The sequence below is a fragment of the Cupressus sempervirens genome, chromosome 8, assembly GCF_028749045.1.
Source record: "Cupressus sempervirens isolate cs-2001-9-10 chromosome 8, ASM2874904v1, whole genome shotgun sequence".
Taxonomy (NCBI): domain Eukaryota; kingdom Viridiplantae; phylum Streptophyta; class Pinopsida; order Cupressales; family Cupressaceae; genus Cupressus; species Cupressus sempervirens.
In genome coordinates, this window is record NC_143125.1 from 680,187,191 (window position 1) to 680,259,279 (window position 72,089).

The following is a 72,089-nucleotide window of genomic DNA, read 5'->3' on the forward strand; positions in this document are numbered from 1 at the left end:
ACATATTAGAATCATTCATATGGGTCAAAGGGCATCATAGGTTGACCTATGACCCCCTTCAACCCATTACATGACGATATATGTCCCTAGGGGTCCTAGCACCCCTAGGGACATATTAGAATCATTCATATGAGTCGAAGGGGATCATAGGTTGACTTATGATCCCCTTCGACCCATTACATAATGACATATGTCCCTAGAGGTCCTAGGACCCTTAGGGACATATTAGAATCATTCTTATGGGGTCAAAGGTGGTCATAAGTTGACCTATGACCCGCTTCGACACATTACATGATGACATATGTCTCTAGGGGTCTTTGAAATCCTAGGGACATATTAGAATTGTTCTTATGGGTCAAAGGGGGTCATAGGTTGACAATTGACCCACTTCGACACATTACATGATGGCATATGTCCCTAGGGGTCCTAGGACCCTTAAGAACATATAAGAATGCATCATATGGATCAAAGGGTGTCATAGGTTTACCTATGATGCCCTTCGACCCATTAAATGATGACATATGTACATAGGGGTCCTAGGACACCTAGGGACATATTGCAATCATTCTTATGGGTCAAAGGGGGTCATAGGTTGACCTATGATCCCCTTCGACCCATTAAATGATGACATATGTTCTAGGGGTCCTAGGTCCCCCAGGAACATATTAGAATCGTTCTTATGGGTCAAAGGGGGTCATAGGTTGACCAATGACCCCCTTTGACCAATTACATGACCACATATGTCCCTAGGGGTCCTAGGACCCCTAGGGACATATTAGAATCGTTCTTATGGGTCAAAGGGTTTCATTGGGTGACCTATGACCCCCTTTGACCCATTAGATGATGACATATGTCCTTATCGGTCAAAGGTGGTCATAGGTTGACTTATGACCCTCTTCGACACATTACATGATGACATATGTCCCTAGGGGTCCTAGGACACTTAGGGACATATTAGAATGCTTCATATGGGTCAAAGGGTGTCATAGGTTGACCTATGACCCCCTTCGACCCCTTAAATGATGACATATATAGCTAGGGGTCCTAGGACCCCTAGGGACATATTAGAATCGTTCATATGTGTCAAAGGGGGTTCATAGGTTGACCTATCACCCAAGTCGACCAATTACATGACGACATATGTCCCTAGGGTTCCTAGGACCCCTTAGGGACATATGTCATCATGTAATGTGTCGAATGGGGTCATAGGTTGACCTATGACCCCATTCGACCCATTACATGATGACATATGTCCCTAAGGGGTCCATTCGACCCATTACATGATGACATATGTCCCTAAGGGGTCCTAGGAACCCTAGGGACATATTAGAATCATTCTTATGGGTCAAAGGGGCCCATAGGGGTACCTATGATCCCCTTCGACCTATTAAATGATGACATATTTTCTTACGGGTCCTAGGACCCCTAAGTAGATATTAGAATCGTTCTTATGGGTCGAAGAGGGTCATAAATCAACCTATGAGCCACTTTGATCTAGATGAACGATTCTAATATGTCCCTAGGGATCGTAGGACCCCTCGGGACATATGTCGTCATGTAATGGGTCGAAGAGGGTCATAGGTCAAACTATAACCCCATTTGACCCATATGAACAATTCTAATATGTCCCTAGGGGTCCTAGGACACCTAGGGACATATGTCATCATATAATCTGTCGAAGGGGGTCATAGGGGTCTGTGTTCAACCTATGACCCCCTTGAACCCATAAGAATGATTCTAATATGTCTCTAGGGGTCATAGGACCGCTAGGGACATATGTCATCATTTAAAGGGTCAAAGGGGGTCATAGGACAACCTATGACCCCCTTTGACCCATAAGAACGATTCTAATATGTCCCTAGGGGTCCTAGGACTGCTAGGTACATATGTCATCATTTAATGGGTTGAAGGGGGTCATAGGTCAACCTATGACAACCTTTGACCCATATGAAGCATTCTAATATGTCCCTAAGGGTCTTAGGACTCCTAAGGACATATGTCATTATGTAATGTGTCAAAGTGGGTCATAAGTCAACCTATGACCCCCTTACACCCATAAGAACGATTCTAATATATCCCTAAGACATATGTCATCATCTAATGGGTCGAAAGGGGTCATAGGTCACCCAATTAGCCCCTTTAATCCATAAGAACTATTCTAATATGTCCCTAGGGGTTCTAGGACCCCTAGGGACATATGTCATCATGTAATGTGTAAAAGGGGGTCATAGGTCAAGCTATGACCCCCTTTGACCTATAAGAATGATTCTAATAATTCCCTAGGACCCCCTTTGACCCATATATACGATTCTAATATGTCCCTAGGGATCCTAGGACCCCTGGGGACATATGTCATCATGTAATAGGTCGAACGGGGTCATAGGTCAACCTATGACCCCTTTTAACCCATATGAATGATTCTAATATGTCCCGAGAGATCCTAGAACCTATGGGGACATATGTCGTCATCTAATGGGTCAAAAAGATTCTAATATGTCCCTAAGGGTCCTAGGACCCCTAGGGATATATGTTGTAATTTAATGGGTCGAAGGGGGTCATAGGTCAACCTATGACCCCCTTTGACCCATATGAAGCATTCTAATATGTCCCTAGGGGTCCTAGGACCCCTAGGGACATATGTCGTCATGTAACGGATCAGAGGGGGTTATAGGTCAACCTATGACCCCCTTTGACCCATAAGAATGATTTTAATATGTCCCTAGGGGTCCTAGGACCCCGAGCTATATATGTCATCATCTAATGGGTTGAAGGGGGTCATAGGTCAACCTATGACACCCTTTGACCCACATGAAGCATTCTAATATGTCCTTAGGTGTCCTAGGACCCCTAGGGACATATGTCATCATGTAATGTGTCGAAGTGGGTCATAAGTCAACCTATGACCCCCTTTGAGCCATAAGAATGATTCTAATATGTCCCTAGGGGTCCTAAGACCCTAGGGAGATATGTCGTCATTTAATGGGTCGAAGGAGGTCATAGATCAACCTATGACCCCCTTTGACCCATATGAAGCATTCTAATATGTCCCTAGGGGTCCTAGGACCCCTATGGACATATGTTGTTACGTAATGGGTCGAAGGGGGTCATAGGTCACCCTTTGACCCCTTTTAACCTATTAAAAGGATTCTAATATGTCCCTTGGGGTCTTAGGACCCCTAGGGACATATGTCATCATGTAATGGGTTGAAGGGGATCATAGGTCAACCTATGACCCCCTTTGACCCATAAGAACGATTCTAATATGTCCCTAGGGGTCCTATAACCCCTAGGGATATATGTCATCATTTAATGGGTCGAAGGGGGTCATAGGTCAACCTATGACCCTCTTTGACTCATAAGAACGATTCTAATATGTCCCTAGGGGTCCTAGGACACCTAGGGACATATGTCATCATTTAATGAGTCAAATGGGGTCATACGTCACTCTATAACACCCTTTGATCCATAAGAATGATTCTAATATGTCCCTAGGGGTCTTAGGACCCCTAGGGACATATATCATCATGTAATAGGTCGAAGGGGGTCATAGGTCAACCTATGACCCCCTTTGACCCATAAGAATGATTCTAATATGTCCCTAGGGGTCCGAGGAGCCCTATGAATATATGTCGTCATTTAATGGGTCGAAGGGGGTCATAGGTCGACCTATGGCACCCTTTGACCCATATGAAGCATTCTAATATGTCCCTAGGTGTCCTAGGATCCCTAAGGACATATGTCATCATGTAATGGTTCGAAGGGGGTCATAGGTCACCCTATGACCCCCTTTGACCCATAAGAACAATTCTAATATGTCCCTAGGGGTCCTAGGACCCCTAGGGACATATCTTGTCATTTAATGGGTAAAAGGGGGTCATAGGTCATCATATGACCCCGTTTGACCTATATGAAGCATTCTAATATGTCTCTAAGGGTCTTAGGACCCCTAGGGACATATGTCATCATGTAATGTGTCGAAGGTGGTCATAGGTCAACCTATGACTCCCTTTGACCCATATGAACGATTCTAATATGTCCCTAGGGGTCCTAAGACCCCTAAGAACATATGTCATCGTTTAATGGGTCGAAGGGGGTTATAGGTCAACCTATGACCCCCTTTGATCCATATGAACAATTCTAATATGTCCCTACGGGTCCTAGGACCCCTAGGGACATATGTCATCATATAATGGGTCGAAGGGGGTCATAGGTCAACCTATGACCCCCTTAGACCCATATGAAAGATTCTAATATGTCCCTAGGGGTCCTAGGACCCCTAGGGACTATGTCATCATGTAATGGGTCATGAACAATTCTAAGACGTTCCTAGGGGTCCTAGGACCCCTAGGGAAATATGTCATCATGTAATTGGTCAAAGGGGTTCATAGGTCAACTTATGACCCCCTTTGACTCATAAGAATGATTCTAATATGTCCCTAGGGCTCCTAGGACCCCTACGGACATATGTCATCATTTAATTGTTCAAAGGGGGTCATAGGTCAACCTATGACCCACTTTGACCCATATGAACGAATCTAATATGTTCCTAGGGGTCCTAGGACCCCTAGGGACATACGTCATCATGTAATATGTCGAAGGGGGTCAGAGGTTAACCTATGACCCCCTTTGAGCCATAAAAATGATTCTAATATGTCCTTAGGGGTCCTAGGACCCCTAGGGAGATATGTCATCATTTGATGGGTTGAAGGGGGTCATATGTCAACCTATGACCCGCTTTGACCCATATGAAGAATTCTAATATGTCCCTTGGGGTCCTAGGACCCCTATGGACATATGTCATCAGGTAATGGGTCGAAGGGGGTCATAGGTCACCCTATGACCCCCTTTGACCGATTAGAAGGATTCTAATATGTCCCTAGGGGTCTTAGGACCCATAGGGACATATGTAGTCATGTAATGGGTCGAAGGGGGTGATAGGTCAACCTATGACCCCCTTTGACCCATAAGAATGATTCTAATATGTCCTTAGGGGTCCTAGCACCCCTAGGGACAAATGTCATAATTTAATGGGTTGAAGGGGGTCATAGGTCAACCTATGACCCCTGTTGATCCATAAGAACAGTTCTAATATGTCCCTAGGGGTCCTAGGACCGGTAGGGACATATGTTGTCATTTAATGGGTCAAAGGGGGTCATTGGTAAACCTATGACCCCCTTTGACCCATATGAACGATTCTAATATGTCCCGAGGGATCCTAGGACCCCTGGGGACATATGTCATCATGTAATGGGTCGAGCGGGGTCATAGGTCAATCTATGACCCCCTTTAACCCATATGAATGATTCTAATATGTCCTTAGGGATCCTAGGACCCCTGGGGACATATGTCGTCATGTAATGGGTTGAAGATTCTAATATGTCCTTAGGGGTCCTAGGACCCCTAGGGATATATGTTGTCATTTAATGGGTCGAAGGGGGTCATAGGTCAACCTATGACCCCCTTTGACCCATATGAAACATTCTAATATGTTCCTAGGGGTCTTAGGACCCCTAGGGACATATGTCGTCATGTAATGGGTCAGAGGGGGTTATAGGTCAACCTATGACCCCCTTTGACCCATAAGAACGATTTTAATATGTCCCTTGGGGTCCTAGGACCCCTAGCTATATATGTCATCATTTAATGGGTCGAAGGGGGTCATAGGTTAACCTATGACACCGTTTGACCCATATGAAGCATTCTAATATGTCCCTAGGTGTCCTAGGACCCCTAGGGACATATGTCGTCATGTAATGTGTCGAAGAGGGTCATATATCAACCTATGACCCCCTTTGACCCATAAGAACGATTCTAATATGTCCCTAGGGGTCCTAGGACCCCTAGGGACATATGTCGCCATCTAATGGGTCGAAGGGTGTCATAGGTCACCCTATGAGCCCCTTTGACCCATAAGAATGATTCTAATATGTCCCTAGGGGTCCTAGGACCCCTAGAGACATATGTCATCATTTAATGGGTCAAAGAGGGTCATAGGTCAACCTATGACCCACTTTGACCCATATGAAGCATTCTAATATGTCCCTATGTGTCGTAGGACCCCTAGGGACATATGTCATCATGTAATGTGTCGAAGGGGGTTATAGTTCACCCTATGACCCCCTTCAAACCATATGAAAGATTTTAATATGTCCCTAGGGGTCTTAGGACCCTTATGGACATATGTCATCGTGGAATGTGTCGAAGGGGGTCATATGTCACCCTATGATCCCCTTCGACCCATATGAATGATTCTAATATGTCCCTAGGGGTCTTAGGACCCCTAAGGACATATGTCATCTTGGAATGTGTTGAAGGTGGTCATTGGTCACCCTATGACCCCCTTCGACCCATATGAATGATTCTAATATGTCCCTAAGGGTCCTAGGACCCCTAGGGACAAATGTTGTCTTGTAATATGTCGAAAGGGTTCATAGGTCATCCTGTGACCCCCTACGACCCATATAAACTATTCCAATATGTCTCTAGGGGTTATAGGATCCCTTAGGGACATATGTCGTCATGGAATGTGTCGAAAGGGGTCATAGGTCATCCTGTGAGCCCTTTTGACCCATATAAATGACTCCACTAGAAATAATGTAGTAAAAATAATAATAATATAGTATAACAATCATATATATATATATATATATATATATATATATATATAATTTATAGATTATAATAATAATAACATAATATATTATATATTATAATTTACATATGATAATAATAATAATAATATATTATAGATTATAATTTATATATGATAATAATAATAATATGTATTAATAACATATATAATATATTATGTTATTATATTTAATAAAAATATAGTAAAAATAATAATAATATATTATAATAATATATATTATATTTATAGGTAATAATAATAATAATAACATAATATATTATTATATATTAATAGATTATATATTATATCTTTACATTACATTATATATATATATATATATTATATAATATTATATTATTATATAATATATAGATTATATATTATTTTATATATAATAGTTATGTTATTATATTATATATTTATAGATTATATATTATATCTTTACATATTTCATAACTCAAATTAGTTATATCACTTACAAATTTGTTTTTCCCTCTAATTTTTGTGCCTTTTCCCTCCGATTTTTATGTCGCCGATATCGGATATCGGATCTCATATCAGATATCCGATATGAGATCCGATATCCGATATGAGATTGGATATCCGATAAGGCTTGGGCCTTACTTTCCAGGTTTGGTACCCGGATAGGTGAAAAAAAGTCAGAGCGGATTTTGAAGCGCTTTTAGACGTGTTCAAACTCTATTTTTTTCACATTGCCACTTTTTGGAACACCATGATCCTACACATACCCTATATATATATATATGTTTCAAAAAAATTATTATATAAAATAAAGTATATAATAAAATTTAATTAACTTCTATAATAAATTTTATAATTAATTCTTAGTCCCTTCTTTTCTCCATATTACTAGTTATATATATTATATATGGAGACTTAAATTTACTTTTAAAAAAAAACTTTTAGTTGATTAGACAATTTTTTTGTAATTTTCAGAATGAAAAATTAATTAAACCCCTAGCAAAAATAGGGTCAACCAATAAGAAAAAAGAAATACTTTTCAAGAAATTCAAGAAAAAAAAAAAAGACACTTCAAACATTGGAAATCATGTTTAATATTTTGCAAAGGCACAGCTTTTAAGGCAAACTAATAGCCTAAAATCGGGTGAAAACATAAGTCTCAGCCTATAAATAGGCTAGACTAAAAACATTGGCCCCTTATTTTTAGGTCTTTTCTAATTCACCACTTGCACACTAAATTTTGCATGATAAAATTAATTACTGCCTAAATCAAATGTCCTCCACTTGTTTTATGAGTTGCATAGTGTGCTATTATAAAGCTAGGTAAAACTCGTGGGCCATATACCCACTTTAGTATATTAGATTAACATAATTTATTTATTTATCAATAGTCATTTATTTGTGTAGCTTACATTTTTCATTGATGGCATGATCATCCAAAGAAGTTGTTAATATGAAGGGTACAAAAATATTAATAAAATAAGTATTCAAAAAGCTTTCTTAGAAGGCATAGTTGAAGATGATGAGAAATACAACTAGGAAACACATATAATAGTCAATGTAATTATACATTTTTTTAATCTTTCAAAAATTCGTCCCAGTGAAAACAAATTGCAAAATTTGGTGAAATAACAAATTCTCTTTACAATTGTGGATATCACAATTGATTTTTAATATTCATATGAAGCAAACCAGATTTGAATTGGGTAAGGGGACTTGATTTATGCTCATTTCTATTTTAGAAATTGGAAAATACAAATAAGGGGACTTGATTTATGCTCATTTCTATTTTAGAAATTGGAAAATACAAATATTTCCTAGTCAAAACATTTTAGAACTCATATTAGATTGGAAAAAAATTCTTCTCCAAAAAAACTAGTTACAGTTTATTTAAAAGACCATTACAAACTTAAAAATTAAAAAAATCAATATTGAACTATGTAAATTTTTATTAAATTTTTACCATAGAAACATTATGAAAAATATAGGACATGGGCTATTAGAAAGACTAGCAGGCCATATACTGACTTTTGTATATTAGATTAATATAACTTATTTAGTTATCAATGGTCATATTGTGCATCTTACAGATTCATTCATGGCATGATCATCCAAATAAGTTGCCAATATTTTGGGGAAAAAAATATTAATAAAATAAGTATTGAAAAAGATTTCTTAAAAGTCATAGCTGAAGAAGGTGAGATATACAACTGGGAAACAATTTAGAATAATCAACATACCATTATTATTATTTTTAAATTATGCACTAATTAAATAAAACTATTACTAATTAGGTAACTAAATGCAAGTACTTGGCCATTGTGTGGCACCTATTCTTATACACAAGAACTAGAAAGAGGGTGTACATTAAAATATCAAATGTTAAATTATGGATACGGGAAATCTTGTATCATCTGGGATAGACAGTTTAGTCAATTGTGAACATCAAAATCTAATTATCAATAATATTATCAAAAAGAGACTATTGTCTTTGGAACTCTTGTCTAGTGAACTATCTAATCTAAATAAAGTCTTATCAAAAGACCAGTTGGGATCAACAAAAACATAAACAATATCTAAGCTTATGAAGTTTCAAGATGATAAACAAAAACTAAGCTAGCATGAGTCTTAACATAAGGCTATCTATGGTTGTAACTAGAAACAACATAAAAAACAAAAGGAAACTCATTCCTAACAAGATTCCTTGAGTTTGCAACCATCCTAATGGATGGCATTCAACCAATCTTCAATTAGGAACTTGAATAGTTCCTTATAATTTCTTTAATCGCTCTCATTCACACCTAGAAACTTTTTCTTCAAGATGTACAAGGAGGTGGTTGAGCTCTACATAACCCTCAAGTTGAACTTAGAAACACTCCCAATCTTTCTTTCAAGTTTTGAGAACATGACTTTAGTCATTTCCGGCTCATCAATTGTGGTGTTGCATTTAGAATAGATCCTATCATGTTGGGTTTTACACAATGTTATCCTTGGTTTGTTCATTTCTTTTGGCATCATATTGTTACTAAGGTCAATTGGTCCAGTTTTAATACTTTCAAAATCATGGATTTAACTATTTGCAATGTTATACCTTTCCCTATCTTCGTCCTTTTCTCCCTCTCTTTCCTCTTCCTCACTTGTGCCTTGGGTACTCATTCTCCTCTGTTCCCCTAAACTCCTCTTTCTCAATAAAGCAAGTAGCCAACCTATGTGACCTCCTACGGTTTCTCACATTCTTAGTCTCTTTTTCCCATGCCTTATCCTTCTCACTTACAATCTCTTGAATGGTGAATTTAACTTTTTCAAGATTGGGTAATTTTTTCCCTTGTTCTTGTTGGGAACCAAGGCTTTTGTTTGTGGTATTTGAACTTGTTCTAAATAACAAGGAGTGTTAGAGTTTTAAGAGTTCAAGGTCAAGAAGATATTAAACACCACAATACTTAATACACTTTTTCTTGTCAAGGCCAGGGGTATCTATAATGTTGGTCAAAGAGAGGTAGCAGAATTAGGGGGTTTGTGCACCATGATTTGTTTGGGTGGAAACAAAGCAAGGTCAAAGTTGTAGTGTTGAAATATCATACCTCAGTGGAGTGGGATGTGTATTTTCCCTTGAATCCTAGGATTCTCTACCACCTCTTTCATTGAACATCAAGGGAATTGAGAAGGAAAAAGTGGAGAGAAATAACATTGTAGTTTTTGAAATGGTTGAACACATGAGCATGATGAAACTAATACACCCTAAACTTGCCCTCTATATTTCATGGTCATAAGGCATACATAGTTCCATGGTGCCAATAGTTACTATGTTTTATAGCCACCATGTAGCTTGGAAGGGGTTTCATTTCTACTAAAGAATTACTTGAGGCTATGTCAGAAATGTGGCTCTTTTCTTTCACTTCCTACTTGTATTTGGGATCCGTGTTGCTGCACTTCCTCTTTCATTTCCTACATGTATTTGGGAGCCTTGTTGCTTCACTTCCTCATTCACTTTAAAATGAATTCCTCCTATAGTAACACTTTTGTCCACCCATGAAGTAGAAAACTAAATGTGGAGGCCCTCATCATATCCATCAGGGTAAACTTTAAGAAAGCCGCCTACAAATAAAGAAATAAAATATTGGCAAATCTTTCATTATTTTGAAAAAAACAAAATTATTTCTATTGGCCAAACTCTCAATTTTCTATTCTAAATATGATTAATATTGGCGATTATTTTTGAATCATAATTTTTTTTTGTATAAAATATTGATGAATCTCAATAATAATAGGAAGTTCATTAATCACCATGGAGTATTACAAATCAAAATTGAACATTTTTTTACCTCGTGGAATATTATGAGAATCATTACATATACTTTAAATCAATAGTGAAAAATAAATATTGGTGATATTTCCCTAAAGTAACTAATAATTATGATAATTATTGGTTAGTTCAATTTAATTTCTCCAATAACATATTATATTTAGGTAACTCAAATCTATTCATGTAATGAATATTGTGGCGAATATTTGAGTTTAAATTTTTTAATAAAATAAATTATTGAGCAATTTTAAGTATTCTATAACTGAATTTTATAAAACTATGGTGATTTATGTTGTATCAAATCTTAAATTATTAGCCAGATTACTAGCCAAAAAATTCTAAAATTAGCCAATTTACGAATATTAGCCACTAAATTATACCCTAGTATCCATTGATAAATTCAATAAATTTTTAAAATCATCCTACATAGAAAATGTGTTAGACAATGGTATAATTTTTTAATTCATCATATATGTTGGGCTCAGTAATCCTATCCCTAATCATTCTATCACACTTAACAATAGTACCAATTCAGCCAACATTTGTTTCCCAATTACCATAGTTGAAAAATAAAATGGAAAGTGACATATATATAACCAATTCAGCCAACATTTGTTTCCCAATTACCATAGTTGAAAAATAAAATGGAAAGTGACATATATATAACCAAGTGAAAATGTTGCAATTATTACTTTCCATTTCAAATCTAACATCATTACTACTTATCCATCTTATGAAATCCCACTCATTTAGACATGATTTTCAAATCTTTCACTAACTTCCCCCAATTAAAATAGCTAATATATTATTTGGTTTTCATACAAAATAATATTTTAGATGCCATATCATCATGAGGTTGTATTGTGGAGAAATTATGCAGTGCTTGTCATCCTAATTTTGCTACTTCAGCTTGCTAAATGAGGACCCTTCCATGTAAGTGCACCACTTATAAAAAACATATTCTCTAATGTATTTTACGGATTTCTCTCCTTATATCACCCTATGGTCTAAAGAAATTCTAGTGAGGAAGTAAATCAATTGTCTATCATTTTCTTAACTAATTTGTTTTAAACTTATTTTTAATTCATAAAACTCTTATTTTAATTCATACTTCAAAAATATTTATTGTAAATAATTCTGTTAGTACTATTTTTAAAACTAAACTCATATAATATATAATAAATAAGAATATATAAAATAGATTTGTGTAATTATTACTTCTATTCTATTTTGATTTTTTTAAGAATTCATTTTAAACTTACTAATCTTGATTCATTATGCTTTGCAAAATTATAACAATCTCATAATGATGTGCAAGACTAACAAAAATTCCTTTTCAAATTCATTACAATATTAGTTTTTTAAAATAATTATTTCGTTTGATTTTTAATTGTATTTATAGTTTAATCAAATAGTAAAATTAAGATTTGTTTATGAGAAATATCATCTATTAGTACTAACATTTTTTTGCACCATAGTCTTATTTTGTTTCTAGCTATTTAATTAATTATTGACTATTTATAATTTAATTAAATATTTGTAATTCTAACTTCTAAGTGCAATGGTAGGAGAAGATTTATAGTTGACATCATAATTTGTAAAAAAGACTTACTCAAAAGTCATACAACTTTTCAAAATCATAGACAACTTTTAACTAGAGATTTCTAAGAAAAAATTATATGGAAGAGTTACAATTTTGAAGATGATTAGATTTGTAAAAATATTTAGAAACAATTAAGAAAATTATTTATAAGACAACTTTTAATTAGAAATATAAAGTTTTGAGGTGATATATATATATATATATATATAATAATAATTAAAATTTCATTTTAAAATATTCTTATATAAATATCGAAATTATAATTCTATTTTTAAATTTGAAATTATGGTTAGAAAAAATTATTATTTATAAAAATATTAGTATTTTTATATAATTAAGTATAAAAAATATTTCTAAATCTATTTCAACTTTTATACAAATTTATTTATTTCTAAATTTGTATTAAATATGTTTATGTCCATCTTTGAAAATACTTTGATTATGGTTGTGTTTACTTAGTGATGTTTTTACTTTTTTATTTTTAATGAATAGAGTACTAAATTATATTTGTGATCAGTATTTTAATAATAATGATGTCAAGTAAATTTTTCAATCTCATTGGTCACGAAAAGAACTTTAAGTGTATAATAATAAGTATAATAACATAGACATAATTGTTATTAATATTTTTATAAAAGTAATAAATAATAGTATAATTGTAGAGTTACTCTAGTGTTAATGGAAAATAATTATTATAAATAAAAAGATGTTAAAGAATATTCAATACTGATTCTAAATTATATTAAGAATATTTATTTAAAATTATATTTATTACTTTATTTTATAATTGTTAATTTTCATGAGTATTTTAAATTATTCACGTATTTTATTTTTTATTTAATTTATTTATTTTAAAATTATCCTTTTACATTACATTTTAAAATTAAAATATCTTCTCTATTTTCAATTGCATTTGTAATGGACAAATATTATTGTTCCAATTATGATTGTGCATAATGCATATTTGTTCTCAGTTCTAATTTTTATAATGTAATTGAAAATTATTAGTTATAACTTTGTTGTATTTGAGAAATTATTAAATGTGTACATAATTTTCAATGTTGTGCAATTGTTTATTCTATTAGTATTAATTAGTGTTACTATATAGCTATTGTAAGTAGTATTCATAATTATTAAATTATACAAAACATAAGTTAGATATTTATATTATGCTAAATACTAAGAAGAAATATAGTTTAAATATAAGCACATAGGCCATATTGTATTTTGAAATACATTAGATTAAATTTTATCTTAAGAATATAAAAGTAAAAAAATTGGATACTAGAAAAAACTAAAAGATAGCTAAATTTAAACCAAATAATAAAAATATAAATTAGAGACATTAAATCTTAACTGTATCTATTTTCTATTACAATATATAAATAATTCTTAATATATGATTATCTTATATTCATGAAACCTATATTTGAATTCTGGTACTAAGAAAGATTTTCAATTGGAAAGTATATGCTATTTTTTATCATGATCAAGAATTATGTAAACACCCCTTATTAATATCATTTTAAAGATATGTTCTTAAATATAGATGGCATGACATATAATGAATACAATTTCTTTGTATCTAAGTCAAGGTAAATATTTAAAAGATATCCTTGGATAATTATTGATGGTAACAAGAAAGTAGGAGGAGGATTAGTAACTAAAACTAGTAATAAAGCATATCTAATGCAACGTACACCAACCAAAGTGAACAATATTTGAGTAAGGTATCATTGATCAAATATTTTCAAATATATAAATTTTCATAATCCAAGTGGGAATTAAAGGGCTTGAGTGAATATTCGTAATTGGCACGATATAGAACTTGAATATTTCCTTTAAATTAATAATACTTGGTGTATTAATATATCTGTGTTACTATGATTCAATTTAATAATACCTAGTGTGTGTTCCAATTTCTTTACTTTGAATAACCTAAAAGTGGCAATGGATATATCACAAGGAATCAAATTTTAATTAATATAACATTTGAAGCACGCTTGTTAAAGAGGTACTAAGGTTCTTATTGCTAAGATTCCAAGCTTTTTACAAATCTCTTTGCACAAGGTGATTAAAGAAAATATCATTTTATATTGTCAATATTTTACATTCATTATGTTGTAATTATAGCTTATTTATTTATTTATTTTATCAAAATCTTGTAAATTTATTTGTTTTCTTAATAAAAGGCTATTGCCCACTTTTGTTAATAGCAATTAAGTTTTTGTCATAATCCTATATTGACATATGAATAACTTAAAATATATATTACTACTCCAATTCATTACTCTTCTTTGTCAATACTTTGAATAAGCAATATTACTGAATAATATTTCTCCAATAATATTATTCAAATGATACTATTCTTAATTAATAAATAATAAAATAATAAATGAAGCTAAAAATTTAATTATAATATTAATATTTTCATAATATTTGAGACGTTAAAAATTCTTATATTCAATTTATAATTTTTTAAATTAATTATTCTATTTTTATAATTTGTTAGCATTTAAAGTATTAATATTTTAAAAATGTATTAAAATATGTTTGATTTATTTCATATTTTCATATATTCTTACCCAAAATATCGCTTCATAATATGGGTATGCTTCCTGCAAATCCGCCCTATAACACCCTTTTACGGATTTTAAAAATTAAAAATCTTTCATATATACATTAGAAAAATTTAAAAATGAGCTTTAAAATAAAAATACTAAAATGTAATTGAAATAAATAAAATTAATCACAACTTAAATAAAATTGATTACAATAGTATATTGCCTACGACAAATACGATAAAATTACAATTAAATATAATTTTACTCTCCTATGCTATACTAATTAAAGACAAGTACTACCACTAAGTGAGACTTGTTTTAATCTACTCTTCATTATTTTAACACTTTCATAATGCAATGACAACGAAACCCATAATATTTTTTCCATGCCAAATGTGGACAAAATTCTCAAAATCCGCATATTCAATACCAGATCCCTGACAAAACCTCAGTTATAACCATTTCCACTACAACAGCTCTTCTTCACTTTGGGGAAAAATCTCTTCTCACGATCGACTGGTCATATTCATGGAGAAAATACAGCACAAGCAAGTTGATGTTGGCAAGCTGAAATTACATGTTGCGGAGATTGGATCAGGTTTTTCTCTTACCCTGTTCAGGGATTTCCTTGTTTTTTGTTCTTATAATATATGACTGCCTTAATGAGATTCCCTTGCAGGTCCGGCTGTTCTGTTGCTTCATGGATTTCCTGAAATTTGGTATTCATGGCGGCATCAGATGATTGCTTTAGCAGATGCAGGGTTTCATGCAATTGCCCCTGATTTTAGAGGTTATGGATTGTCTGATCAGCCTGCTGAGATAGAGAAAGGCAATTCTGTTGATCTTACGGAGGACATGGCCGGCCTTCTTAATGCATTGGGCATACAAAAAGTAAGTAGCCACAACTCTATTCAATGAATTTATAGGCCCTTGATAATCTAAAATGCCCAATTTATATCCCAAATGTTTGCTTCTCTGAGTTTTACAGGCATTTGTTGTGGGCAAGGATTTTGGAGCACCGATTGCATATTATCTGTATCTTCTATACCCTGAGAGAGTAAGAGGCATTGTAACAATGGGTATACCTTATTTGAGACCAGGTGTAGCAAGTATTCAATTGGATTTGTTTCCAGAAGGGTTTTATATTAGACATTGGAAGGTCTCTTTCACTTCCCCTGTTTCTGCAACTTAATCTCAGCCCTTTAATTGTCTTGTTTACTGATGGGTTTTCTTTATTGGTTCTATATTAGCAACCCGGAAGAGCCTTGGCAGATTTTGGGCGTTTTGATGTAAAAGCAGTGGTGAGGAACATTTATACCCTTTTCTCTGGAAGTGAACTGCCTGTTGCAGAAAAGGGTAAAGAGATAATGGACCTCTATGATCCTGCTACTCCACTGCCATCTTGGTTTACTGAGGATGATCTGAAAACATACTCAAGCCTTTATGAGAAGTCTGGTTTTGCTTTCCCCATGCAAGTTCCTTACATTTCTATGATGAGGTAAATCTTAGAAAAAGATTGTTTTGTGTTGTCTTTGAAACATTCGGGCAAAGATGTTTATCATACAGCTTACATGGTTTGCACTTTGAATGTTGATAGCAACTGGGGTAAACTGGCGGAGTTAACAGATTATGTTGTTAAAGTTCCAACACTTCTGATCATGGGCATCAAAGATTATGTAATCAAATTTCCAGGAATGGCTGATTACATAGAAAGTGATATCCTGAAAGCTGAAGTGCCCAATCTGGAGATCAAGTATTTACCGGAAGGGAGCCATTTTGTTCAGGAGCAATCCCCTGAGGAGGTCAATAAGCTTCTTCTTCACTTCCTCAAACAGCAGCTGTAATGCTAATAGTACTTCAAGATCTGGGATGAATAAATGGTCATAGCTATAGAAATACAGAGTTACATAAAATAACTATGATCTTTGATTTTGAGCTGGGCACTTCTTTTTTAAGCCATGGATATTGAAGCAAAGAATGGATCAAAAGTCAATTGCATTTGCTGTCAAGTTTCAGGATAGAAGCCGTCTAGATGTATAGTGTAAGCAGATAATTACGCGGTTAAAAGCTCTAAAATAAGGTAAGGGACTAAGAGAACCCATATGCTCCAGAATTCAACAACAACCAAAAAAAGAGACAAATTTGCTTTGTGATGTTCACCAAACACAAGCTTGCTTTGGGATGTTCGCCATATTTATTTAATGGCCTATGTTTACTGAATTTGATGTTCCTGTTTTGCATAATGTCAATCATTACAATTTATTATAGTTCATTATAAATTATACTGATTTTATATTCATTTATATTTTTAATGTTTATATTATGATAAAAGAAAAGATAAAAGATGAAAATTATATATAGACTATATTTTTATATTAAAATGAATTATAAATTTAATATTTATATTTATTTTTTCAGTTTAACATAATCGATTGATTATTTTAACTATAGTCAATAAAGTGAGACACTCTAAAAATAAGTAAGAAACACATTAAAACAAGAATTTCCAAATGGAACTTGAATTATTCCTCTAGTCTTGAAGCTTCCCCTATTTTGAATATACTCATCTGTTCCAAGTAATACTTTGACACTGATCTTTCTCTTCGTCTAAAATTTACTTTTTATTATTAACATATTTTTATGGTGGCAACTTTTACCTATGTTTTATTTTTCTTAATAAATGGTTACTTTGATCTCCATTAGTTTAATAAATAGCTACTTTGATCTCCATTAGATTTTATTTATTTTTTCATAAAAAGGCTAGTAGTTTAGAAACTACATTCAATTTCCTAAAAATTATGTTCTTACAAATTTTTGACATAAGGTTCATAAGATGTTCAACTTTTTATGTCAATTTGAATAATCCTAATTTTCTAATTTTTCATTGCCACTCAAGGTCATAGTTTGGTAAACCATGATCCTACAAATACCCTTACCAATAATACATTTTCTAATGCATTTCAAATCATTTGAATGCTACTATTTTTTAATGGGGCCTATAAAAAGCACAAAAAGACACTAGTGTAACTTTAATTCATTTAATTATTCAAAGATATCTTGGTATCTCGCATAAATGCTAGAGTTTACCAAATTTGTATATGAAACTGCCTTACACAATGATTTATGGTTGCGGGTCTCACTTTTATACACTTTTTTATATAGCATTAAGACTCATTTATGTTTTTCAATAAAACACCTATTGCTGCATAGCTTGCACCTCCTTTAGGTGCAACTACTAATTTGATAAGCCAGTTTAACTTTTTGTCAATTGGTCAAATTTTAGAGATATTTTTTCATACTATTGAATTCTTTTCAAAAGTAATAAATATACAGACACAAACATGACTCTATTATATCTTTAGGTTGTGGTTGTAGACTTAGGTTCACACAAACAAGAGAATTGACAACCCACAATTGTCTATAAGAACCTAGGTCTTTGGTATATGTATTTTCTTGAATGATAACTTTCTCACTAACATTGTGTTATGAATTCTATTGATGACACTAATTTCTATAAATTGAAGGCCCTTGAGTAACTAGGTTTAATGTCATAGCTTTGAAGGACTATGATTGGGTTATTTGCATACTTTGACAAGTAAGAGGTTGTACTACATCAAATATTTTCAATATCATATTGTATTTGAATTCTAATTCTAACATCAATATAGTGCAAGATCTCCCTCTAGTGGGAGGGGGGAGGACATGACACCATCCATAACCAATCTTAATAAAAGTTACAATGAATAGGGGTACATAAATTCATTGTCAATTGAATATACTAAAAACTAAATAAAAATATAAAATACTTTTTGTAATTGCTTAGGTTGAACTATTTTTTAACGTAATGCAATGTCAACTAGGTCATAGTACAGAAATCCCAAATATTCCTAACATTATAAAATTGATTTGTAAAGAGGGAATAAAAAACTGTCTAGGAAGGCATGAAGCAATGGGTTAATCTTGACAAAGTATGTGTTTTATTTCCTTAAACACACAATGTGGAAAAACTAAATCAACCCTAAAGTGAATTATCTTTCCAATATTTAAGAGTGTGTAAGTATGTTTCTATTATCCCATATGTTGTTATTTACCTTTAATAGTGACACTATTGATTTGGTTCTCTATAAAGTCTTCCATGGTTCATCCCCATGGACAACTCTAAACAAAAACCTTGTGCTATTGGGTCAATAAGCCCCAAACCACTTTTTATTTTAGGTTGGATACACTAAGTTCATGATGTAGACATATGTCATATATTATTGTCCAATTTAGACCACACAAATTATGTTTAATTACATCACCATACCCAAGACACCCAACATGAAGAATAGTAAACATGAGTAGCAAGGAAAATTTTATTGACAACTTAGATTTTTTTGTCCAAGGATAGAATTTTATTTCCCCAAATAATTTTGTTACTCCCCACTATGTTAAGACACCAATTCCACATGTTTGAAAGTGACACCCCAATGCCAAATGGTATAGTGATATATCTCATAATTTACCCATGTTTAGTTTGCTTCCAATCTCATGCAGTCCAATAAGTAATAAGGCCATGATAAACCATCAAAAATTCCATTTTATGATGTGGAATTTAAGAACCTGATACAACACAAAATAACTCTAGAATGTCCATCACATTAGAAATAATTTATTCATAATTTTGTAAAAGTAATAGACTATCATTAGCATAGGGGGAATTTTAGTAGCAAAATGATTTTTGGGAATAGATATTCCTAAGATCAACTTCAAGTGTTAGAACTTCGAATCAAATACCCCAACACATCAGTTGTAAGAACATATGAATAGAGAACTAAAGGACATATTTTCCAAACAGATATTTGTAGAGGAAATGGACTTGTCATAGTATTATTAATAATAAACCGAGCATTGACATCTTAAAAAAGCATGTCGATGTGAGCTCAAAGTTTAGGTCCAAAACCAAGCCATTCAAGGAATTTTAAGAATGAACTTCCATTGGATTTTGTCTTAAGATTTATCAAAATCAATCTTGATCAAAATGACATTTTAAGCTATTTATTGAGCCCATTCACAAGTCTCTTATCCTAACATGAGATCATCAAGAATAAATCTGCCAATAATAAAACTAGTTTGTTCATCCTACACAATTCCTTGAACCATTGGTTTGATCCTAATGACCAAGGATTTTGTTGTTATCTTATAAGAAGTATCCAGTTAGGACATCATCCATAAATAGAATCGTCATGTTTCCTTTTAGGAAAAAATTTTGTGATGCCACCATTAATAATCGAACCCAATGATCCATTTTTGAAAGCCTCCAAGTACAAATAGTAAAAAACATCCTTGATATGTTGACACATAGCTTGATAAAATTTCATAAGAAGGCCAGCACTACTAGGACTTTTATATGGGGCCACAGAGGAAAGAGCATTTTCTAAATATTCCAATGTTAAGATTCTATCATGATATTGTTGCTTGCTAAATTAATCAAGTTGGGAACTAGAGTAAACAACCCCTTACTTATCTATTGGACATCCAAAAAATAGTTACCAATTGACTCCTTTTAGCTCATTTGTATCATTAGACCAGGGATGTTGAACTTGAAATGGTGCAACAAAGTCTATGCTTTAAGCCATGACAATTGTCATCACTATTCTATTAATGAAATGCTTGAAATTAAACACTAGAAATTCAATCCTAATGAGAGGCTAGGAAATGGAGACATCTATACTACTGATAACAATTCAATAATTATACAAGATTATGCTCTGTCCACCTTTGCTACAGGAACAACCACAGGTTTTGTTACCTAGTGGCTATAGGAATATCAGAGTATTAAATGATTCCTAAGATAATAGGAAAGTGAAACTAATAGAAGTATTCACTCACCAAGTGACCCCCTTGAATGAGTGAATTGAGAAAATAATTGAGATAAACTAATGGAAACTAAAATCTTAATTTTATTCATGCTTGAGAAACTACCTACATGCTAAAACACAAAACTTTATTGAATAATAATGCCTGAGATTACAATATGAATTCTTATAGAAAAACTAACTATCAAAAGTTTGGAAGGCAATTTATTTATAATAAAACATCTCAACTAACTTCCTAGATTGGTGTTCTTTTCAACCATATAAAAATATAGTAGAGTTCTAATTGATTATAACAATATGAGATGTTTTCTCTAGCAAATGGTGCTGGTCCGACCTAGATTTATTCCCCTAGATCTATGGTTGTTGATGAGTTGGTTCAGTCTAGTCCTGTTATAAATGGAGTCTCTATTTTGGTTTCTTGGGGATGACATAATAAGGTTGATTTGGTGGACGAAGGTTGGATCCTAGTAATTTGAAAACATTCTTAAAAGCCACCTCCTCAACTTGACATGACTCTTCATTCCTAGAAGAATGAAAGTAAAGGAAAATATTAGCTTTTCCTTTTGGCTGGAAGGTAGTGGGTTCATGTTTATAAAACCCATTCAAACATTTTTGGCTTAGGGTAGTGTGTCCCTTTGCACTTTTTGTTGGTTTGGTTTGGGTTGTTTGGCTTAAAGCTCTTATTTAATGGCACCATTGGGCTTAGTTGTGGGGGTTTTTATCTCCTTTTTTAAAGGGTTTCAACTCACTTCAAAGCCTATTTTTCCCATAGTAAAAAACACAATGGGATTTTTTCTTGTTTTCAAGGAGTAAGTCTTCCTACTAACTATACAACCATAAATATAGAATCTCATGCTTTTGGGTTTGCGCTCAGGTGGATGACTCTTGGTTTGACTTGCTCATTTGAGTATAAATGCCTTTATAATAGTTGACTGTCCACTTCTTGCAACAATTGTTAGACTAGTGAATATTCTTCTTTGCTGGCACTCCCTTGATTTGGTGACTTATTCCTGCAAAAGGTTAGCAACACATATCATATTCACAACATATAATTATGTCATCATTGTATAAAAGAATTTAATGAACTAACTCATTCTTGCAATCACAAATCCATTTAGTTGTAGGAGGTTTTGAACATTCTAACTTATCCACAAAAGCATATATTATAGAGATAACTGATCCTAAGCATATGCACCCCTCTTTCAGTCTTTCCTATGCCTATCATAAGATCATATTGAAATATGACTAATATAGACTAAGTATGAGGTTTTTATACATATAATGTCTAAAAAAGAGTTTTTAAAGAAATGTAACAGTGGAAACCCCTAAACTAACAACTAGAAACATATAACCTAATGAGCCACAAAATGGACTCATCAATTGACTATAAGGAAAATCTATTTTGTTAAGAATATGAGTTTTGACAATATCTTCAAAAGTTTGTCGAATATCTTACCATTGCTCATCTTTGAAAAGGTTTTCATAGAATCCCTTAAAAGCATTACCTATATAAAAAATGTTGGAATGCAAGATTTTAGATTCATCTCTTATCACTTTGATTCTTTTCTTTTTATGCTTACAATTGAGATGAGTAAAAAAAAATTGGTACCTCTATTTCCTTCCTTAATCTAGTGGAGTCTAGATCTGACCTTAGCCCCTTGCCCTTTATAATTCTCAATTTTTTGCAACTAGGCTTCTATAGTAGCAATAGAAGTTTGAATTCTTAAATTACAAGGGTCATCGTTAAGGAGTTTTAAATAACACGAGAGTTCTTATAAAGTGACAAAGCAAGGACACATTAGCCATAGCCCCTTCCTAATTTGGAGCTCTAAAGTTTTATTACTTGCAAGCATTTATAAGTGCATCACAAACAATGCCCTTGCCTATGATGGACACTAGCATTGCCTTTGTAACACATGCATAATATAACAACCTACTCTAAATGCTAGGGACCTAAAATTTTAATCATTTATGTTAGTTTTTTTAGGATTCTTGAAATGAGTACCAACCTACAATATTCCATACAAAGTTATAAAGAAGATCTTTATCTTTTTAAGAATACTCACATGACCCAACATAAACAAAAATATAATTACATATTTGAATCAGAAATTTACCTTATATCTAATTACAATAATACTCTTAAAGATTAATTCCCCGTAAATATTTTGTGAATCTGTAAAAAAGTTGGAAAAAACCTATTACCAAATTAGTTGAACAAACCACAATTATAGACTACAAGAGTAGATGAACTGATTGAAATCTTTCATACTCCATATACCAAACATTTTACTTCTATAAGAATTACACTTAGACTATATCTTCAATTAAATATCTATTATACTATCTACTCCACATGCCAAACACTTTACTATTAATTAAAAGAACACGGAAAAACCAAAAACCAAAAACAAAACAGAACTTAAACGTCCGATACATATTCTACCATTCTGCGTATTGACTAACATGGACTAAACGTGACCTTTTTGGTTTCTTTTCCGACGGTGCCACGTAAACGTACCTTTTCATAGAAGGAATAAAATGCAATCAAGAGTAAAAACATGTGACTAGATAATGTTAATACGGACACCACGCATTTTAATGATTACCACTGAACCTCCGGAACCCTCCACCAACAGCAGCTGTTCTTGGTCTCTGAACATTTAATTTGTTTTCGTAATCGAGTGCTCATATTCATGGAGAAGATCCAACACAAGCATGTTGATGTTGGCGAGCTGAAATTACATGTTGCTGAGATTGGATCAGGTATTTTACTCTCTCTCTCTCTGTTCAGGGTTTCCTTGGACGCAATGTTCCGACAATGTATGGACCTGCCCTAATGAGATTTGATTGCAGGTCCAGCTGTGCTGCTGCTTCATGGATTTCCTGAGGTTTGGTATTCGTGGCGTCATCAGATGATTGCCTTAGCAGATGCAGGGTTTCGCGCAATTGCCCCTGATTTTAGAGGTTATGGACTCTCTGATCAGCCTGCTGAGATAGAGAAAGGCAACTATGCAGATCTTACGGAGGACATGGCCGGCCTTCTTGATGCATTGGGCATTGAAAAAGTAAGTACCCACAACTCTATTCATTCATACGGTAAGTACCCAGAATTCTGTTCGATGAATTTATGGATCCTTGAAAACCTAATAACCCCAACTCATATCCCAAAATATCTTCTTCTCTGAGTTTTATAGGCATTTGTGGTGGGCAAGGATTTTGGAGCACCGATTGCATATTATCTGTATCTTTTGTACCCTGAGCGAGTGAAGGCCATTGTAACAATGGGTATACCTTATTTGAGACCGGGCCAAGAAACTCTTAAGCTGGATTTGTTTCCAGAAGGGTTTTATATTAGACATTGGAAGGTCTCTTTCACATCCCCTGTTTCTGCAACTTAATCTCAGCCCTTGAATTGTCTTGTTTGCTGATGCGTTTTCCTTTTGGTTCTACATTAGCAACCGGGAAGAGCCTTGGCAGATTTTGGGCGTTTTGATGTAAAAGCAGTGGTGAGGAACATTTATACCCTTTTCTTTGGAACTGAGCTTCCAGTGGCAGAGGAGGGTAAAGAGATAATGGACCTTTATGATCCTGCAGCTCCACTGCCATCTTGGTTTAGTGAGGATGACCTGGAAACATACTCAAGCCTCTATGAGAAATCAGGCTTTGCTTTCCCAATGCAAGTTCCTTACATTTCTTTCATGAGGTAAACCTTAGAAACAGTTTCCTTTTGTTTTGTCTTTGAATCATTCAGTTAAGGATATTTATCATACAGCTTACATGGTCGACACTTTGGATGGTAATTGATAGCAATTGGGGTAAACTGGCGGAGTTAGCAGATTATACCATCAAAGTTCCAACACTTCTTCTCATGGGCATCAAAGATTATGTCATCAAATTTCCAGGAATGGCGTATTATATTAACAGTGATATCCTGAAAGCTGAAGTGCCCCATCTGGAGATCAAGTATTTACCAGAAGGGAGCCATTTTGTTCAAGAGCAATCCCCTGAGGAGGTGAATAAGCTTGTTCTTGACTTCCTCAAACAGCACCTGTGATGCCAATCCTTCAAGGTTAGGCGTAATAGCATCAATGGTCATCGCCATAGAAATACAAGATAATAGTCGAAGTATTTGGATTACATAGAAGAACTAGGAAAATTGATTTTGAGCCGGGTAAGTTTTTATTCATGGATGCTGTAGCGTACAATGCATTAGTATTCAATTGCATTGCCTGTCAAGTTTCAAAGAAACTGAACGATACAAGTTTTGGTTTAATTATGTGGTAAAAGCTCTGAAATGGAGTAAGGAGCTAAAAGGAACCATATGCTCCAGATTTTCCTCGTAATAATCGCATTCTGAAAGAGGAGACAAAACTGCTCAGTGATATGAACAAACTCTAGCCTAAGAGCAGTGATATGAACAAACTCTAGCCTATGTAAAATTTTCGTCGAATAAAAAATAGTGCTGTGGCTATGTCAAAACCATTTGGAATTCATCGTTTGGAACATTTCCTTTGCATATTGAATAATTTTGTTTCTCTTTGAAATTTGTATATTTAAAAGAGTAAGTGGTGTTTTTTATTTTTTTATTGTTAAATTAATTTTAATTTATAACTTTTTAATATATCTGATTTGATTTGTCCATGTCTTTTGATTTGGAGATTGATATATTTGTATTGTGGATTAATCTTGAATGTCAAATGAACAATTTTGAAATTCAAAATTTTTAAGTTTTTGTCTATTTTATTGGCCAGCGAGATTTGGTTTGGTATACCTTTCTGTGATTTATTATCTATGTATTTTTTTAAGTCAATTTAATGTACAACCAACTCACGTGAGATTACAAGGACTAATTATTAGAGCGCACTTTGATTTCTAATCTAGAAAAAAAGCATATCTCCATATATGTCATCTAAATGCTTCATAAACGTATTCTCAAATCTTGACTCTAAGATATTAAGTCAACCCAAAAGAGGTTTATGTAGGGGAACTTCATGTGAGAATACAACAACTTTAAGTTATTTTTTATTGTCCAGTTTTGAATGGGTCCAATATCAAAGATTAGAGTGAACATGTTTTATAAGTCTACACCATACCAAAGCATTTTCCTAGGTTATAGAGAAATTCAATGCATAATATCAATTCTAGAAGGCTTGGATTTGAACTTGAGGGGCTTATATTCAACCTCAAGTATTTTTACAACTATACAAAGTTTGAGACATTTAATAAACTACAAGTATTTACATTTTGCATTGGATGATTCTACTATGTGTGACATCAAAATCATTCATGAGTGTTCTCAAAGCTATGAGGCTTATACCTTCTCTTTTAATTTTTGGATATTTATTGCACATTTATCAATTCTCAAGAGAATGCAAATCAAGGTTAATTATTCAGTTTGACTTAATTAGCCCACAACTATGCTAAAAGATTTTATTCCTACTGGTCTTCACTAGGTTCAAGGACTATGCTCATTTATGTTTGAGGACTACCCTTGGCTTGGTTACTTGGGGTATGTGCCTTGCATTTTCATAAACACGACATTTGTACACTTAGGCACTATTTTACCAAAGCCATTGTCAATCTCCAGTCTCACAAAGATATGTAAGCCTAATACCATCCAGTTCGACCAAATCAATAGATGTTTGTTTGTGAAAATATATAAATGTTGCTTTTTTTTGGTTGCAACTCTATTCATATTCACACTTTTTTACTTCAAAGCATGTATATCTAATTATATGATTCTCCAAATTCAAGTGCAAGTTGACAAGGTCTCTCTAAAGATGGCCCACCTTCAACAATTTTTAGAGCGTTGGGAAAAGGTTCCACGTGTAAATGTCATAGTGCCTCTTGATACCTCTACCTCCCATGACCATTCTCTATCTCACATCAACAATATCTCTCTCGCTACAATGGTCGTAGTCATGACTCTTCATCTCATTGCTCACATACTTGGTATTCTCAAGCTCCCTATTATCACTCTAGTGGCAAATGTGGTTTTAACTTGAAACACTTTTCCATACTAAGGATTATCCTCTCGATGGGGTTCAAAGGGCACAAACCCACCCACTAGTGGTGATAGTTGTTGGCCGACTTTTACTAGTGATAATGGACAACCTAGTTCATCCAAATAGCTCCCATGCTTGGCTATGGAAATCTTACCTTTCTATGAGGATAAGCACACAGATAATACTAAATCAAGAGAAGGGTGGTACCTCCCAGATGTCATCCCAGATCCTATTATTGTATGGGGTTGTAAGGATGACAAAGATCTGTGATCAACACCATTTGTTGCTACTCTAGTTGCACAATGACTTCTATTTGTTTTTTATGCTCTCGAGGCTTTGTCTATGTTTCCTATTCTAGGTTCTTCCTATGTGTTTTTGGTCTCTAAGTTGTGCACATTTGACTCCTAAGGGCGATCCTATATCCCCTTTTATTTGTGAATAATGTATACTAATTTAAGTTAATGAAAATGTGGATATTGTTTATTAAAAAAATAAAAAATAAAAAAAGGTAATGAAAGAGAAAAACATGAATATATAAGTGGATTCAATGTACATTTTGATCCTTGGATAGAAAATGACAAAAATATGTAGCAATTCCATGTTGAATCTTCTTTATCCACCTTGGACTTGTCACATAGCCAAACTAGTTGTACACCTTTAAATCTTCTTTGTCCATCCTGGACTGAATTTGTCATGTGTCATGGTGCAATTAGTCCAAGGTGTCAATAAATGGGCCTATATTTGGATTGACTAATCATGGTGCACATTGACCGGTGATAATAGTGTGTCAAGATAGGTTTCTAGGTTAGAATGTCCACATGGATTTGAAGCACTATTCCACCATATGTCTAGGACAAGATTAATTAATTTCATGTCCCTATATCCCATGATATGTCACTACATTGTTTACTTCCCGATATCCAACACAATAACAACTTAATGTTTCATTTCATTGTAGGTTGTATCCACTTTATGTCATTTCTTTCATGCATGTTCTAGATTATTTATCTGTCTAGTAACTAGAAGTGGGTTGCCTTAGGAAGAAAAATTTCCCTTTGCACCTAAAGATGCTCATTAACATGTAGAGCTCATGTCTTTAGAGATGCTTGTTTGTCATGCCCCCATTCTTGATGTCATTATCTTTTGATTGTCGATTAAGGTAACCAACATCATCGTCTTTTAGCTGCCAATTAAGGTAACTACAACTATTATTTGTTTGGCATTTCTAGTTGTGTTTGATTGGTTTTAGGCATGAATTCTACCATTTATTCTTTACAAGTTTTCATGGGTAACAAGAAGCGTTGGTGTATGCTACATGCTCCATTTGATTAGTTCAATATGGCTCTTATTGAGGTATTTGTGTAACTTTTTATTTTATTTGTGTTGTATTTTTTTTTTTTGTGCATTCTAATATTTTCTTGAAGGTTCTTAAACTTGTTGACTTTTTTTTACCAGTTCTCTTGTTTTGACCATGGATTTTATAAATAGAATACAAATATATGTTAATAAACACACTAAAACTACAAGAATCACATATTATGTTCAAGAATTGATGTAAACAAATTGGGGTTTCTAAGTAAAATACTTAAATCATTTCAGTCATCTATGTATAATTTCTTCATTGTGTTTCAAAAATAAATAAAAAATAACTTTCTTCCATAACTACTAGTTTAATATTGTAAATCTTGTTTAAGTGTTTAAATTGCCATGTATTGTTCTACTCGGTTTGTGTCTTCGGAGTTCTCTTGTCATTAATGTTTAAAGAATTGCTATATTAGTAATAGAGTTTTAAGGGATATTATTAATGGGTTTACATATGGAAAAATGGACTTTTTAAGGTATGCAACAAGTTTTCGCATGTGATAGAGAATTTGTATGTTGATTTGGACACACCAAATTTAAACATGTAGACAACTATAGGCATAGACAAATGATGAAAAGGATTTTTATAGGTATGTAATTGGTTTTCCTAGATGATAGAGTAGATTGATGTTGATATGGACACAAAATAGTTACAACACTTGAGAAACATTTACAATATAAATGAAAAGGCATGGAAAAGGTAGTATGGATAAGTTGGAGACAAGTGCAAAGAGTAACTTAAAATCCTATTGAAAATATAGCTTAAAGCTCCATATAAATGGTGTGAAAAAATATTAAAAACCCATTGATAGTATAACTTGGAACCTCATATACATAGCACAAAATAATACATAAAACCTCATTGATAGTATAGCTTAGACCTCATATATAACTTGGCAAAACACATATATTATGGTATAAGGAAAATTGGGTGTAATGTTACAACAAGTCAACTATTATAGTCTTGAACTTCACTTGAAACACTAAGGGAAGAGAAAATAGCCAAACAAGGAAGAACAATGAATACATGCAAATAGTTTCAAATTAAACAACAAAAAGACACATCAAACAAACTCAAATTAGAATGCGGGTAATAGCTAGATCAATATGGCTTTTGATTCTCCTAGTCATGTCCTCCTCCTCTATGACTTAGTTTGTAGTAATGTAATTAAATCAATTTTGACAGATGTCTGGGTATTTTATTTATTTGTAATGATTTATGGATTCGTTGTTTGATTCTAAGACATTAATAAATGTCGTTTTGTTTGGATTGTGTTTTTGCATATGATTTATCCAATTTCAAATTAGCCATAAATGGATGGCTTGATTAGTTTGGTTAATTACTTGTAGCAACAAATGATGCTTTAAGTTATTTAGTGGTGATCTTACTGTTGACCCTATGGCAAGGCATATTGTCAAATACTGACATCCCAATTAAGCTATCCAAGAAGGTCAGTTAATACTGCAACCAAGCTTCTCATCAGGGAGTAGATTTCAATGTAGATCGAGAAGAAGAAGGCATATTGTGTTAACCAAGCTCACAGTATAAATTGGGTTGTTTAGTATTATCAATGGGAAATGTTGTCACATAAGTTTGCACCCTTGTCCAAAGTTTTTACCTAAGGACAACCTTGTGAAACATGGAAATAACCTCCAAGTTGTGGGACTTAAACTATGAGGTTGAGTCTCTAGAGAAGGTTGGCTTCCTTTTCTATCAGAATGCACATAACTACTCTTGGAGAGGAAAAGGAAGAAGGAATGGATAGAAGCAAGCTACCTAATCTAATCTAAGGAGGCGATGCACCAAAATAGAGTGTTTGATCTTATCTCTGCCCATAAATGCACAGTTAACCAGTTATAACATCAAAGAATACAGATTTAGACTTTACTTAATGCAACAAACACATGTAGATCAGACAACAAAAGAATATTATAGGAAGAAACTTCACTTAATATCATTCAAATATCAAAAGTAGATACAATCATGTAAGTTACAGAATATAGACAAGGACATTAACTAGAGGCAAAGAAATCTTGCACAGTATGTTAATGGTTGAAAGAGATATGGAAAAGAATTACAATAGCTCAGAGGCATGAGAAATTATGGTAGTACACAGAGAAGGCAATACTAGAGAATCAGAGAAAGATCAACAACAACCACCCTTGAAAGGGTACAAAACTTTCTTATAGTTGAAGCATAACTGAGAAACTTCTATTGGAATCCAAAGCACAACCACCATCATTAATATTTATAGGGAATAACCATAAAGATTGAGAAAATTTGATCCTGGAATAGACTCAGATGCAAGAAAATCCAATATTTTGCCACAAGAACGACCCTGAGAAGACAAAAGTGACGATCATTAATGCATAACTAGGTAGATGGATAAATAGATGATGAGTGCATGCTCATTTTGCATTTACTATTCATAGGAAATGCTAAAATCAATCTGCAAACGGTCGAAAGATCCAATCTACCATTAAAGAGTCATTTCTTCCTCGCTATTAGCATGCCAAGTCAGACATATTAGTAGGTCAATAATATTCAACATTCATCCCGTACCTTTTGTGCAATTTTATTGGTCAAAGACCCTTCTCTTTTCCAGCTTGGATGAGTGAAACACCTTTATTATGGTCAACCCAAGGGCCTACGATCTTACAATCATCAACTTGTCTTAACATCGAGCCCTCCTTGAAGTCTCTTTACATCTTATGATCACTATGATGCTATGACAAACCCCTTTTTCCTCATGTCTTTAAAAGACTCTTCATTGACACCTACGATCTTATGATTACTCTATATCGTATGAACATAACATGGGAACATGGTTGTATCATCGTAGCTTTGACTTTTCACCCTTACAATAGGACTAAAGAAATGAGACCCACTGGGAACACGTGTTGGGACCTTGCCATGTCACTATACGTATCCTTCGTGCAACTTCCATTGGTGATAAAATGACAACTACTTGATCATAATCTATCTGACGACTTTGAAAATACACCAATTTGTGTCAAAATCTGACCAATAGAAATGTTGCCTTTGGCCAACTCATCTGACAATCTATCCACCTCACTTGTGGCCCACAAGAAAGATAGGACCCACATGCAATGCACCAACCTCTCACTATGTTACATAAATTAAAATACTTGCAACTTTCTATAATGATACAGTGAGGACTATTGATCCTAGGAAGATTGATGGTTGGGAAGATATATGATGTGCTTTATTAGAACTAATGAAGGAGGGTCCACCATACTACGTGTTCATTTGTTGCTTTGTCACCTTCCATAAGATCCTTGTAAATTTATAAGGTGACAAGGTGACGACCATAGATCTAGGTAGATCTAACAGTATGAAAAGTTGTGGCCCTGCAATATATTAAGACATGACTTAACCTTGGGACTTAGGATATAACACGTATAACCAAAGTATTCTTGCATGCCCTAATATTTGAATTTTTAAATATATGAATGTTAGGGTATGGTTAGGTCTTGAAATCAGTTTTTTGGTGGGAAGCATTTTTGGTCAACAATTCTCGCAACTCAGAGGGGATGCAAGCCCGCTATGTATACAACTAGTGACCTAAAGCATCCATTGGGCTATAGAGTCAAAAATCATGAAAATCTGCCCTGCCAAAAACCATAATACTGAAAACTATGACCATCTGTAACTCCAAAAATCAGGACAACCACCTTTGCAACAAAACATGTGCTCGACACTTCTAGGAAAACATGAACAAACGAGAAGCAAAGTACTCTTACTATGTACAAGAAACATCATTTTTTCTCAACAATAGGGTTTGAGATATATCCCATTAACTAGAATAGGCAGAATTTCACCATCAGGTTTGCTTAACTGAAAAGCATTGGCCTTCTTGTAACTGATAACCACATAGGGACCACTCCATAATGTATCAAATTTTGATTTCCTCCTTGGTTTAGCCCTATTTGCATCCCATTTTTATACGAGATCACCCTCCCTAAAGATTCTAACCCTAGCCTTCCTATCAAAGGACTTTTTTACTTGTTGTTGATGTGCTTCTAGGGTCTATATGGCCTGCTTTCTTTTCTCTTCCAAATCCATCAGTTCTGCCCTTCTTATAGACATAACATTTCAATTAGCTCCAACTGATGAGCTAGCTCAAGAGCAAGACACTCCAATGAAATTGGAAGTATGGCTTCTCTACCATATATCAACATAAAAGGAGAATGTCCTATAGTTCTCTTAGGTGTTATTATATTAGCCCACAATGTTGTTCTCAAAGTTTGATGCCAACACCTTTGGTTATCCTCAATAGTCCTCTTCATAATTTTGATTAGGTTATTGTTAGATGACTCAGCCAATACGTTGCCCTAAGGATAGGAGTTTGAGGATGTGCTCAAGTAGATATTATGATAAACCATCCATGCACAAATCTAAGCTCTTATAAAATATTTTTCATTATCTGAAATAATGGTTGAAGGGGCACCAAATTTGGTTACAATTCCATCAAGGAATTCAACAACTAAAGATTCAGTGTTGTCCTTCAATGCAATTTCCTTTGTCCATCTCGTAAAGTAATCCAGTAGCTACAATCCATTTGTGACCAGAACTAGAAGGTGGATTAATAGGGCCTATGAAATCCAATCCCCATTGAGCAAAAGGTTGGTCCACTTGAATGGGATGAAGAGGAAGAGTTGCAAGTCTTTTCTTACTAGAAAAGAAAGCACATTTTTCACACTTTCTCACATCACTATGACAATCATGGAATAAGGATGACCAATAATAACTAGCTCTCATAATCTTCATTGCAGTTGTCCTTGCCAAAAAGTGGCCACCATTAGGACCATCATGAAGCTCCTTGATAACTCTATCAACTTGATCTATATAAATAAATCTCAACAAGGAACCATTGAAGCCTCTCCTAAATAGGGTACCATCAACTATATAGCATAGGGGATTGACTGTAATCTGAACTATCTCTTTTTTGCCTTACCCACCCTTGAGGATATCCATTTCCTGCTAAGGAGGTCTTCATATCATCTATCAGACTCATTGGATTAACATTTCTTGCTTCTTGCTATTCTGTCAATACCATAACAACTTCTTCATCTGATTCTTGAGATGAGATCATTTGTTTGCACAATCTTTTTCCCTTTACCAACTTGGTAATCTGAATGTCCACATCATACTCCATTACCTTAGTGATCCATCCAACTCTCTTCTCACCAATATCTTTTCTCAAAAGGAAGTCTTTTACACTGGCATGGGGTACCAACAAGTGGGTCTTGTTATGAGATAGAAGGTGTCTAAATTTCTTCAAAGCTCTTATGACTGCAAGGGCTTTCTATTCTACATAATTGTATTTGTCTTCATATTCCTTAATCCCTTCACTAAAGAAGGCAATAGGTTGCTCTTCATTCTTATCATTTGTTTGAGTCAAGATAGCAGAAATGCTTGACTCACCACCTAAGATATAAAGAATGAAACCCTTCTCAAAATTCGAATTGATGAGAGTAGGGTTTGAGGCTATGGTTGCTTTGATCTCTTCAAAACTTGCTTCCCTTCCTTGGTCCATGAAAAGACCATATTCTTCTTAAGCATGGCTATAAGAGGTTTCACCATGGTAGCTAAATTAGGAATAGATCTCCTCACAAAATTTATTCTACCAAGAAAACTTTGCAGACTTTTCTTATGACAAGGAAGGGAGAGAGCAAGTATTACCTTTGTTCTTTCTGGATCAATGGCTAAACCATCCTTAGATACAATGTGTCCTAACAATTTTCCTTGATTAGTAGCAAAGACACACTTGCTTGGATTCAAAGATACTCCAAACTCTACATCTTATGAACACTTGTCTGAGATGACCAAAATGATCTACTATATCCTTTGGGTACACTATGATATCATCAAGGTAAACTAACACAAACCTTTTAATCATGTTCTTGAAGGCCATCTCCATTGCCTTTTGAAATGTGGCACCTGCATTTGTTAGCTTAAAAGGCATTTTACTATAAGCATGGGTGCCCCACTTTGTTGTGAATGTAGTCTTATATCTGTCGGCCTCCTTGACTAACACTTGGTTATAACCGAAGAATCCATCCAAGAAAGAGAATCTCTCTGAACCACTGACCTTGAACAATATTTTTTGCATGAAAGGGAGAGGATGATGATCTTTAAGGCAAGCTTGGTTAAGGTCCCTAAAATCCACACATAATCTAATTTCTCCATTCTTCTTCCTAACAAGGATGAGGTTCACTACCCATGATGAGTGCTTGATAGGGAAATTATATTAGCCTCAATCAACTTGGATAAATCTTTTCTCATTAATGGTTCAATCTTAGGGTTCACTGGGCTCTGTTTCTACCTTATAGATTTGACATTATCAATTAAATCAATAGTATGTTGAAACAAACTAGGGAAAACCCTTTAAATCATCATATGTCAAAGCAAATACATCATTAAATTCTTGACATAGATGAATGAAATTCTCTTGCTTAGTTTTAGAACATACCTTCCCCATGTTTAAAGTCTTTCCATTAGCAATCACAACTGGTGTATAATCATCTTTTTTAGTAGCCAGGTTCATGCTTTTGTTTCTTGCTTGGTCATCAGGGTTGAAGACACTCTCTAAAGTAATGAGATCCTTAGGCAACTTATTAGAACTAAGATTGATGATCTAATCCCCATACCATCCATGCAACCTTGATTGGTTTCTATTTGAGAATTTTACCTCATTCTGCAAAAAACTTGCAATTTGTGCATCAGATTCAAACACTTGTCAATTGATGTTTTTGTTAGGAATAGAAAACCTAACTACCACTTTAATTTGTTTCTTCTTATTAGCTTCAAGGTTCTTTGCGATATCATAAGATGTAACCACTACTAGAAGTCTATCAACATCTCTATTCTCTTGTCTAGGGATGCTCTGAATATTAAATGGATTAAAAATTTCAAGAAAATCCCATATTCTATGCTTATAAGACTCGAGAAAATCATTCTTAGTGATATTCTGATTTTTGACTTGATTGACCACCAACTCACTATCTCCATATACACTTAATGCTTGAATTCCTTTTTTTTGAGCAAGTAGAAGGGCTTGAATCAAGGATTCATACTTGGCCACATTATTGGTACAACTGAATTGGAGCCTGAAGGAGAAGTCGTACCTCACTTTTGTAGGAGAAATCAACATCACTCATGCCTTTGATCCATTCTTATTTCTTGATCCATCAAAATACATACTCCATAGGCCACTCATATCCTCTTTGGTCTTCATAAGGTTAGGAAAAAGAGCATCCTTTTCTAATATACAACAGGTGCCAAGGCCTGTCTCAAGGGTTTCTGATATGGGATAAAATTGGTATGCATTATCCCATTCATCTAAGAGAAAATCAGGTATCTCTATTAAAGAAGTGTCAAGCTCATTTACTATGTCATTCTCATCCATTGCTAGGATAGTGCAATTCATATTGATGAGACTAGGAGTGTAGGGCTCAATATGATGGAGGACTAGAGGCTTTGCTCTAATTGAAGCCTTGGTTCTATATCTTGTTCTAAAAAACATAGATGACCAATTAGAAGATATGTAACCACCTATTTGGGTAGTGAAGTCTCTTGAAAGACAAATAGAGACCTCAAAAACTAATATATCTTGAGTTATAGTACAACTAGGGCATGCATGTAGGGCCATTTCAATATTCCTAAGGATCCCTAAAATCTTGACAGTACTACCATCCAACTATAATAAATCCCTAACAGTGGGCTCATATTTCATTTCTAAAGCATTAGCAACACATTTGGGCATTACTAAACTACTAACCCCAAAATCAATCATGCAATTGTGGACTAGTTTTTTCCCTATACTCAAGGAAACAAAAAAATGGAGGAGTTCTAACCTTTTTACTTGTTTCTACCTTCCTTGATGGTTGTACTAGGTGGCTAATCTTTTGGTTCAATACTTTCCAGTTCTTGCTGCAACATCTTTTGCATGGGTATAGTAGCAACAACATCCCACATGGAAATATTCACATTTTTCTTCATCATCTATTCTACCACACTGAATGAGGTATTAGGTGCTATGGTATAAGCTTTGCGAGCTACATGTGTAGGGGGTTGAGTTGGAATAACTTGGGGGCCATTCACATCTCCCCTGCTATTATTTTGTCTTTGTTTTTGAGGGGCATTGGATTGATCATTTGCTACTTGTACACAAGGTACTGTATTTGATGTTGAAGCTTGATTAGGAGGAGGGGGGTAACATCTTCAACAACACTTCTTTTGCTCCTAGTATTGTGAGCAATGGAGTCCTAGTTTACATTACAATGTTCCTCTACCTGATGATTCATGAAGGAACAATCACCATGTCTTTGCATATGTAAGGCATCTTTGAATTGGCTTTCATTATATGACTATTCTTCTATAGACTCCTAAGTATTCAAAGCTAAACAAGATTTGGCTTTTTGACACATATAATAGGCACATGAGTAATTGCAGGAGGAGCAAAAATCTTGATCTTGAGCCATATTGTTTTGAGGGCCTATGGCCCTACTTTGGTTTATACTTGAAGTAGAAGCATGACTATTCTATCTACTTTGATCAAAAGAAGTATTCCCATAATTATAACTTGGGGGCCTACCATTAATTGGAGCTTGATATTGCAATTGAGGGTCCTTATTCACCTAAGCTTGTTGTCTCTACAATGCCACTACTTTGCTGCTCACTTTCTACATCACAGAGAAGCTATCTTCCAACTTCTTCTCTTGACCTTGAAATCTTCTATCTATGTTCAACATCATAGACTACATCATCTCCTTGATTTACTACATTCCATTCAAAGATGTAGAAGCTTAAGGAGATAGAGCAAGGAGTTGTGAGGTGGAAGTTGTGGGAATAGGGGCCATTGTTGGTTGGTGATTTGGGATGTCATGGAAGAAAGGAATAGGAGGCCTTGGAGCTAACTTTTCTTCTTGTACTAGTACGTTTTCTACCTTTATTTCTATTTCATAGGCATCAGGTAAGGTATCTCCTCCCATGATTTAGATTGTAGTGGCAATTTCACTGTTAAAAGCTCTGAGGTAACGTAAGAAGGCATTACCATGAGTATGCTTCAATGAAGTAGGTATTTTGTCCCATGTCTTTTGAAATCTATAGTTGAAATCGATCATACATTCATGGGGGGCTCTTCTTATAGTAGTTAATTGTTTTAAAAGTGATAAATAATCACTTTTGTCCTTAAAATGTTTATATAGTCCTGCTCCTAACCCATCCCAATCCATTATAGAACATTGTGATAGACCCCTGTACCATTGCAGGGCTTTCCCTTTTAAACATGAAGTCAGGAGTCTAATGAACACATCATCTTCTATAATACTGTGGATATTGTAGACATTTGCAACCTCTTGAATGTGTTCTAAGGGAGAGATAAAAGTTTCACTTGTAAATTCAAGTATACTTTTAAGTGCAGCTACTGGTATGTCATGTCTTTGGGCTAATAAGAGAGGACTTCCACCATTAAAGGTGGAAAAAGTATGAGCTCTAGCCATATAAGCAAGTGGTCTATTAATATGAGCTAATGGATTTCTAGGTTGAGATCTCACAACAGGAGGAGTGGAGATTGATCTTCTAAGGGTATGTATTTCCTCTATACTTTTAACTAGTGATAAAGATACTCTATTCTTTCTTCCTCTAGGATTTGAAAATGAAAGCTCTTGGTACTAAATTTTACCTCTAGAAGATGCCCTTGTTTCAGCTTTGGGAATGAATCAGAACAACTATGTTCTGAAACTAGATATGAAGGGTGTAGTCGCCAATTGCTCTATGAAAATTAGCCTCTTGAAGGTCTAGAATATTGAGAGAAACTCTATCTTCTCATCATCAACTTTAAATTCTTCTCTTTTGACACTAGTAGGCTTTGAAATATTTTGAATATTGTCCCACCAGGCGTACCAAAAATTGTTGTCACAAAAGTTTGCACCCTTGTCCAAAGTTTTTACCTAAGGACAACCTTTTGAAACATGGAAAAAACCTCCAAGTTGTGGGACTTGAACTGTGAGGTTGAGTCTTCAGAGAAGGCCAACTTTCTTTTCTATCAAGATGCACCTAACTACTCTTAAAGAGGAAAAAGGAGAAAGAATGCATAAAAACAAACTATCTAATCTAATCTAAGGAGGTGATGCACTAAAATAGAGTGTTTGATCTTATCTCTACCCAAAAATGCGTAGATAACTAGCTATAACCTCAAAGAATATAGATTCAAACTTTGTTTAATTCAACAACCACATGTAAATTAGACAACAAAAGAATGCTATAGGAAGAAACTTCACTTAATATCATTCAAATTCAAAAAGTAGATACAATCATGTAAGTTGTAGAATATAGACAAGAACATTAACCAGAGGCAAAGAAATCTTGTACAGTGTGTTAATGGTTGAAAGAGATATCACAGAGAATTGCAATAGCTTAGAGGCATGAGAAATTACAGTACTATGTAGAGAAGGAAATACTAGAGAATTAGACAAAGATCAACTACAACCACCCTTGAAAGGGTACAAAACTTGCTTTCATAGTTGAAGCATAATTGAGAAACTTCTATTGGAATCCAAAGCACAACCACCATCATTAAAATTTATAGGGAATAACCATAAATATTGAGAAAATTTGATCCTATAATAGGTTCAGATGCAAGAAAATTCAATATTGTACCAAAAGAACGACCCTGAGAAGACAAATGCATGGTCATTAATGCATAACTAGGTAGATGGATAACCAAATGATGAGTGCATGCTCCATTTGCATTTACTAGGCATGGGAAATGCTGAAAGTAATCTGTAGACAATCGAAAGATCTGATCTGCCATTAAAGATTTATTTCTTCCCCGCTATCAACATGCCAAGTTAGACATATCAACAAGTCAATAATACTCAATATTCATCTTGTACCTTTCTTACAATTCTATTGGTCAAAGACCCTTCTCTTTTCAACCTTGGACAAGTGAAACACCTTTATCATGGTCAACCCAAGGGCCTACAATCTTACAACTATTAACTTATCTTAACATTAGGTCCTCCTTCAAGTCTCTTTACGATGGCTACGATGCTACGAGAAACCCCTTTGTCTTCATGTCTTTGGAAGATTCTTCAGTCGCACCTCTGATCTTATAATAACTGCATATCGTAAGATTATAACATGGGAACATGGTCATATTATTGTAGCTTTGAATTTTCACCCTTACGATAGGAACTAAAAAAATGGAACCTACAAGGGACACATATCAAGACCTCACCATGTCACTATAGGTGTCCTTCATGCAACTTCCCTTGGCAATAAAATGACAACCACTTGATCATAATCCATCTAATAGCTCAGTAAACACACCAATTCATTTTAAAATCTAACCAATAGAAACATTGCCTTTTGCCAACTCATCTAAGAATCTATCCACCTCACCTACAGCCCACAATAAAGATAGGATCCACATGCCATTAGTCAACCTCTTGCTTTGTTGTATAAATTAAAATACTCATAGCTTTCCATAATGACATAATGAGGACCATTGATCCTAGGAAGGTCGATGCCTAGGAAGGTGCATGATGTGCTTTATCAGAACTGAGGAAGGAAGGTCCACCATGCTACATGTTCATTTTCTCCTTTTTTGCCTTCCACAAGACCCTTGTAAATTTATATAGCAACAAGGTGACACCTATAGATCTAGGAAGATCTAGCGGTATGAAAAGTTGCAACCCAGCAAAATATTAAGACATGACTTAACCTTGGGACTTAGGATATAATGCATATAACCAAAGTATTCTCACATGCCCTAATATTTGGATTTTCAAATATATGAATGTTAGGGTATGCTTAGGTCTTGAAATAAATATATTTGGTGGGAAGCATTTTTGGTCAATAGGAAACAAGTTTCATATGTGAATTGAATTCATAGTTAACCAAGCTCTCTATGTAAACTAGGCTCCTATATCGCCCGAGTTCCACAATGTCATCCAAGCTTTTAGTACTAAGTAATAGTGTCACCTGAGCTCACTGTATTGCTTGAGTGTTAGCAAAAGATCATTTGAAAGCACTGCATTTCATAAGCATCAATACTTGAGCCAACTTAAAGATATAGTTGATTATGATGAAGATATCTATTTTGGGAGTCGACTTGATATAGAGTTATTGTTTGAAGGGAATATAAGGAAGACAAATTCATTTTTCTAAGTATGTAAAATATGCAAGAAGTGTAATAAATAAGAATACATGATTATTTTCGAGACAATAAGTGAATATGGAGAAAAATATGTAGTTAGGCTACAAGGCAGTATAATAGCGGAGCAAAGACTTGTTGAGATCTGATTGAAAAAAACATTTTTGAGAAATTGTTGAACTAGATTGAAAGAGGAAGATTGTTGAAGAAGACTATGTGTATCAATCATTGTTTTGTCACCGATGTCAAACCTATAAACATGCTATTTTTTGGTAAGACAACTATTTATAAGATTCAAGTACTATCACTTAGTTGATCAATGAAGATGATTTGATCAAAAGATGTAACAATAGCACCTAGAGGAAAGGTTGAGTTATGAGTATGTAATGAAGTACAAAGATCAATTAAGATAGTGATGAAATGACGAATTGATAATCTACTTAAGGTTACAAAGGATGGTTACACTTAGAAAGTTTAGAAGAACAAGTTATACAAATTTTGTCTGCCAAGCTTGACTGAGTAGATAGTAGGTGCCAAGCAAAGTCAGTACAAGCTAAGCAGATTATTAGCTGGAGCTAAGTAAAAGTTCATTCTAGTGTATGTCAAGAAGAATAGTGGATGCCAAGTAAAGTTTAGTTGATGTCGAGCACCAGTAAACTTTAGTTTGTGCCGAGTGAATTCACAATGGATGCTGAGCAACGCAGTATGTGCCAAGAATTAGAAGGTTGATATTGTCAAGCTACTACATTATTTAAAAGATTGTGGATTCGATGAATCTGAGCTAAAAAGTTTGTTTTCTTGGATTATGTGAACTAGGTAGAAGATAAGGTTGGTGAGCTAATGGCACAAATTTCAAGGTAAACCATTTTTAGGTGAATTCAAAGTGGATTCTAGGAAAAATTTCTAAAAGAGATATGAGATATGGGGTAGATACATTGTATCCTACTTAATCTATCTAAAGACTTTGGATGATGGAGAATGAGTGGAAAAATATCTTAATTTCCTATTTATAGGAATGGATCGTCATGAAGCAAGGTTGTCATGTGCGAGAACCTAAGGGAGACAAGGAGTTAGGGGTTTTGCTTCATCAAGTGACCTAGGAGAAGAGTTTGCAGTGTAATGTTAAACAAGAAGGATTAAAGAGATGGATGCTTGAAGGGTGAACAAGCTATTAGAGCTACAAAGTATGAAGGCTAAGAAAAATTGAGGACCAAACAGAGATCTGTAATCTACAAGTGAAGTTGTAAGTTGTATTAGATCAAAGCCTTACTGTTACTCTCTAACAGTTGTATCAATCTAGGGTAAATCCTCTGGATTAATGTTGACCTAATAGTCATTTGTAAATCCTTTAACTGAGTGACATTCCAAGTGAATGGTGTAAAGTACTCTAACAAGGCTCACTCCTAATAGGTTGATTGAAATCCTTTAATAGGGTCACATTTAACAGTGTGTATTGTAACCTTTAATTGAGTTCGCATTTCATAAGGCATCACTTCAGAAGAGCGAAAAGAGTAGCATGTTACTGGTGGTTTTTTCCAAATTGGGTTTCCACATAAATCATTATATCAAGTGTGTTGATGAATTTTTTATATTTCATGCTTTACATTTTTGTAAGTTAATTTGATAGTAACCTACAAGTTTTAAGTGATTGCATAATCTTATGGATGCATGTATGAGTATAAATATTTTATGGGTTCTCTAAGCTATGAAAAGTTTTATTTATATATCTGGACCTTGGATAACTGATTCACCCCCCCTCTCAGTTATTCTAAAGTATTCTAACAATTTTTATCAAAGCTATCTACTTGAGAGAACTAGTTTGAAGGTACTAGAAGCTCAAAGATGAAGATATTAAAAAGAGAAGTACACAAGTTCAATAGAGATAACTTTCCTATATGGAAAAGTTTGATGAAGCTACACCTCGGAGGACTTGGAGATCATTCACAATCTATCATTTCTATGGAGCATGTTGATCCTACTAGTGCCCCAACTACTGAAGATATGAAGAATAATAAAGAACACAACTAGACAATCTTGGAGATTGCCTCTGCCCTAAGTCATGTCAAATTTGATGATATCAAAGGTCTTGACAGCGCAAATAAAATGTGGGATGCCCTAACCACTATCTATGGAGGAGATGCAAATGTTCTAATAGCCAAAGTAGAAAGTTTTAGAGGTAAGTTTGATGATATGAAAATGGAAGAAGGTGAGAATATTGCTCCATGTGTTAAAAGGATAAAAGAAGTTGTCAATGCAATAAAATGATCTACTGGTAATATAGATGATGATATTATTTTAAGAAAAGTTTTGAGAACACTGTTACTTATATATGCTATTAGAGTTTCTTCAATTCAAGAATTGAGATGTATTCCAGGGAATAAACTATCACTTAAAGGTTTGGTAGGTAAACTCACTATTTTTGAGCTATCTAACTTTGATAATTACAAACCTGAAAAGATTGAATCTACTTTCAAAGCTAAAGTATCATTAAAGGAACTTGATGAGAAGAAGAAGAAGAAAAAGAAGATGTATGTGTCTAGTGACAGCGATACAAATGAAGAGGATGTCAAACAACTTAAAGCACTACTAGCAAGAAGATTCGACAAAGGTAAAGGCAATTTCAAAGGTAAGTTACCCATCATTTGTTTCAATTGCAATGAGGTTGGTCATATTGCTATTAGATGTCTACAAAAGAAGAACTACATAGGTGGTGACAAGTACAAGAGTAGAAGAGATGAAGACAACAAATATTACAAAGACAAAGGCAAGAAGTCTTGCTACATTGCTGAAGAGGAAACAAAGGATGATTTTGATGAACATGATGATGAGGTGGTGTATGTTGCAATGAAGGAAAAATCTGATGAAGATGAGGCAACTGCACTTATGACTTGTATGAACAAGAATGATAGATGGATCATTGAAAATGGATGTTCACATCATATGACTGGAGACAAAAGTAAGTTCATTACCTCAAATTTTTATAATGGAAATAGTGTAAGATTTGGTAATGATGCACCATGTTTGGTAAAAGGAAAAGGTTCTATCAAACTCAAAGATAAGATTTTATGTGACAATGCTTACTATGTTGAAGGACTTAACTATAATTTGTTGAGTGTGTCACAACTAAATAATTTGGGATGTAAGGTTGAGTTTGAAAACAAGATTGCTAGGATGTATAGAAAAAATGGAAAACTGATTGGAAAGGGTGATCAAACTAGAAGTAATCTATTCTATCTTGACATAGAGGACCCTACTTGTCTTATTGCAAAATTTGATGATGTATGGATATGGCACAAGAGGTTATGTCATGTTAATTTTGATAACTTAGTATCAGTAACATGAAGAAAGTTAGAGGTTTTCCTAAGTTGAAGAAGCCTAATAATGTGATGTGAAAACAATGTCGGTTAGGCAAAATGCAAAAGTTAAGTTTTAAGAGTAAAACTTATACCTCTAAAGGAATACTAGAGATTATTCATATTGACTTGTGTGGACCAATCGATGTGCAAAGCTACAAAGGAGATACATATATTATGTTATTTGTTGATGACTATTCTAGGATGATGATAGTTATGTTTTTGAAATAAAAATTTGATGCTTTCCAAATGTTTAAGTGGTACTTAGCAAGAGTTGAAAAGGAACCAAGTAAAAGCTTGAAGTTTTTGAGATCTGATAAAGGAGGAGAGTTCACATCAAATGAGTTTGAGATGTTCTATAATGATAGAGGAATCAAAAGACATACATCTACCCCTAGAACACCTCCACAAAATGGAATAGTTGGAAGGAGGAATAGATCTATAATGGACTGTGCTAGAATACTTGTTATGGAAAAGAATGTTGCTTTGAAATACTGGAGAGAAGCTATAAGTATAGCTATCTATTCCTTGAACTATGTGCAAATCAAGAAAGGTACTCATTCAACACATTTTGAACTATGGTATCGATACTCACCTAATGTAAAATACTTTAAGGTATTTGGAAGTAAGTGTTACATTCTTAAAAACTTGAGGAATGGTAAGCTTGATGTAAAAAGTGAAGAAGGTATATTCTTAGGATACTCCACAAGAAGTAAAGCTTATAAGTGTTTGAATACTAACACTTAAAAAAATTGTGGAAAGTGCAAATGTGAATTTTGATGAATATACAAAACTACATGAGGCTAAACCTATGAAAGAACCACAAGAATACAAATCATTTGTATAATTTTATGAAGGTATTCCCACTGAAGAAGATGTTGCAAATCAAGTTACAATTCAATAACAAGTTTTAGTGATTATCGAGTCACACCCCATGAATGCCAAGTTGGATTCATAAACTGTGCTACATTTAGATGTTGAGTTATAGAATAAAGTGGGAGCTTATTTTGATTTTGAGATTAGTGTAAATGAAAGAGATGTTGACCTACCTAACAAACATATATGCAGCGATCCTAAAGTTGAAAGACAAAATGAAGAAATAAGAGCTTAGCCAAGATTGTCCAAATATGTCAAAAGACATCATCCTGTTGCTCAAATCATTGCAGATAAAGATGCTAGACCAACGACAAGAAATAGATTGAGAAGTGAAAAATGTTTGCTAAGCATGAAGGAACCCAAATTAGTAAGATATTCATTAGAGGATGTTGACTAGAATAAAGCCATGGAAGAAGAGACTAAACAAATAGAGAAGAATAAAACATGGAGTCTAGTTCCTAAACTAGAAGACAAAAATGTAATTGGTACCAAGTGGGTATTTAGAAACAAGCTAGATGAAAATAGTGAAGTTATAAAGAACAAAGCAAGATTAGTTTGCAAGGGATATGCACAAGAAGAAGGAATTGATTATGGAGAGACATTTGCCCCTGTTGTTATATTGGAAGGAGTAAGAACTCTACTCGGTTATTTTGCATAATAAAGTTTCAAAGTTTATCAGATGGATGTTAAATCTAAATATTTGAATGGTATATTAGAAGAAGAAGTTTACATAGAACAATTAGAAGGTTTTGTTGATGTTAACAATAGAAACATGGTATGTAGACTACACAAGGCTTAATATGGTTTGAAATAAGCACCAAGAGCATGGTATTAGAGACTTCATAATTATCTTGTGAAGATTGGATTTGAAAGGACTGATGATAACAACAATCTATACATGAAGACAGAAAAAGGCAAAGGTATTTTGTTATCTAAAATATTTGTTGATGATATCATATTTGGAGGTCAAGATGCTTTATGTAAGGATTTTACAAATCGGATGAAGCAAGAATTTGAGATTTCTATGTTTGAAGAGATCAAATTTTTTGTAGGTTTGCAAGTATATTAGATGAAATATGGAATATACATTACTCAGTCAAAATATGTCAAGGAAATATTGAAAACTTTTAGATTAAAGGATTCCAAACTAGTAAGTACACCTATGGTGATAGGAAACAAGTTGTCAAAGAATGATGATTCAGCTAGGGTGAATCAAACATTGTATAGGTCTATGATTGAAAAATTGCAATATGTAGTACATAATAGACCTGATATTGCATTATCTATAGGGATAGTTGCAAGATTCTCTGCTAATCCTAGGGAGAATCATTGAATGGCTATGAAGAGAATAATGAGATATATAAAAGGAATAGAAGAGTTTGGTCTATATTACAAGAAAAATAAAAAAATTGAATTGAGATCCTACACTGATGTTGATTGGGCTGGAACATTGATGATAGAAAGAGCACCAGTGGAGGAGTATTTTTCTTAGGAAAGAGACTAGTTACATGGACTAGCAAGAAACAAAATTGTACTTCATAATCTATTGCTAAAGTTGAATATGTTGCTACTACTGTAAATTGCACAAGCATTGTATGGATCAAACAGCTACTCAAAGGTATGAAAGAAGATATCACAGAACCACTGGTGCTATATTGTGATAATACAAGTGTTATCAATATATCAAAGAATCTAGTGATGCACACAAAGGAAAAGCACATTGTAATCAATCATTACTTGAGAGAGTTAGTTTAATATAAAGAGGTGAAGATGGAATATGTCAACACAAAGGAACAAATTGCTAATATCTTCACAAAAGCATTACCTAAGGATGCTCATGAGTATCTAAGAGGTAAACTAGGGGTGATGCCCCTATCAAAGGCTATCTAAATAACAAGAGGAGTGCCCTACATCGAACAAGCTAATATTCTTATCTTACACATTGATGTAGATGATCTTACTTTAGGAGCTTTCTAAAGTAATAAAAGAGCTGAAACTTCAAATCAGTCACAAGCAAGGTGACAGAGGGAGAAGCCGAAGAAACTGAAAAGCCTATATCTACATGTTAAGATGAAAGGTTTTTGGCATATGTCTTTGGCATTGTTGTCAAAGAGGGAGATGATATTACTGATCAACAATATGATTACTGATCAAGAGGGAGATATCAAGAAATTGTTGTCAAAGAGATGGAGAGTGTTATTGATCTTAGAAGGAGCTAATTGATGATATTGCTTATCAGAGGAGAACACAAGTATGATGAGGGAGATAGATACAAATATAAGAAAGAGGGAGAAATCACAATCGATCTAGTAAGAGGAAGATACAAGAAGAACTTAGAAGGAGTTATAGAATTTTGTAATCTATTTAGAAGATGGAAGCTACTGATAGAGGGAGAGATTTCAATACAAGTTTTCTTTTTGGTATTGTCTTACTGTTTTCACCTAGTCAGTTTGGTTGAACAAAGGTGTTTACCATTTGATTAATTCGGTTGATCAGTTTAGTTTTCCATCAATGCCAAAGAGGGAGATTGTTGAGATATTACTGAAAAGATTATTTTTGAGAAATTGTTGAACTAGATTGAAAGAGGGATATTGTTGAAGAAGACTATGTTTCAATCATTGTTTTATCACTGATGTCAAACCTGCAAACATGCTATTTGTTAGTAAAACAACTACTTATAAGATTCAAGTACTATCACTTAGTTGATCGATGAAGAGGATTTGATCAAAAGATGTAAAATTAGCATCTAAAGGAAAGGTTGAGTTAGGATTATGTAATGAAGTACAAGGATCAGTTAAGATAGTGATGACATGATGTATTGATAATCTGCTTAAAGTTACAAAGGTTAGTTACACTAAGAAAGTTTAAAAGAACAAGTTACACAAAGTTTGTCTGCCAAGCTTGAGTAAGTGGATAGTCGGTGCCGAGAAAAGTCAATACAAGTCGAGCAAAAAATTAGTTAAAGCGGAGTAAAATTTCATTCTAGTGTATGTTGAGAAAAATAGTGGATGCCAAGTAAAGTTTAGTTGATGTCAAGCACTAGTAAACTTTAGTTCGTACTAAGTGATTTCTTGTGGATGTCGAGCAATGAAGTATGTGCCAAGCATCAAAAGGTTGATAATGTCAAGCTACTGCATTATTTAAAAGATAGTGGATTCGATGAATCTGACCTAACAAGTTTGTTTTCTTGGATTATGCGAACCAGGTGGAAGATAAGTTTGATGAGCTAGTGGCACATATTTTAAGGTAAACCATTTTTAGGTGAATCCAAAGTGGATTCTAGGAGAAGTTTCTAAAAGAGATATGAGATATAGGGTAGATACATTGTATTCTACCTAATGCATCTAAACCCTAAATTGGACGATAGAGAATGAGTGAAAAAATATCTTAATTTCCTATTTATAGGAATGGCTAGTCATGAAGCAAGGTTGTCATGTGTAAGAACCTAAGGGAGACAAGGAGTCAAGGGTTTTGCTTCATCAAGTGACCTAAGAGAAGAGTCTGCAATGGCATGTTAAGAAAGAAGGCTTAAAGAGATGGATGCTTAAAGGGTGAATAAGCTATTAGAGTGGCAAAGTATGAAGGCCAAATAGAATTGAGGACTGAATAGAGATCTATAATTTGCAAGTGAAGTTGTATTAGATCAAAGCCTTACTGTTACTCTCTAACAATTGTATCAGTCTAGGATAAATCCTTTGGATTAAGGTTGACCTAATAGTAATTTTTAAATCTTTTAACCGGGTGACATTCCAAGTGAATGGTCTAAAGTCCTCTAACAAGGCTCACTCCTAACAGGGTGATTGAAATCTTTTAATAGGATCACATTTAACAATGTGCATTGTAACCTTTAACAAAGCTGGCCTCTAATAGGGCACCACTTCAAAAGAGTGAAGAGAGTAGTATGTTACGGGTGGTTTTTCCCAAATTGGGTTTCCACATAAATCATTATGTCATGTGTTGATGAATCTATTATGTTTCATGCTTTATATTTCTGCAAGTTGATCTGACAGTGACCTACAAGTTTTAAGTGATTGCATAATCTTATGTATACATGCATGAGTATAAATGTTTTATGGGTTCACTAAGTTGTGAAATTTTTTATTTATACATCTAGACTTTAGGTAACTGATTCACCCCCCTCCACTAGTTATTCTAAACTATTCCAACAAGACTCATCCATCACAATCAATTGATCATATTATTGAAAGGATTTAATTCAACAAATATTGTGGATTCATCCTTGCATGTGCATCAGTTAAATCCTTTAACTAAGTGGACCTAACAGTCTTTTAGAAGATATTTCATTGTATTGTAAAATCTTTTTACAAGGTGGACCTAATAGTCCTTCATACTCTTAATAGAGTATATCACTAGAAGTGATAAATTGTAAGCCCTAACATGCCGACTTTATTACTACAATAATGAATCTTGTGGGTGTAATCTCTAATCTAGTTTTACCTTCTACTTGGAGGGTTTCTGGGTTACCATAGCTTGTGTCAAAGTGTTAGGGTGTTGATTTCTTTATTATTTTATGCTCATGCATGTAAGTACATTAGATAATATAAAGAAGTAAGGCTGAGGTAATCTTAGAGAGAATTTTTATTAGTAACTTGATTCATCCTCCATGTTAGTGTAAATAATTAATTACTATTTACACTTTACTTAATTTTACTTAAATTAAATGTATTGTTTTATTAGTTGTCATGTAGACTCCTAGGAGTATGCATAGTCATATGAGTTGTCTTGTTGACAACACAGGAGTTTGCATATTCAACTGAGTTGTCATGTAGACAACACTGTTGTTCACACTCTAATTAAGCACATGGTCTCTACAACATCTTTCATGTGATACACCTATGTAAGCTTTTCCTCTCATCATCGCACAAACTCCTATGCTCAATGGAGGATAATCCACTCTTGGTGGACATGTGCTTAATTGTGATGCTTATCACTTTACTAACTCCTAGTCATTCTAGAGGCCTTTATATATAGACACTTCTAGTGTGTATAAATCAATTATTCATTCTCATATTGTTATTATGATCATACATCATTTGGTCCATATTGTGCTTTTTTCTTGAGCTTCTTGATCTTGATGTCATTTTTTCCTAAGGAAAATTCTTACATGGTATCAGAGCCATAGGAGCGCCATTTCATAGCTATTGGAGACCATTTTTACTTCACCTCTTGGAAGACCATGATTTAGACCTGGAGTATCTATAGGTATGGGGAGTGTCTAGAGCCAAATTGGACCTCACCATTGTGTCCAAAGTGTTGATTCAATGAATTTTGACTATAAATTTTCCTACCCTAGGCTATAGTCAAAATTGAGGTAATTTTTTTTTGTAAACTAGCATCTAAAGGCCCAATTTGTAGAATTGGTCAGATCTTTTAGATTTGTGTAATTTATTTTCAAATCTGCATTTTTTATATTCACATCTCTACAAAAAAATTTCTAGATCTGCTATATTTTTTCAAATTTTTTTTATAGAAGCATTTTTTTTGTAGGCAAACTAGGTGGTCAAACCCCGGCACGTATGGAATATTTCATAACACCGTAGGCATATTCCTCAACATAATTGATGGTTATAGCTCCACTCAGTGGAATATTCCACCATAATTGATGACATTTCCAAATTTCACAATGAAGACAACAACTTTCCACATTTCCAGTGGCCTCTAAGCCACTACACTCTTTGTGGCTATTTGTTTTTAAACAAACCTTTGCACTAAAACTTGGTGCATGTGAGACTAAAATCCCCCACCAACGAAGCCACCCTCCCACTAGCCATTTTCTTTTCGGTGACCATCGACCTTTTGTGAACTTTCGACGCTGACTTCTTACTCTAGTCAATGTCCCATGCTCCCGCCAATGGCATCAACCTCTCCCACTCTGGAAACCCTCCTCTAGCGACTACTGCAACTTTGGTAACCCTCACCGATGCTATCTGTTAGCTTCCCAACCGCCCACACAGATTAGTGACTCAACTACCACATAACCTACCTTCCCTACAATCAAACACCTACAATCTGCCACCGTGGATCCACATTAGCACCCTGGTGACTCAACTACCAAGTCAACATACTTGGCCATGTCTGTCACAATATCATCATGATGGGACACTTCAACAATTTCATATAGGACGTCAGTATCCGTACTGCCACATCATGTGAACAGGCCTTTTTTCACTGACATCATCATTTCCTAAGCTTAAAATTGATGACCTTTTGATCATCACTAGTAGGCCTTATTGCACTGTCATGATGGTTGTTTGGACATCAATTTTAACATAGTTTTTTGTTGGGCAGACCCCTCACCATATGCAGTTTTGATTTGACAGTCCAACTTTGGGAGACAATATCTTAGTCATCTGGACTCTAAATTAGGTGCAATTTTTTTTTGATTTAGGCTAACATTTTCTAAAAATTTTAGTGGGCCTATTTTTGTTTTGTTTTGGTGCATAGATTTGTCAAAAAAAAAAAAATTTGGTGACTGTACCTATCCAGTCCTACATTTTGCAACTTCAAATGCTCCGTACAGGCTCATCTGGAACACATTTTTAGATTCTATTTTTTTTGAAAGTGAATAATTTTTCATCTACTTTTTAGATTTGCAATTAGATTATAGACTTGTGTGGATAGAAATACCATTTTCATAAATAGGTACTTTTTTGCATTGTATTGCTTTGATCAAAAATCAAAATTGTTGTATATCTAAGCTACAATTCTTAGTACCAAATTTGAACTCCAAAAGGAGGTTGTAAATAGCAAAATTAGAAGTCCACTTAGGCCTAAATTAGCAAGTGGTTATTGTAAACGCACTAAGTATAAAGTGCCAAAATCATTCATTTGGGAGGGGGGGGGGGGGGTTGATTGAGTGAAAAGGGGGGGTGTCTCTTGGTGTTCTGTTCCTCTTTTCTTGTTGTTATCTTTCTTTCCTTGCATTATGGGAAACCTTAAGATTCCAAAATTAACACCACATAACTATGCCACATGGTCAGTTAAAAAATGGTGTGAATTGATGAATGAAGAAGTTTCTCAATATGCAGATGGCTCTTTTCCTAATCCAACAAGTGATCAAGTATCTCAAAGTGAAATTTTTTCTTGGGAAACAGTAGATGTGCCCAACGTGAGGTGATAGTTAGGGGAGGCTATTAGATCAGCATGGTTATGAGATTCTTTCTACCGCTTCACAACCTTGGGATGACATGAATCCACTAGTTGCTATATTGATGCAGGGGGAGATAATTTGATGCTAACAGAAAAGGCTAATAGGGAGCCCATGGGGCCCCCTTCAGCTACTTCTATACAAAAAGTAGCTTCCCCATGACCCCTTCGTTTACCGTATGTCCACCTACTACCTCAGTCCCTGAGTATAGGTGCCGGTACCCCCGGGGGAAAGCCCTAGGACTCATTAGGTTAGGGGTTGATGACAAGATCCTCTATCAAATCATAAAATATAATACATCCAAGGAAATTTGGGATGCCCTTAAAAATCTATATGGGAAAGTGACTGAGGAGGATGTCTACAAAATTGACTATGAGCTTATCTCCCTAGATCCAAAGAGCTTTGATTCTATCTAAGATTTTATCATTAAGGTGAATGAGTTGAGAACAAAACTTAATGATTGTGGTAGTCTTATTAAATATGATAAGTTGATTTATCTAATTTACAATAAGCTGCCATCTAAATACTCTACATTTGTCTCTTCTTTCAAAAACACAAAGACTACCTTAGGGGCTTCCTATAAAAAAATCACTTTTGATGACTATGCTCAATTGTTAGAGGATGAATGAGCTAAGTTGATAACAATGGGGATTCTCAAGTCTTCAAAGTCTAAGGCATGGGTGACTAACAATGAGAGTTCTAAAAATTCAACTAGTGAAAGTTCAAACAAAGGAAAGGGAAAAAAGAAGAAGTGGAAAGATAACAAAAAAGGGGACATAGAAAAGTGAACACCAAATCAACAAAAAGGAAAGTCTTCTTCTAATACCAACAAAAAGGGGGACAATAATAAGGAAAAGATGAAGTGTGCCTATTGCAAGAGAACTAGTCGTGACAAACATTAGTGTTATCACAAGAAAATTGATGAATTGAAAAACATCATGAAGAAACAGAATGTTCCATTGCCTAATGCTTATAAGGAAAACGGGTCTTCATCCTCAGATTATAAGAGCAAAGAGCAAGCTTTACTTAGAAACACTGTTAGTCAGGGAGAATGGATTATTGACTCAAGTGCCACACATCACATGGTGCCTCAAAAAGAGATTTTTCTTCCATGAGACCTTCAAAGGTACCTCACATCTTTGTAGGGGATGGTACAAAAGTGGAAATTGAAGGAGAAGAAGAAGTTGAGATGGAAAGTAGAGCATTCAAGGATTTTCTCTATGTTCCTAATCTTACCTCAACCTTCTTTCAGTCTACCAAATCACTCACTATGGAGGTGGAAATAAGGTTGAATTTCTTCTAGATTTAGTAGTAGTGAATAGCATCAAAGATGACTCTATGGTTGCAATAGGTGAAGCTAATCATGATTCAAGGCTTTACACTTTCTCTTCCTCTGTGCCTAAATCTAATGCACAAGCCTTATTAATACATTCAAATATAGAAAGAAAACTGTGGCATGAGAGATTTGGACATCTCAACTATAGGTATCTTCAATAGCTTAGTAGCAAGAACATGGTTCATGGTCTACCTCAAGTCCAATTTTTATAAGGTGTTTGTTCAAGTTGTACACTTGGGAAGAATCCACAAAAAATGTTTGACAAGAGGAAGTCTTGGAGAGCACAATGTGTTCTTGAAGTAGTTCATAGTGATGTGGTGGGCCCATTTCCAATGCCATCATTTGGCAAGTCTCTCTATGTACTCACCTTCATTGATGACTACTCTTTCTATACTTGGGTATTCTTCATGGCTCATAAGAGTGAAGTGTTTGAATGATTTCTCAGCTTCAAGGATCAAGTAGAAAAGCAGTTAGAGAAAGTCATCAAAGTCCTTAGAAAAGATAATGGAGGGGAGTATGTGAACTCAAGACTTATTGACTTTTGTACTCAAGAGGGAATTGACCTTCAACATTTTGTACCATACTCACCACAGTAGAATGGTGTTGTCGAAAGGAAGAATAGAACCCTAAAAGAGATAACCACTTGCATGCTACTACTTAAGTCTCTTGATCAAGTCTTTTGGGTTGAAGAAATGAATTGTGCTAACTACATCTAGAATAGGAGTCCTCATAAAGCTTTGGATGGTGTAACTCCTTTTGAAGCTTGAACTGGAAGGAAACCTTTTGCAAAGAAATTTAGAGTCTTTGGTTGTCCAACATGGGCATGAATACCTCCATAGAAACGCAAGTCATTGGAACCTCAAAGAAAACCTTGCATCTTTGTTGGATATGTGGACTCTCATAAAGCCTACAAGTTAATGGATCTAGAGACACATGAAATTTTCTATGAGAGGAGTGTACACTTTGAAGAAAGTTGCCCCAGATTTACTTCTTCAACTCCTCTTTCCTCCTTCATTGAAGGGAGTAACATTAATGACAATGACTTGAAAGATGTTCATCCATGACTGAAACACAAGCATCAGCCAGATGAGGTTGAGGATATCCTTTCTACCTCTTCTTCCATTAGACCTTAATGGGCTCAACAGACATTGGATGTGACAGGAACATTGGCACAGAATCCTTCAGATACTAGGAGGAAAAGACCACAACACAACTCACTCCCTCATGCTTATATAGCAATTGCTTCCAATCAACAATCATTCAAAGAAGCTTTAGAAATTTTAGAATGGGATATAGAAATGAAGGAAGAATACAATTCTCTTATGAGAAATGATACATGGGACTTATTCTCCCTTCCTAAGGGAAGAAAATTGGTTTGGTGTAAGTGGATCTATCAGCTCAAGTTTGCAACGGATGGAAGTATTGATAAGAATAAGGCTAGCATTGTTGCAAAAGGTTTCTCTCAAGTACCTAGAATTGATTACATTGAGACCTTTGCACTAATTGCAAAAATGAGCTCCATTTGTTTGATACTAGCTATAACCGCAGCTCAGAGATGGGTTTTTCATCATAGGGATGTGAAGGCCACATTCTTGAATGGTAATCTTCATGACGAGATTTATATGGAGCAACCACATGGGTTTTTTTAGTGGAAAAGTCTATCTATGGAATGAAACAAGCTATGCAAAGATGGATTCTTTCCTTCTCTTAGCAGGGTTCACCAGATATCATTCTGATCCAAATGTCTACATTCTTCAGAGGGATGATTCTAACTTGATACTTGTGCTTTATCTTGATGACTTGATCATTATATTGAGTACAACATCCATCATTAATAGTGTCAAGGATACTTTGCAGGACAAATTTTCGATGACAGACTTGGGTCTACTTCATTATTTCCTTGGTATGGAGATACACCAGTCTTCATCAGGGGTCACATTATCACAACCCAAGTATGCTCTTGATCTACTTGCTCAATTTCACATGAGTGATTGCAAGGCTACATATACTCTATTTCTTTTAGGTATTAAGCTAGAAGAAAAGTGTTCCACTCCACTTGTTGATGCTACTTTCTATAGATAGTTGATTGGAAGTCTCATCTACTTGACATGTACATGCCCTAACATATCCTTTGCCATTGGCATGGTTTCTCATTTCATACAAGAGCCACATGAACTTCATTGGAAGGTAGCAAAATGCATCCAACACTATATCCAAGGTACACATACATATGGGCTATGCTATGTAGCTAGTACTGGACTATAGTTAGTGGGTTATACATACTTAGACTATGTAGGAGATATTGATTCTCGCAAATGCACTTCAGGATATATGTTTCACCTTGGTTCTAGCCCCATTTGTTGGTAGAGTAAAAAGCATAATACTATTGCTCTTTCATTGACTAAGGCTTAGTATCAAGGAGCTATCAATGCGGATATAGAGGCTATTTGGGTACAAAATATTTTGAAGGAGTTTAGTTTTGATCTACCTAGACCCACAGTCATACATTGTGATAATCAGAGTGTCATTGAAATCTCAAAACATCTAGTACAACATCAATGCACCAAACACATTGAGGTTCATATGCACTACATCAGAGAGCTAATTCATGAGCAGGTCATTGCATTGTAGTATTGTCCTATAGAGCAGTAGATTTTTGACATCTTCACCAAGCCCTTCAATGAGATCAAGTAAGTTCATTTTTGAGATCGCTTAGGAGTGTGAGATTTTTCACCAAGGGGAGTCACATGAATCTTCTCTTCTTTATTTTACTTATCTCTCTTTTTGGGGGAGGGTTTTTCCTATGAGGTTTTCCCTCTTTCTCCATTTTCAAAGAGATTTCATTTCATAGCATTATATGTAGAGCATTGCATTTTTACATGGGTACCTAACATGGCCTAGTAGCCAGGACCCATCATAGCTTTTGTAAGCTTAAGTGCATTCCCCTAAGTTACAGTTAAGGGGGGGTGTTTAGTGTAAATAATTAATTACTATTTACACATTACTTAAGTTTACTTAGGTTAAATGCATTATTTTATCAGTTGTCATGTAGACACCTAGGAGAATGTGTAGCCCTATGAGTTATCTTGTTGACAACATAGGAGTTTTCATATTCAACTGAGTTGTCATGTAGACAACACCATTTTTTGTACTCTAATTAAGCACATGGTCTCTACAACATCTTTCATGTGATACACTTATGCAATCTTGTCCTCTCATCATCGCACAAACTCCTATGCTCAATGGAGGATAATCCACTCTTGGTGGACATGTGCTTAATTGTGATGCTTATAACTTTACTAACTCCTAGTCATTCTAGAGGCCTTTATATACAGGCACTTCTAGTGTGTATACATCAATTATTCATTCTCATATTGTTATTATGATCATACATCATTTGGTCCATATTGTGCTTTTTTCTTGAGCTTCTTGATATTGGTGCCATTTTTCCCTAAAGAAAATTCTTACACACCCCTCCCCTTCTTAATCACTCAATTCTCATTACATTTCCAAAAATTTGTATCAGAGTGTGGTTCTCCTATTAGAGGCTTAATAACTAGAGATTAAAGATATGAGGAAATGGAAATGTACAAGTTAGAGAAAGCTATTGACAATGAAAAATTGGATCTACACATGGCTATAGAGAAAGTCAAGATACTCAAGGAACAACTCACTCACTCCCTAAAAGAAGAAAATAATTAGCTATACAAATGAATGACGATCTCTACATAAAAGAAACAATAGAAGATCTATCCAAAGAAAGAAGTTTAGAAGAAGTTGATGCAACTATAGATGATCTACTAGGTGAGGAATTCTACTCTACAAGAAGAAGTGAGAAAATTGAAAAGAGTTCAAGAAAGTCACTCAGTTAAGTTGTGTGAAGTCATGGAGCCAAAGAACAAAGCATTAAATGATAAAGAAATGGAAGATGAAGATAGAAGAATGCTTGATACAAAACTAGAGGAAAAGACCATTGAAGTTCAGTTGTTATCTCAACATCAGGGAGACATGGCAGATCAACTAGATGATGTGAATCAAGGAATCACCAATCTAAGAGCAGAAAATGAGAGACTCCTAAATGAACTAAGAGCTTAAAAGAAACTAAATGAAAGAAGATTGAGATCACAAAAAAGTGTGAAACAATTACATGATAAAACTCTAAATAGACCCAAAGGCACTACTAGCTTAGAGTATACTAATCAAGGAGGGTCATCAAAGTAAGGAGCACATAAGAAAAAAAGGCCTACATGCAACACTTGTGAAAAAATAGGTCATACATCAAATGTTTGTTGCAGCAATATCATGCAACCCAAGTTCAAAAGTTAGTGTTACAATTACAACAAGTATGGTTACATGGCAAATAAATGTAGAACCAAATCAAAATTTGAAGGGAATTGTTTTACATGTCATAAAGGTGGTCACAAATCTTTAGAGTGCAGATCAAATCCAAACATTTAGCATAATGGTAAACAAAGAGCATTTATTGGTTTGCACTACAATACATGGGGAAAATGTCATTATTGTGGAGAATATGGGCTCATTGGAGTAAATTGTGTAGAAACTCACACCAAGAAAATAAATACCAATATAAGATGCTATATATGCAAGAAGATAGATCACTTGGAAAGAAACCATAGATACAATAAATAAATAAATAAAAGGCATGCCAAAGATTGAAGAAATCATAAATAAGAGGAATCATAAATGAGTAAGGATGTCAAAAGAAATCATAAACTGGAGGAATCACAAATGGGTAAAGAAGTCAGAAGAAATCATAACTTAGAGGAATCAAAAATGGGTAAGGAAGTCAGAAGAAAGACCAAATCAAGAAGCTATCATTATTCCATCCAATGAGTTGGGTGAAGTATCCACATCCAACTAGGAAATCGAAGAGATGATCAGAATTGAGAAATCAAGAAGATCTTATATTAGTTCCAGATGTGTATGAAGGGAGCAATTCAAATCAGCATAGAAAGATGCACAAGCCAAAGAAACATAATTATATTTTAACCAAGTTACAATTTAGTTGCAATCAAGTTGCTTGTTATCACCAAACAAGACATGTTAGTTCCTAGTTCTAACCAAGTTGTGAAAGGATCAGTTCATGCTAAGTTTGAATGACTTAACCAAGCTATTCTACCTACCACTATATGATGCATTTAAGAGGCCCTAAATTTTGAATTTTTTGATAAAAGACAAAATTGAGCATTTTATTTTTATATTGCATTCAATTTTTAGAGCGATTTTGAGTCCCAAGCAATCTACATGTGAATTAGTGAGTGAAGTTGCAATAAAAAATTTAATTGCTGCAAATTCATCTTTCACTGAGTATCATGGCATCCAAATCCAATTTGAAGGTGAAGAAGGGTTCATAAATGTTAGTGAAGAATGTGGTTTGTGAGGCACCCAAGTTTAAGCTTTATCGAGCACTTACTGAGAAAAAGGATCCAATGGAAACACGTTTAGCTATATCACCAAAGATATGATTAGTTAATGATATCAAGTCATTCTATCAATATACCATTCAAGAGTTGGGTACATTTCAGATGAATGAAGCCTATAATGTCCTATGAATAATGGAGTATTAAAACCATATCATAGACATCTGGAGATCAAGAGTTTAACACATGCCTTGCACATGCCAAAGGATTTAAAAACAAAATGGGTAAAATTTTTTTTAGCATAATTCACGACATGTCTTTTTGGTTAGAGTAACCTATAAAGATTATGAAGAAGATGGCTCACTGAGTTATGGGTTACCCTATGTTTGATAGACCTAAAATGACAAAATTCCTAGCTTGTGGTGAATTGGCAAAGAAGACCCTAGCTAAATGGGATGGTAGAGGAATGAAGCTAAATAATGTAACTAACATGGAGATCAAATTCGAGATCTATGTCATTGCTCACAAAATCTATAGCTTTAGTAGAAAAAATAGTATCCCCTATGAAGCTATTGACTTGGCTTACAAGGTGGTAAAGAACAACCTATCGTTTGACCTTGTCGAGTTACAGATCAATCATCTTAGCCAAAACTTGGAGAACATTCAAGCATCAAAGAAGAACATATGTAAGTTTGGATCCCTCCTCATTTGTTTATTCTTCTATGTTCAATTTTTTTTTCATCCAAAGGTAAATTAAAACATTTGGGGTTAAATTGTGATGACAATTTGTGACGACAATCTAATTTGTGGTGATTTTCATTTTTTTTTCCAATTTTTGCCAATGTTGCCATAATATCGATGTAAGTGTCATAATTGAAATGCCAACATAAGTATATAAAAAAAAGAAAACATGACATAAATCATTTCCCATTTGTTTTGATTGTGGAGAGATGCACGTAAAAGAAGGTGGAGAGCTCCAAACAAGGGTGGAGAGCTTTGACCATCATCATGGGCTTGTCCTTGGTGCATTTGGTTCCTGTGATATATGATTGCATTTTTTTTCCATGCCCTTTCTCTGTGATTTCATTGATGTGATCTCTGCATTTCATTGTCATGCTTTTTCTTTGTGATTTGGTTGTTGTGCCCTTGTGATCTTTGTGTTTCGTTATTGTTCCCTTGCTCTATGATTTTCGTGTCATGCCCTTGTGATCTTTTTGTTTTGTTATTGTTCCCTTGCTCTATGATTTCAGTGTCATGCTCTTGCTCTTCAATGTTTTCCCCATGTCATACCCTTTCTCTGCAATTTCATTGTTATGTTGTTCTCTTGCTCTATGATTTCATTTCCATGCCCTAACTCTACAATTTTCTTCAAGGGTATTTAAAAGTTAGTTTCTTTTCCTTCTAAACATGTGTTTCTTTGTATCTCCTTCTGAACATATATATTTAGAGATCTTTCTTAAGGTGTTTATTACATCTTAGCTACACAATAGAAAAAATTAATCCAACTACATACATATTCTAGAATCCAAAAAAAAAAAAATCACTCAACCCATGCTAAGTGACTTACCTGAAGATCCTCCACAAAAATAATGCAGACCAAGAAAAGTGGGTAGAGTTCACAAGAAATTTTACAAAAACATGTCAAAGCAGATATTTTTAGAATAAAACAAGCCATAACTAGTTAAATGGGTCTATTTGCTAATTAATTGGGTTGATATATACATATATGTAACTACGTTATGGTTTATGCAAGGGAATGAACCTCATGATTATGCATATGTGCTTAGTGCATTTCATTCTTGTGATATATCTCTGCATTTCATTTTTGTACCCTTGCTTTGTGATTTTGCTCTACAATTTGGATGTCATGCCCTTGTGATCATTGTGTTTCTTTATGGTGTCGTTGCTCTCCAACTTTGGTGTTGTGCCCTTGCTCTATGATTTTGTTGCCATTCCCTAGCTCTGTGATTTTCTTCAACTATGTAAATGTTGGTTTCTTTTCCTTCTAAATAGGTACCTCTTTATATCTCCTTTTGAACATGTATATTTAGAGATCTTCTTTAAGGTGCTTATTAAATATTAGCTGCACAACTAAAAAATTGATCTAGCTACGTACATATTCTAGAATCTATAAAAAAAAATAAAAAAAAAATAAAAAACTCACTCAACTCGTGCTAAGTGACTTACCTCAAGATCCTCCACAAAAATAATGTAGACTAGGAAAAATGAGGAGAGTTTACAAGAAATTTTACAAAGATATATAATAGCAAATATTTTTAGAACTAAACTAGCCGTAACCAGTTAAATGGATCTAGTTGCTAATTAACTGGGTTGATTACAAATTCCTATAGAATTGTCATTAGATTAGGTACAATAAAATGAACAATAACTTGTTCCCATCTATCATGATCAAATACAGTTTTCCAATGTGATAAAATTGCATATGTAAGGAATTAAAGAATAAATTTAGTGAAGAGTTGAGTCTAAGGAGTTGAAGCAGCAAGTTTTGCTTCTGTGTAAATGTCATAATCACAAGGCTCATTCCCTTGTAGAAGCCTTTGCCACAATGACATTACCTCTAAAACATGAAAAGGATATTGAAGATTTTCCCAACTTTGAAACACTCTTAAAAGAATTTGATACTTGGAATCATTATAGGGAGATTGTGTCAATACTTCAAACACTCTTATAAGCATTTGATATTTGGACTATAAATTCTCAAAGAGACTTGCAAGTGATTCCAATGTCATAGTACATACCACAACGCTTTCCTATATTATATCTAGTGGCTCTCATAATATCTTCTATGTTGTCTGGCTATTGTTTCTGTCATGCAGCCTCTTTCTAAAGCTACTCCTTCTCATCCTCTTTCTAAAGCCGCTCCTTCTCCTTCACTTTCATGCATTAAATTTTGATTATGAAACTTCTAAATATATGCCTCTACCTTATCTAAAATCAACTTCACAGTGTGTTGTAACTCTAGCATAGGTGTTTGATCATCGATAGCTTTCATTTCAACATTCAAGTTTTCAAGATTGGTCAACACCCTCACTTGTAGACCTCTCATGTCATGCACTTTTTGTATTGTACAATTTTTTAGATGCATTTCGTTGTAAAAAATTAATTTTGTTGAACAATTGTAAACTCTTAGAAAGTGCATTGTTATTTTCATGTATGTATGTATACATGTATGTATATATATATATGTATGTAAGTATGTATGTATAAAAAGAGATCTTGTGGATTGTGGATTATGAATTATAAACTAAACATAAAAGAAAACATCACATTAATCATTCTCCATTTGTTTTGATTGATTGTGGAGAATGTGGAAAGCTCTAGTTGAAGGTGGAGAGCTCTGAACATTGGTAGAGATCAATGGAGATCTAGGATTTTGTTGTCATTCCTTTGTGATTTTCATGCCCTTGCTCTATGATTTTCTTTAAGGGGAGACAAGGTACCTATGTAAACATTCTTTTATTTTCCTTCTAAACTTATATCTCTTATTTATATATAATAGCTTTGGTCACATTCAAGGATAATTGATTATGATGATTGTATGCATATGTGCATATATGTATGTAAATTAGTTCACTATGTGAACTACTTTACAGGCATAAATACACACTTGCATAGTACTTGTGCTAAATTATATTAATCATTCATGTCTTGAATTCACACAAGAAATTACCCTTGCATTCAATCGAATTTATTCATACCAAACTAAGTATGCAGAAATCTATACTTACAAATTATATTATCTCTTAGTGATTGAGTAAAGATCTTGTGCATAATATCGTCCAGGTAATGACTAGATGCATTTACATTGAGTCATAATAGGGTCGAGAAAATGATCCATTTATGGTACTTCAAACTTGTTTGATTGAACATTTTGTTTAACATAACTAGTAATACTAGAATTATATTACAACTAGTACTCTTGTTTATTTTATTTTATCATTCACATTTAAGACTGTTATTTTTCTTAAAATTGGGATATATATTTGTTATCACTAAAACACAAATATATATCCCTGATAATTTTTTTTTAAAATTTCAAGATCTTCATATTTAACGTGAAGAGTTTCCACTACTGGACAGTGGAGTAGCCACAATGTGGAGCCACATAGCTCATGGCTTTTTCCACCAAATTATATTTTTATTATATTTTGGTCCTTCAAAAATGTTATAGATGAATGTTCTTCAGATTTCCATATATTTAATAATTTTTCACGATCATTTGGGGTACTTTTCTATTTAAAGATAGAGACATCGATCATAAGTATGGGCATGTCAATTTTGATCATCATGCTTTCAAAGTTGATTCCCTTATCAAATTAATGAAACTACTTGCAAATGACACCCTAATTTCTACATCTTTCCTAATCATCCATTCACACAACCATCTTCCTCCTACCCCACCATAGCACGCAACCCTTGTTCGAGGTTTATATCTTAGTCCCACCATTTCAGAAGACCAAGTCTAGTGATTTTGTATCGAGGAAATTAATGATATGGAAATTCAATATGGAGGAGGATATATTGGCATCACAAATGAATCATCCCATATCCGTAAACAACATCTAATATTATGTATGTCTCTCTCCTCTAAATACCCAATACATGGAGTCATTATCATCATGAGTAGACACACTCTCCTTAGATGAATTCAATCAAAACTATTCATACAAAACTAAGTATGCATAAATTTGTACTTACAAATTATATTATCTCTTAGTGATTGAGTAAAGATCAAATATAGTTTTCCAAGGAAATAAAATTACATAAGCAGATGTATGTATGTATGTATGTGTACATGTATGTATCTCTACATCTCGTTGTTGTGCCTTTGTGATCTATATATATGTTTGTATGTATGGATATAGATATATGTATATACATACATACATAAAAACATATGTGTGGCTATGTATGTATGTATATAAATAGAGAGATGTATGTATGCATGTATATAAGTAGAGAGATCTCTGTATATGCATACATATATACATACATAAATACACACGTGTGTGTATTATGTATATATACACATACATATACATAAAGAGAAGATTCTCTATATATACATACATACATAGACACACACATATGTGTGTATGTATGTATATATATATTTATATATACATACATATATACATACATGAACACTTTCGATGACATCTTTGCCAAGAGCATATAGAATTTCTCAAGGTGACTTTTTATTATTAAATTTTCATGTTTGCCAACGCCATTGCTCTTCCTCCATATCCTACACAAATAAAAAATGTTGCCTCCAACATTGCAACCATATCATAAATGAAAATAGAACATGCCTGAGTCATAACCTAGTTAAATTGGTCTAGTTGTTGATTACCTAGGTTGATCACAAATTCCTATAGAACTATCATTAGATTAGGTACAATAAAAAAAACAATTAGCTATTCCCAGCTAGCGGGATCAAATATAGTTTTCCAAGGTGATAAAATTAAATATGCAGATGTATCACTTGAATGCTAGGCATGAAGTGCATCCACCAATTTATAACAAATGGTTGGATATAAAGGCTCCATGCGCTAGCCCAACAATGGAAGCCAAGGATGTAACCATGCATGTATTGGCACATTCTCCTTGTGAGGATCCCAAGTATCTACTCTTGTTGTTAATTTGGGCATTACTATATGATCCAAAATGTAATGAAGTACTAAAGCCGGTAGTAACTTCTCCCATGTGTCCAAAAAAAATAGCATAGGTCCAGGGACCCTTGGCTCCCAAGGATTCATAGTAGTTATTCTCACTGCTAGAAGAATAACTTCAATTAAGAGTTGAGTGTAAGGAGTTAAAGAAGCAAGTTATGCTTCTATGTAAATGCCATAATCACAAGGCTCATTCCCTTGTAGAAGCCATAACCCAATTAAATATATGTATATATACAAGCCATAACCTAGTTAAATGGGTCTAGTTGTTGATTGGCTGAGTTGATCACAAATTCCTATAGAATTGTCATCAAATTAAGTATAATAAAAGGAGAAATCAACATTATTTTTGTGCATGATCTTGAGCCAAGTCACTTAGCATGGGTTGAGTGAATTTTATTATTTAATTATTTGGATTCTGGTATATGTATGCAACTTGATCAAATTTTCTACTATGCTAAGATGTAATAAGCACCTTAAAAAAGATCTCTGTGTATACATACATACATACATACATGTATATGTATGTATGTATGTATGTATGTATGTATGCATGTATGTATGTATGTATGTATGTATGTATCATGTGGAGATATAGGATTTTGTTGTCATGCTCGTGTAATCATTGCATTTCATTGTCATGCCCTTGTGATCTTTTAATTCCCATTATGATGCCCTTCTGATCTATGCATCATGTTTGTTTTATTGTACCTAATATGATGATAGTTCTATAGGAATTTGTTGTTGTGCCCTTGTGATCTGTACATCCCAAGTATCTACTATTGTTGTTAATTTGGGCATCACTATATGATCCAAAATGTTATGAAGTATTGAAGCTGGTAGTAACTTCTCCCATGTCTCCAAAAAATGTAGCATAGGTTCAGGGTCCCTTGGCTCCTAAGAATTTGTCGCAGCTATTCTCACTACTAGAAGAATAACTTTAATGAAGAGTTGAGTGCAAGGAGTTGAAGAAGCAAGTTATGCTTCTGTATAAATGCCATAATAATGAGGCTCATTCCCTTGCAAAATCCATAACCTAGATAAATATGCATATCTATCAACCCAACTAATCAGTAACTAGACCCATTTAACTGAGTTATGACTTGTTTCTTTCTAATTATATATACAATGATATATTATTGTAAAAATTCCTGTGAACTCTACCTATTGTTCTTGGTCTGCATTATTTTTGTGGAGGATCTCGATGTAAGTCACCTAGAACCTTTAAAAAGATGTATGTATGTATGTATGTATGTATGTATGTGTCCTTGTGATCATTACATTTCATTAATGTCCCCTTGTGATCTTTGCACCTTGTTGTCATGCCCTTGTGATCTCTATATATGTATGTATGTATGTATGTATATATACATATGTATATGTATATGGATGTATGTATGTATGTATGTATGTATGTCTATAAACAAAGAGATTTTGGCACAACAAAAAAATAATAAAACTCACTCAACAAGAAGCATGGCCAAAGATGCGATGGAAAGGCTTATTGGTAAGTAGACTCCTCTTTTTCTCTCTCATTTTTCATGTGTTTATTTCACTTGAACTATTATTTCTTGGGTGACATTTTCTAATATTGGATTCATTTCATGTAGGAGGTGATGAGGACATTCCTGGATGTACCCATGTGATGAATTGCTCATGAGCAATGAAGATGGACATTCCCTGAGAGTAGCAGGAGGTGATTAGGATACTCTAGGTACTTTAAAGATTGATCCTTTATTAAATATTTTAGTGTTGGAATCTTGTAGAATAACTGAGAGGGGGGGGGGGGGCGCGGGGTTGTGAATCAGTTATCTAAGGTCCAGATGTATAAATAAAAAATTTCATAGCTTAGTGAACCCATATTCATAAAACATATTCATGCATGCATCCATTAGATCATACAATCACTTAAACTTTATAGGTTACTATCAAATCAAGTTTTCCAAAATGTAAGCATAAAACATAAGAAATTTAATAACACATTTGACACAATGATTTTATGTGGAAACCCAATTTGGAAAAAACCACTTGTAACATGCTACTTATTTTCACTCTTCTAAAGTGATTCCCTATGAAAGACCAACCCTGTTAAAGGTTACAATACACACTGTTAAATGTGACTTGGTTAGAGGATTTAAATCACCCTATTAGGAACAAGTCTTATTAGAGGACTTTAGATCATTCACTTGGAATGTCACCTAGTTAAAGGATTTACAAATGACTATTAGATCAACCTTAATCCAAAGGATTTACCCTAGGTTGGTATAGTGATTAGAAAGTAATAATAAGGCTTGATCTGATAACAAATTACAAATCACCTGTAGATCATAGATCTCTTTTTCAGTCCTCCATTTTTCTTTGCTTTCACAAAATTCAACTCGAATAGCTTGTTCAGCCTTCAAGCACTCATACTCTTAAGCCTTCTTTCTTTTCTTGCTAATAGCAATCTCTTCTATTCAGTCTCTAAATGAAGTAATACATTAGACCTCTTGTCTAACTTAGATTCTCGAACATTGACCAACCTTGCTTCTAACTAAACATCTCTATAAATAGAAAATCAAGATATTTTGTTGTTCATCCTCTATCATCCATTTTAGGGTTAGGTAAGATTAGGTAGGATTTAATGAATCTACCCATCTTTTCATTTTAGCCCCTTCTAGAAACTTATCCTTCAATCCTCTTCAAATTTGCCTCAAAACGGTTTACAATGTATTCTGTGCCATAGAATCATCATAGTTATCTTTCACACACTTCACAAAATTCAAAAAAATAAAATAGTCAAGTCAGATTCATCAAGTATATGATTTAACATGAATATTGGTACTCGTCATCAATATGTTGTCACTCAGCTTCCATACTGTTCTTCCACTCGTCTTCAACTACATCACTCAAAAAAAGCTAAATTTTACTAGTGCTCGTCGTCAACTAAAATTTACTTGGCTCCAACTAATTTTTTCTTAGCTCCTACTATCCACTTGGTCAGGCTTGGCAGACTCAATTGTTCTTATTTGTTCCTCTAGACTTAGTCAATATATCCAACCTTTGCAACCTTAAGTAGATAATCAATGCAGTATATCATCACTGTCTTAACTGATCTTTATACTCCTTTTCCATACCATAACTCAAGCTTTTCTCTAGGTGCTTTTGTTATCTTATTTGATCAAACTCTCTTCATTAATCAAATAAATTATAGTACTCAAATCAACTAAGTAGTTGTCTTACCAACAAGTAGTAGCTTTGACATCAATGACAAAATAATGATTGAAACACATTCTCATACTTGCATCAGTCTATTTTCAACAATCTCCCTCTTTGGCATTGATGCCAAACCAATACCAACAATAATACCAAAAAGAAAATAATTGCTTGTATTAAAATCTCTCCCTCTATCAGTAGCTTTCATCTTCTGTATAGGTTACAAAATTATGTTTTAATTAATAGACAATCAACTCATCTTTATGACTTCTCCTTGATCACTTTCTTTCTAATATTCAAATATCTATCTCAGTCTATTATGTTCTTATATCTCCCTTAGCAGTATCTCCTTCATATTAGGTAGATGTATGTCTTTTAACCATTTCTCTCTCTCTATATTTAAATCATCAGGTACACTATCTCCCTTTGAGTAGATATTCCTTGTTTCTTCCTTATTCTCATTGTGTTTAGTATTCTATATTTCTTCCTCTTTAACAACAATGCCAAAGACTTGTCATCTTAATATGTAGATATGAACATTTTCAATTTCTCCCTCTATCACCTAGCTTTTGACTGATTTGCACCTCCAACTCTTTGATTACTTTAGGAAGCCCCTAAAATAAGATCCACTGTATCAATGTGTAACATATGTCAATCATCTCAGTTTATGCAGGACACTTATCATGCTTCTTAAATAGCCTTGGATAAGGGTATCACCCCTAGTTTACCTCTTAGATACTCATGAGAATCCTTAGGCAATGCTTTTGTGAAGAAATCAGTTATTTTCTCTTTTGTATTCACATATTCCATCTTCACCTCTTTGTCTTGAACTAATTCTCTCAAGTAATGATACTTGATTGCAACATGCTTAATTTTTGTATGCATCACATGATTCTTTGATATATTTATAGCACTTGTGTTATCACAATAAAGTATCATAGGTTTAGTAATTTCCTCCTTCATACCTTTGAGTAGTTGTTTGATCCATAAAATGTCTATACAATTTACTACAACAACAACATATTCAATGTCAATAGTAGATTGAGATATGAAATTTTGTTTCTTGCTAGTCCAAGTAACCAGCCTTTTTCCTAAGAAAAATTCTCCTCCACTAGTGCTCTTTCTATCATCTATATTTCTAGCTTAATTAGTAGGCTCTCAACTCAAACTTCTCATTTTTCTTGTAGTATAGACCATAGTATTTTGTTCCTTTTAGATATCTCATTATTCTCTTAACAACCATCAAATGATTCTCCCTAGGATTAGCAGAGAATCTTGCAACTATCCCAGTAGATAATGCAATATTAGGTATGCTATGCACTACATATTGCAATTTTTCGATCATAGACATCTCAAATTCTTTCTTCATTTCATTTGCAAAAAAATTACATAGAGTATCATGAACTCTCAATATGATATCATCAACAAAAAATTTAGATAGTAAAATATCTTTGCCTTTTTCTTTCTTCAAGTATAGATTGCTATTATCATCAGTCCTCTCAAATCTAATCTTCACAAGATAATTGTGAAGCCTTTCATACAATGCTCTCAGTGCTTGCCTCAAACCATATAAAGCTTTTTGTAGTCTACATAAAATGTTTTTGTTGTTAGCATCAAAAAATCCTTCTGGCTATTCTATATAGACCTCTTTTTCCAATATGTCATTCAAAAATGCAAATTTAACATTCATTTGATAAACTTTGAAACTTTTGTATGTAAAGTAAGCAAATAGAGTTCTTACTCCTTCCAATCTTGCAACAGGAGCGACTGTTTCTCCATAGTCTATCCCTTCTTCTTGTGCATACCTCTTGCAAACTAATCTTGCCTTATTTCTTGTGACTTCATCATTTTCATCTAACTTGTTTTTGTACATCCACTTGATACCAATCACATTTTTATCTTCTGGTCTAGGAACTAAAGTCCATGTCTTGTTCTTCTCAATTTGTTCAATCTCTTCTTTCATGGCTTTATTCCAGTCCACATCTTTTGAGGTATCTTTCACTATCTTAGGCTCATCCATGCTAAGCAAAAATGTATCACTTCTCATCCTATTTCTTGTCATTAGTCTTGCATCTTTATCTCTAATAATTTGTGTAGCAAGGTGATGACTTTTGACATACTTTGACAATCTTGGTTCTGCTCTATTTTTCTCATTAGGTCTGTCAACTTTTGAATCACTATGTACTTATCTATTACGTAATTCAACATCTCTTTCATATACAGTAATCTCTAAATTAGAATGCGCCTCAAATTCATTCTATAACTCAGCACTTGATTGTAGTGGTTTCTAAATGCAACTTGACATTCATTGTATGTGACTCAATAGTCACTAAAACTTGTTGTTGATTTACAACTTGATTTGTACAACATCTTCCATTGGTTCCTTCATAGGTTCAACCTCATGTACTTTTGTATATTCATCAAATTTCACATTTGCACTTTCCACAACTTTGTTAGTGTCAGTATTTAAACACTTATAAGCTTTACTTCTTGTGGAATAGCCAAAGAATATACCTTCCTCACTTTTTGCATTTAATTTACCATTTCTGAAATCTTTGAGAATATAACACTTGCTTCCAAATATCTTAAAATATTTAACATTGGGTGAGTATCCATACCATAGTTCAAAAGGTGTTGAATGAGCACCTTTATTGACTTGTACATGCTTCAAGGTATAGATAGTTGTACTTAAAGCCTCTCGCCAGTATTTCAAAGAAACATTTTTCTCCATCATGAGTGTCCTAGCACAGTCCATTACAAATCTATTCCTCCTTTCAACAATTCCATTTTGTGGAGGGGTTCAAGGGGCAAATGTTTGTCTTTTGATTCCTTTGTCGTTACAAAACATCTCAAACTCATTTCATGTAAATTATCCTCATCTGTTAGATCTCAAACATTTTAAGCTTTTACTTGTTTCCTTCTCAACTCTTGCCAAGTGGTACTTAAACATTTTTAAAGCATCAAATTTTTGTTTTAGAAATATAGTTGTCATCATCCCAGAATAATCATCAACAAATAGCATAATGTACTTATTACCCTTGTAGCTTTTCATATCAATTGGTCCACACGAGTCATTATGAACAATCTCCAAAATTTCTTTAGAGGTGTGTTTCTTACTCTTAAAACTAGACTTTTTCATTTTGCCTAACTAAGATTGTTTGTGAATTTTTTTTCAAGGTTTCTTTAGCTTAGAAAAACCTCTGACTCTTCTCATGTTATCGATACTAACCAAATTATCAAAATTAACATGACATAACCTCTTGTGCCATAGCTATGCATCATTAAATTCTACAACTAAACAAGTAGCATCATCCATATCAAGATAGAATAGATTACCTCTAGTTTGATCACCTTTTCCCATTAGTTTTCCATCAATATCATTATCTTACCTATCTTGTTCTCAAACTCAACCTTGGACCCTAAAATATTTAGTTGTGATACACTCAACAAATTATAGTTAAGTCCTTCAACATAATAAGCATTGTCACATAAAATATTTTATGTGAGTTTGATAGAACCTTTTCCTTTTATTAGACAGGGTGCATCATTACCAAACCTTACACTATTTCCATCATAATAATTCAAGGTAATGAACTTTTTTTTATCTCCAGTCATGTGATGCGAACACCCACTATCAATGATCAATCTATCATTCTTGTTCGTACAAGACACTAATCTAGTTGCCTCATCCTCATCAGAATCATCCTTCATTGCAACATACACCACTTCATTATCATGATCATCAGATCCATCTTTGGTTTCCTCTTCTACAATGTAGCAAGAATTCCTACCTTTGTCTTTGTAATCTTTGTTATCGTCATCTATTCTACTTCTATATTTGTCTTCATCTCTATAGTTCTTCTTCTCTGGACATCTAGCAACAATATGACCAACCTCATTGCAATTAAAACACATGATAGGTAACTTATCTTTGAATTTTCCTTTACCTCTATGAAATCTCCTTGCTAGTAGTGCTTCAAGTTGTTCTACATTTGTATAATTGTCACTAGAAACATATTTTACCTTTTTCTTCTTCTTCTCATTAGGTTTCTTGAATGACAACTTAACTTTGAAAGAAAATTCAACATTACCAGATTTAAAGTTGTCAAAATTGGATAGCTCAAAAGCAGTGAGCTTACCTACTGGACTTTCAAGAGTTAGATTAGAACCTAGTATACATCTCAGTACAATTTCATTATCTATCTTACTAGTATATCCTCTTATATCATTAACAACATCTTTTATCCTAGAGCAATATTGAGCAACATTCTCACCTTCTTACATCATCATATCATCAAACTTACCTCTAAGACTTTTAGATTTGGATCTCAAAACATTTGCATCACCTCCATAGATGGTGTGAAGAGCATCCCACATCTTCTTTGCACTATCACAACCCTTGATGTCATTGAACTTGGGATAACTTATGGCAGAGGCAATCTCCAACATTACCTAATTGTTGCTCTTTCTTCTTTTGTAGAGCTTCAATAGTTAGGGCTCTGAGAAGATCAACATGCTCATTGGCGATGATAGATTGTGCATGGTCTCCAAGACTTCCTAGGTTTATCTTCATTAGAGTTTTCTAGGTAGG

At 34.0% G+C, this 72,089-nt stretch overlaps 2 protein-coding genes and 1 long non-coding RNA gene across 4 annotated transcripts; 2 read left to right on the forward strand and 1 right to left on the reverse strand.

The window, feature by feature from the left end:
- The first annotated feature begins 15,398 nt into the window (after positions 1–15,398).
- LOC149544273 (epoxide hydrolase 2-like) lies at positions 15,399–17,326 on the forward strand. The gene is made up of 5 exons (XM_089798762.1): positions 15,399–15,681; positions 15,763–15,974; positions 16,072–16,242; positions 16,334–16,581; positions 16,681–17,326. The coding sequence occupies exons 1-5, from the start codon at positions 15,612–15,614 to the stop codon at positions 16,925–16,927; spliced, it is 948 nt and encodes a 315-aa protein (XP_089654888.1). The 5' UTR covers positions 15,399–15,611; the 3' UTR covers positions 16,928–17,326.
- A 6,163-nt stretch (positions 17,327–23,489) lies between these two features.
- LOC149544274 (epoxide hydrolase 2-like) lies at positions 23,490–25,435 on the forward strand. 2 transcript variants are annotated; one of them, XM_089798760.1, is made up of 5 exons: positions 23,490–23,707; positions 23,798–24,009; positions 24,139–24,309; positions 24,400–24,647; positions 24,752–25,435. In XM_089798760.1, the coding sequence occupies exons 1-5, from the start codon at positions 23,638–23,640 to the stop codon at positions 24,996–24,998; spliced, it is 948 nt and encodes a 315-aa protein (XP_089654886.1). In that variant the 5' UTR covers positions 23,490–23,637; the 3' UTR covers positions 24,999–25,435. The 2 variants fall into 2 exon arrangements, with proteins under 2 accessions (XP_089654886.1, XP_089654887.1); XM_089798761.1 differs by having other exon boundaries at positions 23,504–23,707; positions 24,157–24,309.
- Positions 25,105–25,559, reverse strand: LOC149544275 (uncharacterized). Its single transcript, XR_016355763.1, has 2 exons — positions 25,374–25,559; positions 25,105–25,343 (listed from the first exon to the last, which is right to left on the reverse strand). It is a non-coding gene; the product is annotated as an uncharacterized LOC149544275 (long non-coding RNA).
- Positions 25,560–72,089: the final 46,530 nt, after the last annotated feature.

Coding starts and splice junctions, on each gene's coding strand:
- LOC149544273 (XM_089798762.1), top strand. CDS start 15,612: ATGGAGAAAATACAGCACAAGCAAGTTGATGTTGGCAAGCTGAAATTA. Junction 15,975..16,071: donor ATGCATTGGGCATACAAAAA/GTAAGTAGCCAC, acceptor TGAGTTTTACAG/GCATTTGTTGTGGGCAAGGA. Junction 16,582..16,680: donor CCTTACATTTCTATGATGAG/GTAAATCTTAGA, acceptor GAATGTTGATAG/CAACTGGGGTAAACTGGCGG.
- LOC149544274 (XM_089798760.1), top strand. CDS start 23,638: ATGGAGAAGATCCAACACAAGCATGTTGATGTTGGCGAGCTGAAATTA. Junction 23,708..23,797: donor TGTTGCTGAGATTGGATCAG/GTATTTTACTCT, acceptor ATTTGATTGCAG/GTCCAGCTGTGCTGCTGCTT. Junction 24,648..24,751: donor CCTTACATTTCTTTCATGAG/GTAAACCTTAGA, acceptor GGTAATTGATAG/CAATTGGGGTAAACTGGCGG.